Source organism: Myotis myotis, unplaced genomic scaffold, assembly GCF_014108235.1.
Source record: "Myotis myotis isolate mMyoMyo1 unplaced genomic scaffold, mMyoMyo1.p scaffold_m19_p_4, whole genome shotgun sequence".
NCBI classification, from domain to species: Eukaryota; Metazoa; Chordata; class Mammalia; order Chiroptera; family Vespertilionidae; genus Myotis; species Myotis myotis.
The window spans coordinates 120,813,243-120,885,331 of NW_023416346.1; positions in this window are offsets into that span (position 1 = coordinate 120,813,243).

Here is a 72,089-nt window from a genome sequence, read left to right on the forward strand (position 1 = left end):
AAACTGAAGAAGATTCTAGTTTCAAAGTATGGATTATTTGGAATTCAATGGCCAAGACACAGCATTATCAGAGAGTGATCTCCTAATCTATCTCAAGTCTTTAATCTCCTCTTGCCTATCATCATTTATACTTTAAAACTACCAATGGTTCTTTGAAGCTCTCAGAATGAATGCAAACATCAGGAAGTTGCATCCAGTCTACTCCCGTGGTATTGCCTCATTAGCTGACTGCTCTTGGATACAATGAAGGCTTCTTTCTTCCCACTCCTGGACTCTTGTTCTCCCCTTCTGCATGGGTGATCAATATATAAAACAAGGTCGTGTGTGTGTGTGTGTGTGATCTTATCCAGAAAGTTGTTTTTCCTGAATAATCCTGTCCATTTTCTCTAAACGTCTATTTATGTCTTCTCCCATTAGCCTCAGTTGCTGAAAAATCTGAGAGCCAAATAATAAAGGTTTTTATTACATACATTCAGTTCCCCTCCTAGATACACTGGGACCCTGATTCTTTCAGGCCTACCTCTTTCACACTTTTTACAAGTCCCACACACCTTCTCCATAGCTGTTTCTTTTGGGATAACCATCTCAGGATACACTCTAGGCCATTTACCTTGGGCAGTGTTGTTAAGATCTGTTACTGTTCTTTTAAAAAAATGTCCAGATTTGAATCACTTTCATTTTTGCTGCCGCTTCTTTTGAGGAAATTAAATAATGTAGTTTAATGGTGAGGAAGCTGTCAGCAATGGCCCTTCTCAGAAAGAATCCAGGACTATCCCTGAGCAGCAAATTATTCGGCATTGTGAATAGAGCATGTTCCTTAGACATTCCCAAGAGTCTCTCTATAGGAACAACAACATTGAGATTATTGCCTCCTGGGAAATTGCTTAATCTAAGTACATGCTGGGTGTGGGTACAAAGGTAGCTAACAAAATTCCCTTTTGACTTTAATACTTAGAAAACCTCATGCAAATTGTGCCCCTATGTTATACCTCAAGAATCCCAAGATTCCCCAAGGTAAAGGTGTAAATGGCTTAAAAATAATCCTAGGTTACAAGTTTAAACCTGTGTTTTTGTGTGTTTGTATATATTTTGAAAATCACATTCCTTCTACTAGATTGCAATTTCCTTGAAGACAGTGATTTAATTTATTCTTTAACGAGTTTCTATTCTCCCTGTCAGCCTACTGTGCCCATGATGTAAAGTTATATACCTGAGGCAAGTAACTTGCCCAACTCTGAACTGAATGATTTCCTTACAATTATTATAAACCTTAAGGAAAAAAATACAGTCATTCAAATTGGCTTTCTAGACCATAAAATGGTTTTAAAATGAAAACATGGCCTGCAGAACTATTATTTAGGATGGTGTTTATTTAGTGCCATTCACTTTACTCATCATTATAAAAGAGAACCTAAAGTTCTCTAAGAAATGTAGACCCCAGGAGAAAAAATGTTTCTAAATGATAGTGGAATAGAAGTAGGCATTTAAGCAAGCACAGGGGTAAGATTTAACTATTCCCATGCAGGCTTAAATCTCAGGTTTATCTCTTATTAGTTAGGTGCCATTAGAAATTATAAGAATGTCTGGAACCCCTCCATTTTCCCATCCTCAAAATGAGGACAATAATATTAAATTTTCAGGTTTGTTTTGAGGATTAAATAAAATGTGCTTCAAATATAGCACAATCTCCAATCAAATCATAAGCCTTTCATAGAGTGTGTCACCTGCAATCACCTCATTCAGCTAGCTAACATTAGAAACTGTGAACTAGAGGCATTATATTGGGGAAAAGTGGAGAGGATGGTATGATTTTGATATTATGTCAACAAGAATGATTTAATAAAAGGAATTCTGAACCTGGAGATTCTAGGAATTGGACATACCTTTGATTTTAAAATCATTCATGGGTTCAAATGTTTAAATTAGGAAAGAGATTAATAGACTAGCTGAATGGATTTCAAAGGTAATTGTGGAAAATTGCACTTCTTCAAGAATCATAAAGCTAAATTATTTTTCTTAAAAAATTGATTTCAAGGTCCAGAGCTCACACTTAACTTCCCTACAAATTAGTGTTAGCAAAAGCAATTTCTATATTCTTGCCACTGGTAATGGAAATGAATCCAGCAATCATGAAGAGTTATCACTGCAGTGGCATTGTGTGAGTAATTCAGATTTCTTGTCTAAACCAATTGCAAAACATTAAACAAGACAAAATTCTGCAGGCTTGATCATGAACGCAGTCATTTTTAAATGTGTTTATAACTATACATTTTATTATTCTACTCATGGTTAGCTGCATTAACACAATTACCTCCAATATTCAAAAGATGGAAAATTAACACTCAGAGGCTTCACTATAAAATAAAATTATCTCAGTTGAATTAAAAAATTAAAGTTATCTTAACCTCTGTGTATATTATCATTTCTGAGCTGGAAGAAATATAAAAATTTGACAATTTTAAACCTGTTGTGAAAATGTCCCGTCTGTTGAGTTCTTATTTTCAGTGTTTATACTTTTCAGTTTTAGAATTCCTAATTGATTATTATTGCTTCCAGTTTTCTGCTGAAATTCATCTTTTCATGTAATTTATTGAACATATTAACCAATTACTTTAAAATATAGTTAAAAACTCAATGTCTGGATCTCTAGTGGGTATGTCCCTATTTTCTGATATATTTTAAAATAAACTGTTGTTGTTTTTTATCATGCTTGATTGCACATTTACTAATTGAACAGTGGACATTGTGTTTTTTAAATGGTAGAAAGTCATTTGAGGCTTTAAATAGTGTTATCTTCCTCCAAAGATGATCTACTTTGGTTTCTGGCAGGAAGTTATGATGGACAGGTTGTGTTAATTTCATCTGAGATTGAGCCTATTGGAAGTTGGGTTACATTTTGTGAGAGCTGGTCCACTACCAGTTCATTCTTTTTATATTGTAAAATACAGGTAGCATAAAACTATCATAACCATTTTTGTGTATATTGTTTAGTGGTATTAAGTTTATTTTTTTATTTATTTATAATTTATCTTTATTGTTGAAAGTGTTACAGATGTTCCCCTTTTTTTCCCATCAACCCCGCACCCACCCCTCTCAGGCCTCCACCACCCTATGGTCTGTGTCCATGGGCTGTGTATATTAAGTACCATCATATTGTTGTGCAACCACCACTACCATCTAAGAACTGTTTTCATCTTACAAAAAATAAACTGTATACCCATTAAATAACTTCCCGTGACCCCCTCTCCCCAGCTCCTAGCAGCTACCATTCTACTTTCTTTTTTTTTTAAATTATCCACTTTACACCCATGCCATAGCCTCTGGTAACCACTCTTCCAATGTCTGTTACTGTAAGTTCAGCTTTTAAAAAAATTAAATATGTGAGATCATTCAATATTTTTCTTTCTGTGTCTGACTTTCTTTTTTCACTTAGCATAATGTCCTGCAGATTCATCCATATTGTCACAAATGGCAGGGGATGTCGTGTGTGTGTGTGTGTGTGTGTGTGTGTGTGTGTGTGTGTCTCTGTGTGTGTGTGTGTGTGTGTGTGTGTGTGTGTGTGGCATTTTTAAAAATCTATTCATCTATTGATGGACATTTAGGTTGTTTCCAAATCTTGGTGATTATGAACAATGCTGAAATGAATGTGGAAATGCAGGTATCTTGTTAAGATATGATTTTATTTCCTTTGGGCACATCATTGCCAACACTTGTTATTTTTCACTTTTTTATAATAGCCATCATAACAGGTGTGAGGTGGTATCTCATTGTGGTTTTGACTTTTATTTCCCTAATGGTTAGTGATATTCACCATCTTTTCATGTACCTTATTGGCCATTTGCATGTCTTCTTTTGGAAAATGTTTATTCGGATCCTCTGCCCATTTTTAAATTGGATTATTTGGGGTTGTTTGATATTCAGTTGTATAGTTCCTTATATATTATAGATGTTAACCCCTTGCCAGATAGATAGTTTGAAAATATTTTTCCCATTCATTTGTTGCCTTTTCATTTGTTAATTGTTTCTCTTATTGTGCAGAAGATTTTTCGTTTTAATTTAGTCCCACTTACTTATTTTTGTGTTTGTTACTTGTGCTTTTGGTACTCAGCCCAGTGGAATACCAGTGGGACAAGCTCATGCACCCATTTAAAAACTGCTTCTTTGTTTTCTGTGGTCCTGGGAGACTTCTAAATGCCAAGTCTATTCAGTTCTTTGAGCTGTTTGATTTGGGAGCCAGCCCCTTCTGAGCTGGAAGGAATTGTGGAATCTGTAAAACTTATCTGGAGAAGCTGGGAATTGGGAGGTTCCATCCCAATTGTAAGGCACTGTAACAATCATGCGGTTTATGGCATGAGTGTGTCTCATCTTTTCCAATGTGGGTATTTTTTCAGTGTTCTGATGCATAGGAGTCACTCAATTAGCTTCTGGATTTTTCTGAATGAATTGACCCATGTGTAAGCTATATATTCAGTGCATCCATAGGAGGAGGAAATTTTAGGAACCTCTTATTCTACCATGTTGCTGATGTATCAGTTCACGCTTTTACCTAAGGTGTAGTCCTTCAAGAGTTCTGGCTGAAACTCATGAGTATTTAGGCTCTTCCTCCTTGTAAAGCCCCGAAATCAAGCTTTTGTCCCCCAAACCCATGAAATTCCTAAATTTTCTGTTCAGTTTCTCAGCCTCTCAACTGCTGCCTTCAAATCGGCAATGCTTTAGGAGCTCTTGCTAAGTCCTTTAACTTTTCTGAAACACAGTTTCCTTACAAAAAGGGGGCAACATTACTTTTGTAAAACAAATGATACAATGCTTGGTACTTAATAGCTGCTCAATATGTGTCATTTCTCTTCCATCTTTTGTGGATCTAATTCTTCCTTTCAAGATGTTCAAGGAGAAACTACAATGACAGCCATTGCAGTTGTTCTACACAGGATTTGAAAGGAAGGAAAGCATTATTTCAGCTGTCTTTTCACAGAATCTGAAGCATAAGTACCTTATGCCTATCTTGTATGTGTACTCCAGTATCACTGTTCATCTTTCTTTTAAATAAGCCATTTAAAAAGCACAAGTTATTTAGAGTAAAGTACCCAATTCAGAATGCAATATTTATAAGCTAATTTGAATTTCATATGATGAAGAATTCTAGCATTCTGCTTACCCTTGGAAAAATAAAAATGAATAGCATATGCATAAGTACTGTTAGAGGTCAAAGGACACATATGGGCTTAGGGACATTTGTAATTAGTTCTTCTCCCCCACATGCACAGAAAAAAGTATAAAAATGAAAACACTGGCAACTACTTTACAGAACCATAAATTACATTACAAAGAATGCCTCTTTTACCTTCTTGTTTACTTTGAAAGGTAGGCCTCTTCCAACCCCCATCAGAAGCTGGAGACTTCTTTGCAGCAGGTACCTGGGGGGAAATGCCATAATGCAAAGTACTTCCCTCAGTAATTTAGTGAAATTGTTAATCTCAGCCTTCATGAGAGTAGCAATCGTCCTAACACAGTTTACCACCATCATAGATTGGGATACAAGGTCAATGCCAGGCTCCTGGAGACATTAAAAAAACTCTATTGAGTTATTGTATACATTAAATGAACTGTACCCATTTAAAGTGAATATTTCTATGAATTTTTATAATACGTACGTGTATAAAACCACCACTATAATGAGACATAGAACATTCTCATCAACCGCCCCCCCCCAAAGGTTCTTTGTGCCCTGTTGCAGTCCATCTCTCCTTCCACCCCTAGTCCCAGGCACCACTAATGTGCTTTCTGTCACAACAGATCAATTTGCATTTCTGTATTAGATTGTGTTTTCTAGAGTTTATAACTGTAATCATACAGTATAACTTTTTGTCTCGTACCCATCACTCATCATAATGCATTTGAGGTTCATCGTATTGTTGCATATATCAGTAGTCCATTCCTTTGTATTGCTGAGTAGTATTCCATAGTAAGTATACTATAATTTGTTTAACTTTTCAATTGATGAACATTTAAATTGTTTCCATTTTTTTCTATTACAAATAACACTGCTATTAACAAATGCATATAAGTCATTTTGTGGATATATATTATTATATATTCTCTTGAATAATACCCAGGAGTAGAATGGCTGGATAATATGGTATGTATATGTTTAACTGACAAATAATTTGCCAAAGTAGCTGTACTATTTTACATTCCAACCAGCAATGTGTGAGAACTCCAGTTTGGGGGACTCTCCTTAACATGCATTTTATTATTTACTTAAATAAATTAACTCAGAGCAAACTAGCTTACAGTAAGTATATAGTAAGGGTTGGCATTGAGCTCTTTGTTTACCCTTTCTGAGTCTGTTTCTGCATTTGAAAAATGAGAATAAGACTGGAATTTACCTCACTGGACTGTTTTGATGTTCAAATGAGATATAGTTATAAAGACATTATCACATGATACATTCTCAATAAATGTTATCTAATACTATTATTATCTATATTTATTAAGGCTATTTCCCATGGATTTGGTAAGAGTTTTATATTTTTCATATTTTCAATCCTCTCAACAACCTTGAAATGTGTGTACTTGTTATATATACCTTGTGAATGAAGAAATTAGATTCAGAATGGTTAAATGACTTACTCAAAAATCACAGAGCATGCTGCTGTAAAAAGGAAGGAACTTCTACCATTTGCAATAGCATGGATAGAGCTGGAGAGCATTATGCTAAGTGAAGTAAGTCAGTCAGAGAAAGATAAATATCACATGATCTCACTCATTTGTGGATTATAATGAACAACATAAACTGATGAACAAAAACAGATCCAGAGACAGAGAAGCATCTATCAGATGCTCAAACCTCAGAGGGAAGGTAGGAGAGGGTGGGGGTAAGGAGGAGAGATCAACCAAAGGACTTGTATGCATGCACATAAGCATAACCAATGGACTCGGACAATAGGGGGTGAGGGTGAGGGCAGGATTGGAGGGGGGGGGCAATGGGAGGATAAGCACACATGTGTAATACCTTAATCAATAAAGGGAAAAAAATCACAGAGCAAATGAGTGATAATCTGGAATTCAAACCCAGGCAATGTAATAACAAAGCTCAAACATTTAAGCACTATGTTATCTGGCCATGTGTTCTAAGGTTAAGAGTGAATGTAGGTGCATTGTTATTTTCATTGATCCATCCTGGTTGAGTTGTCACAGTACTTTGTTACTTGCTTTATGGTAGACCCCCCTCTCTGTCCTATGTTTCAACTGCTCAAGCCCCATTCTGTTTTTTAAATTTGTGGCATATAAATACAAATCATGAAGAGAAACGGCTTCATATATCCAGTATCTCACCTGTCCCCTGTGTTCCATTCAAAAAATGCCCCAGCAATTGATTATTCCATTTTTAGTGTCTAACCCTTCTCTAAATAGCCTCTATATGAAATGCTTCTTGAAGAGGTTGGTGCCCACAAAATTGGAAAACTGTCTGAGAGTGCCTACTAAAACTGAATATACATCTGTCCTATAACCCAGCAATTACACTCCTAGATGCCTAGAAGAAATGATTACTTATATTCACCAAAAGAAATGTATTAGAATGTTCATAGTAGCAGTACTTGTACCAGGCCAAAATGGAGAAAAAATTAAAGAGACCATCCTATATAATAAAAACCTAATATGCTAAGTGTCCAGTCATCTGTTCAACCAACCAAGCGTAATGATATGCTAATGATATGCTAAGGCCACTGAACCACTCGCTATGACATGCACTTCCCACTAGGGGGCAGATGCTCCAACCAGTAGGTTAGCTTGCTGCTGGGGTCCAGCCAATCGGGACTGAGCGAGAAGGGCTGGACACACCCTGGAGCCCTCCTGTGGTCCCTCCCCAGTCTTGCACCAGTGCAGTACCAGTGAGGGCCTGGCCTGTGCCCCCTCACAATACAGCACCCTTTGGGGGATGTTGGAGAGCCGGTTTCGGCCTGATCCCGCAGGCCAGGCTGAGGGACCCCACTGGTGCATGAATTCGTGCACCGGGCCTCTAGTTAATAATATATAAATAGATTGTGTGGCAGTTACACAAAGTACATTATAAAGAGCAATGAATATTAACAAATATAACTATATGCAAAAATATATAACACATGTGAAAAAAAAATCACAGAAACATAATATCGAGTGAAAGAAACCATACCCAAAAGAGTATATACAGCATGACCCAAATACATAAAGTTCAAAAACAGTTAATGGCATTGAAAGTCAGATAAATAGTTTTCCTTGTTAATGGGGGTGGGGGATATAAGTGCCTGGAAGGGGATATGAGCAAGGCTTCTAAGAATACTGGTAATATTTGATTTATATGGGTATTGGTTACATTATTGTTGTTTAATTTGTAAAAATTTATCAAGCTGCATACTTTTTTTTTTTACTTTCCTATGTTATACTTCAATTTTAAAATTCAAAATAAATTAACCCCATATCTGTCCCACCTTCAAAAAAACCAAAACCCTTTGCAAGGCTGCTGCTAACTACAGCTTTCTTTTATTGACTGTTTCCTCAAGAATCTACTTAAAGATTACTTCATGAGAAATGAATAAAACTAGTTTTTCCAACGATAAGAATTTAACAAATTCCCTCTCCCACAACCAAATGTCTATCTCCCTTCCTTCCTGTTGCTCCATATGAGGACAGAAAATAAGAACTGAAAATAAAAATGAGAGACTTGCACTTGACAGTGTCTTTAGGTAGAAATTAGTACCTCTGGCAAGTTAGTCCTAAGAGGGCAGTCTTATAGAAGGAGGCACTCAGTAAGCCACACAGTCAGCATAAAGCAAAGTAGCAAACAATGTGAGTTTTAAAAGGATTTTTTTTTTATTCTTCAGTTTACTTAGAAAAAATCATTAATCTTGGCACAGCTCCACTGTTAAGTAATGCTCTCCAATATTGAACTGTAGCTTCCAAAAGTCAGCAGCTACCACAGCCATCATAACTGCCCATATATGTAGAAACACTGGAACCAGAGACTACCTGCTTAAAATAGTTTGAAAGGTCTTGGTCTTTGAGTACATGCTCATGTTTATTAATTAATATAAGAGGATATTGGCCAGCTGGTGTCGCTCAGTGGTTGAGGATCAACCTATGAACCAGGAGGTCACAATTCGATTCCAGGTCAGGGCACATGCAGAAGTTGTGGGCTCAATCCCCAGTGTGGGGTGTGCAGGAGGCAGCCGATTAATGATTCTCTCTCATCACTGATGTTTCTAGCTCTCTCTCCCTCGCCCTGCCTCTTTCTGAAATCAATAACAACATATTTTTTGTTTCATTGTTTTTTCTTTATTCTTGGTAGTATTACAGATGTCCCCTTTGTTTGTTCTGTTTTTTTTTTTTTCCATTGACCCCCTCCACCCGGCACCTGTCCTTCCCAGGCCTTTACCACTCTAGTGTATGTTTCCATATATGCATATAAGTTTCTCAGTTAATCACTCCCCACCCACCTGCCCCACCTTCCCTCTGAAATTCATCAGTCTGATCCATGCTCCTGTGTCTCTGGACCTATTTTGTTCATAAGTTTGTTTAGTTTATTAGATTCCACATATGAGTGAGATCCTAATAAAGAGTTCTTTCTTTTTTACAGCTGCATAGTATTCCATTGGGTAAATGTACCACGGCTTTTTTTTTTTTTTTTAATTTACCACAATTTATTTATTCATCTGTCAATGAACACTTAGGTTGTTTCCATATCTTTTTTTTATTTAAATTCTTTATTGCTTAAAGTGTTACATAAGTCTCCTTTTTTCTCCATTGACCTCTCCCCGGCCACCCCCAACCCCCAGCACATGCCCTCACCCCCCACCTCCCTGTGTCTGTGTCCAATGGTTTTGCTCATATGCATGCATACAAGTCCTTTGGTTGATCCCTTACCCCCTCACCCCCCACCTTCCCTCATAGGTTGGACAGTCTGTTTGATGCTTCTGTGACTCTGGTTCTATTTTGGTTCCTCAGTTTATGTTGCTCATTATATTCCACAAATGAGCGAGATCATGTGATATTTATCTTTCTCTAACTGGATTATTTCAGTTAATGCTCTCCATGTCCATCCATGCTGTTGAAAATGGTAAAAATTCCTTCTTTTTTATAGCAGCATAGTATTCCATTGCATAGATGTACCACAGTTTTCTAACCCACTCATCTGCTGATGGGCACTTAGGTGGTTTCCAAATGTTAGCTATTGTAAATTGTGCTGCTATGAACATAAGGGTGCATGTATCCTTTTTTATTGGTGTTTCTTTTTTCTTGGGATATATTCCTAGAAGTGGGATCACTGGGTCAAATGGCAGTTTCATTTTTAAATTTTTGTGGAAACTGTCTTCCATAGTGGCTGCACCAGTCTGCATTCCCTCCAGCAGTGCACGAGTGTTCCTTTTTCTCTGCATCCTCACCAGCACTTGTTGTTTGTTGATTTGTTGATGATAGCCAGTCTGACAGGTGTGAGATGGTACCTCAGTGTTGTTTTGATTTGCATCTCTCGGATGATTAGTGACTGAGCATGTTTTCATATGTCTCCTGGCCTTCTGTATGTCTTCTTTTGAAAAGTGTCTATTTAGGTCCTTTGCCCATTTTTTAATTGGATTGTTTATCTTCTTTTTGTTAAGTTGTATGAGTTCCCTTTAAATTTTGGAGATTAGCACGCGGAAGTGGTGTTTTTTTTTAAACATATTTTATTGATTTTTTACAGAGAGGAAGGGAGAGGGATAGAGAGTTAGAAACATCGATAAGAGAGAAACATTGATCAGCTGCCTCCTGCACACTCCCTACTGGGGCTGTGCCCGCAACCAAGGTACATGCCCTTGACTGGAATCGAACCTGGGCCCGTTCAGTCTGCAGGCCGATGCTCTATCCACTGAGCCAAACCAGTTAGGGCGCAAGCTGAAGTTTTTATCTTTAAATGCTTTCCAGGGGTGGGGAAGGTTTTCCCTGTCAAGGGCCATTTGGATATTTATAACATCATTTATGGGCCATACAAAATTATCAACTTGACCTAACCAATTTGGCTCAGATAGAGTGTCGGCCTATGGACCAAAGGGTCCCGGGTTCAGTTCCAGTCAAGGACAGGTTGTACCTTGGCTGCAGGCTCCTCCCGGGTCTGGGCCCTGGTCCAGGCTCGTGCAGGAGGCAGCCAATTGATGTGTTTCTCTCACATCAGTGTTTCTGTCTTTCCCTCTTTCTTCTACTCTCCCTAAAAATTAATGGAAAAATATCCTAGTTTAAGGATTAACAAAAGTATCAACTTAAATATTAGTCTGCTATATTTGGTCAAACATTTAATTAACTCACTCCTAATGCCTTGGCAAGGCCAGACCAAACATGGGCTTTATAGGGTCCAAGGGCCCAAAGTTCCCTAGCCCTGCTTTAGATAATTATGATTCCTTTGACTTATATGACAAAGCAGTCCTTTTTGGGATTATAACCCACCCATCATTGTTTATCATTCAGTTTTACTATTTGTTAAATTTCCTGAGTACAGTAAAAGCTGCAAAAATTCCTTTGTGTATGTTTATCAAAAGAAATACATTTCTTATTGTCTTTTTTAGACATATATGAAGTCTCATCCAATGTGAGCGTCTGATCTCAAAGCAGAGAGTAACTGGACAAAAACAGAGTGCTTAGTGCATCGATAACCAAAGTGTGGTTTTTGGATAGCAATGTTAGCATTGCCTGGGAGATTGTTATAAGTACAGACTCTTCGGCTCTGCCCACGCCTACTGAATTAGAATCTGCATTTTAACAAGGTCCCCAAATGTGCCTATACACATCCTTGTGTAAGGGTAGTAGACAGAATTTCACCCTTTTGTATTAAACATAGTACATTCTTCCTTATAGCATGAAAATACATACCAATTTAGAGATTACAATCCAATTCTCTCCAAGATTATAATCCAATTCTCTCCAAGTAGAAAAGAGAAGCTCCTATACCTGGAAGATTAAAACTCTCTTTGTGGCTGGAAGCCTTATCTGTTTAGATCCATGTTTTTGTCAAAAAGACAATACTAATTGCCTACCAGGAAGCTAGGAGTGGCGGCAATTGTGAATACACATGGTTAGTATAGCCCATGCATATAAGCCTATGGCAGCAGATGGTTGGAAGTGAATATGCTGCTGACCATATCTTGATCTGTGGAAGACCTCTGCTTTGTGGGCAGGGAAACCACTGTATGCTGAAGGGAATGACACTATTACTACATGCAGAAAGACTGCTTGTCACCCCTCAGTATGCATTCTCCTTTTTCTTCTTTTAGTACTAAACTCCCACACACATGGAGTTTTTCAGGGCACAGTTTATGTAGAGACCACATTTATCATTCTGCCTTGCAGGTAAGTGTGGCCGTGGCCCTAAATTATCCCAATGGAATGTGAGCAAAGAAGTGTATATACCACTGCCTCTTCATTCTTTCCTTAAAATAAAACTGTTTGGCCTACCATCTTTCATTTTCTTTTTTCTGAGGGAAGAATTTCAAATGGGGTTCTGGGAAAACAGCTTTGACCATCTCTATAAGGTCAACCAATACACTAGGGCAGATAGATGAATGGATTAGAAAACTGTGGTACATCTACACGATGGAATACTATGCTGCTGTAAAAAAGAAGGAACTCTTACCATTTGCAACGGCATGGATGGAACTGGAGAGCATTATGCTAAGTGAAATAAGCCAGTCAATGAAGGAAAAATACCACATGATCTCACTCATTCATGGATAATAGAGACCATTATAAACTTTTGAACAATAATAGATACAGAGGCAGAGCTGCCTCAAACAGATTGTCAAACTGCAGCGGGAAGGCTGGGGAGGGTTGGAGGGCAGGAGGGCCGGGGGTAAGAGATCAACCGAAGGACTTGTATGCATGCATATAAGCATAACCAATGGACATAAGACACTGGGGGTAGGGGAGGCCAGGGGATTGTCAAGGGCGGGGAAAAGAAAGGACACATATGTAATACCCTTTGTAATACTTTAAGCAATAAAAAAAATACACTAGGGAAGAAAGCTACAAAGAGAAATGCCAACAAGAAACAAGCTAATTTGCCTGTAGAACCCCTCAAAGCCTGACAAATTGGAGGCACAAATATCTCAGAAGGTAGAGTGAAATATCAGAAAACTGATTGAAAGTGTATAAAGAAAAGTTAGACCCCTAGTTTCTCCCTGTAATTCTGTCCAGACAGCCACCACCACTCTGGCACACCAACAGGAGCCATGGAGTTTCACACTGGAACAATTCAGCCCAACAGGCTAAAGAACCTGGCACAGAAAAAAGAATGGGCGAGAAGTAGGGAAAATTTTTAAAGTTTTTTTTTCTTTCTTGATTCCTAAAACCCTAGCAATCAGGCTTCTGGTCCTCCAGATAGGAAATCAGAAGAGTCTTTCCTGAATAAATAATCCTAAAGAAAAAGTCTTATAGATGTTTATATTTGAGGGTTCCCCAACAAATGGCTAAGCCCCATACAATTACACAAGTGCTTTTAATTAACTTTTCAGTGTTGTATTATTAAATATGAATAGACAGCTTAAGATAACCATTCTGGATAGCCTCTGACATGAGAGTCAGAGACCAAAACATAGACACCAAAAAGGAATAGAACAAAAGAAAAGTCAAAAGGAATAATAATTAAAAAATAAAACACAGGAGAAGGTAAGAGAAAACTTTGCCTCCATGAATCAATAACCAGATATTATAACAAATAAATGATCACAAAACACCGAAGAGCCCAGCTCGTGTGGATCAGCGATTGAGGGTCAACCCATGAACCAGGATGTCATGGATTGATTTCCGTCAGGGCACACACCCGGGTTTTGGGCTCCATCCCCAGTAGGGGTCGTGCAGGCGGCAGCTGATCTGTGTTTCTCTCTCATCGATGTTTCTGTCTCTCTAGCCCTCTCCCTTCCTCTCTCTCTCTAAAAATCAATAGAAACATTTTAAAAAAAACACTACAAAGCTTTTGGAATTTAAAATTATGAAATAAAACATCCAATAGGTAGGTTGAAGGATAAACATGAGAAAATGTCTCATAAAGGAAAACAAGAAAACATAGAAAGTTAGGAGAGAGAAAATAAGATGACTAACTTGGAATATTCAACATCTGAATAAGAAGAAATTCAAAGTACAAATAGTTAAAAAGGAGGTGAACAAATTATAAAAGAGATAATAACAGAACATATCCCAAAAATTAAGTAAATGAGTTTCCAGGGTTTCAGAACTCACCAAATGCCAAATACATTATAGAAAACAAGAACTACACACTAGTCAGGCACACCATTTTAAATGCTAGAACAGGGATAAACATAAAAACTCCCGGGGGAAAAATGTTTGCTCACAAAGAATCAGGAATCAATTTACAATCAGAATTCCCAGAAGGAATACTGGTGGATGGAGTGATGACCACAATATTGAGACTGAAGATTATTTCCATTCTGGAAATATACATCCAGCCAACCATTCAAGAATGAAAGAACATTTTCAGACATGAAAGAATTCTAAAATGTTTTTCCAGAAAGCTACCCCAGGACATGCTTCACTAACACAAGAGAATAAACAAAGTGGAAAACAGGATTCAGGTAATAGGGAATTCAACACAGAGGAAAAGAGGAGAACTCCTTTATTAAGAGGAAATTGTGGCAGGACAGCCATGCAGCTGATCTAAAGAATAATCAGTACAGAATGAATTGGAATAACAGGAGACTCTAGAACAGATGTCTCATGGGATGTGAGAGGAAAATGGAACTGATAGATTGATTACCAGTTGTGTTTGCAGTATTAAGCATCTACAACTACCTAGGAGAGTTGGGGAAGAATTAGTGATTGGTTCACAGAAAACTAAGCAAATATAAAGTGAAAGCAATTATTACCTAGATTAAAAAATGTGCGATAAAGAAAGTGAAATTATTGCATACTATATGCCTCAACTGTGAACAATTTTACATTGTCATAATAATGTTTAAGAGGATATTCATTTCACCAAAGGTTAATGTACAACTATCTTGGAGAGATGAGGAGAGGGATACTATGGGTGTGTGTAAGAATACTAAATTCTGATCTTCCATTTAGGAAGTCACTAGATAATGTATAAAATAGATAAAAAACCATATTATAACCTTTTCTATACAATAATGTAGGCACATAGAAGAAATAGCTAAAAGTTAAAAGTAGTTTTCTCTGAGGAATGGTTCTTGGGTGTAGGGAGGAGTGGAGCACTACCTATATTGTCTTACAAGCTTTTTAGTACTAATTGTACTTTTTAAAATTGAGTATACCTATTAATTTGGTAAAAAGACAGGCAAGTATTCTTCCACAATTCATCTCTCTCTCTCTCTCTCTCTCTCTCTCTCTCTCTCTCTCTCTCTCTCTCTCCTCTCTCATTGTAGCATAAGAGGATTTATTTCATGTTAAGAAATTTCAAGCATTGAGAAGCAAGTGAGCACCATATATTTGTAGCAATCCCAGTGTCCCTGAGATCACATCACAGCATTCCGTTTACATGAGGACTGGCCCTAGTGGACTGTTAGTATGTGCATCTGGTAACATTGTAACTGTAATTTTGAAACAAGGTCAGCATTCTTGAGCAAACGGATATGACAGCATGATTAAATGATGAAAATCACACCCAAGGGCATTTTAACAGGCGTCATAGTCTTGAAAGTAGAATGAAGATCAGAATGCCTGAATAGAGTGTCAGATATGAACTTGGGCCTCAGTGTCCTAATCATTCAAGAATCTTATTTTTCTAGCCAAGAATCATCATCAGTTTAATCTGACACAAGAGGCATTTTTCTTCCAGGCAGTGCCCTATAGATGAGGCAGAATGGCACAGATCCAAAGCAAAGCCACACAGGGCCAATAGCCGCCTGGGCATAAAGGAAGCCAGGCTGAAAAGAGCCTTCAGTTTTTATTACTCATTATTCTGACTTAGTGGCTCCTCAGCCATCTTTGTGACAGCCGGGAGCAGTGACCAATGAAGCATTCAGTCAACAAATATTATCATCACTGCAATAATAATCATGTTATCACCCATCATAATGGTGTTTTGTTCTGAGAGAAGACTCAGAAAGCTTGGGGTTTCCATTTTGGGAAAAACCAAAAGGAAAAAAGGTGATGTAAGCAGGGCAGTTATGCCAGTAGGGGTAGAAAAGAAGAGGGTTAGGGAATTGAGAGTGGAATATAAGAATTACATAAAAAGAGCTAGAAATTTTTTAAAAAACTTGGTTTCACCACAGTATTGAGATTGAGGAGATTAAGAGATGAGTTTTTCTGCTACAGTCACATTATATATATCTTGAAATGAGTTTATTAGTCAGATATCCTCTTGGGAATACTTTCAATGATGCAGCAGATGTTGTCAATGCTCCTACCACATCATCTTTGATCTCCTTGCCATGTCCATCATACCACCCTGACCTCCAATGGCTGGGACATGCATCTTTATAAGAGGGCTGACCTGGGGCTGCTGGAATCAACTTTGCCCCCACACACTACAAAACCTAGGAACCAATATTCCTTCAGGGGCAGCCTTGAACAAATGGCTGATAGGTTATGCTGAGATGTGTTTTTATCCCATCTCCAAAATTTTCCAATGGGAATAAACTTTAGTTGGCCGCAGTGGTAGCTATTTTTGTTTTGTTTTGTTTTTTGTTTTTTGTTTAACACATACACACAACACCTTTTATTAACTATCTTCCCTTCTCTGTATCATCCACCCCCAATTCTCATCCAGTGTTCCTGTACCTCCCTAATATACTATGTACATCCAATTCTTATCTGACAATCTGCCTCTGGCCAGAATCAAAGGTTGATCTGTAGTGTATTATGCCTGCTAACTGCAATACTGTCAAGGGTAGTGCAGATAACAGACAAAAGATCACTAGTAACTTCATCTCATTCCCCAGCTGTACCTCTTCCATGGAAATAATCCTGTTTCAATCTAATAGGGCCAATCACCACAGGATAAATAATGGAGGAAAATTAATTTAAAAAAAGGTTCACCAGATATAATGATATATCCAAGGTAGATTGGGTATTTATAAGAGTCTCAGGCTGGAAGGAGTGATGACAATTCATTTTTAAATGCAAGATTATATTCCACTCACACAGTTCTAAGCAGCATGCTACATGCCAACCAGATCGTGGTATTTAGCATATTGTATGTAGGAACAATCAAGAATAACACTGGTCCTACTCTATAGAAGACAAATTTTACAATTATAATTTATATTAAGACTCCTGTTATATTTATTTGTAATATATACTTAATATCATAGGTCTGTAATATATAATCATTATCATGTAAGCAGCTGCATTCATGTCTGAAGTATCAGTGGAGAGGGCCACTTGCAAGCCTTTGTGTAAGTGTCTGAAGATCCTCCTGGAAGGACAATAGTTGGAAAGTAGAGCCTACTAAAGAGTTCCCACCCCTCCTGTAAATGTAGGGAAGACCAAGAACAAACTCTTAAGCCCCTAGATTGGGGGTTTTCCAGAATGAAAATAATATAACCCTGATGAAAGAGTTGAGGCATGTCCCTTGCTCAGGAACAGTGGTTGTAGTCAAATTGAAGGAGAAATTGGGTATCCCCTAGCCAACTAACCCTCAGAATGCCCTCTAGATTGGAGCCTCCATTAGGGATGAGACCAGTATTCCAAGCAAAGGACATCTTAAAGGATACTGGATGAGAAAAGAAGAGTTGATTCTCTGATGTTATTCTAATCCCTCAGAGAATAATGCAGAGCTGTCTTAAGACATAATAAAAATAAAACCTAAGTGGGGGATAGTACTTGCTCTCACTTCAGCTCAATGAGTGAATAAATACAGGAGTAACTATAGCCACTTTAGACAGGGGAGGATTTAGTCCCTCAAATAATTCAATAAATATTTATTTAACATATACCTATGATAGCAGGATACCATGCTAAATACCAAAAATATAGCATTCAATAATGAAAAGAATTCATTCTCACATGGTACTTACAATGTGCCAGATACTGTTCTAATTTGTAGGATTCACACAACACACCTATGAGATAGGTATCCTTGCCATCCTCTTTTAGAGGAGGGTACAGAGGTAAAGTGACTTGCCCATGCCATACAAATGGTTAGGGCTAGAGCTGGGATTTGAATCCTACAATGTGCTGCCTCCCAGGTCTCCATTGCTCTATTGTCTTGGAGATTGCATTGTAGTGAGTAAAAAAGTCTTATATAAGATACTAATCATATTTGTAATTATTTAATTTTAATATTAATCTAGACCTTGTAGGAGGTGCTATGTACAGAGTGCCCTGAGCATGTTCACCAGCTTATTCACTTTATGAATACATATTGATTGCGTACTCTGTGCCAGGTTCTGTGAGTGATACTGGGAATTTAATGAGAGCAAAACAGATACCTCCTCTGCTGTCTTATGAAAGGAGAGAAGTGTCAGACATTATTTGAATAATAACACACATTTATATGCAATTACAAAGGTGGTAGCTTTGAAGGAAAGTACGAAGAGTATTAAGAGCATATAATAAGAGGACTTGACATTTAAAATGAGATCAAATAAGATCTGAAGAATGAGTAACAGTTACCTTGGTGAAAAAAAAAAAGAAAAGAAGAGGAAAACACATTTCAGGGACACCTGTACCAAGGCTCTGATGTAAGAAAAAGAGAATTGAAGGCACTGAGAGGTCAGTAAGGTTGGAACCTAGTAAGTGAGAGGAAGAATAGCATGCAATGAGGTAGAGGTGGTGAGCAGGGGTCACATGAATTAGCCAATCAGGATACATTGTTCCCCATTAATTTTTAGAGAGAATGGAAGGGAGGGAGGGAGTGGAGAGAGAGGGAGAGGGAGTGAGAGAGAAAAAAACAGAGAGAAACATCGATGTGAGAGAGACACATCCATTGGTTGCCTCCATATGTACCCCAATACTTTTGAAAATAAAAGGGGTGCTGATAATAATTAAGCTAAGACAATAGGCATAAACAGGTATTCCACTCTCCCATGGAGCAGATGGTGACTCTAATTTAGGCCTTGTAAAGATTTTATCCTAAGAAAAATAAGAAGCCATTCAGTGATTCTAAATGAGGGGTGGGAAATGTATAATAATAATTATGATTATTTTAATAACACTAGAGGCCTGGTGCACGAATAATTTATTATGATTATTTTAATAACACTAGAGGCCTGGTCCCTTGGCCAGGCCTGCGGGATTGGGCTGAAACCAGCTCTCCGACATCCCCTGAGGGGTCCTGGATTGGGAGAGGGCACAGGCCAGGCTGCAGGACCCCACTGGTGCATGATCAGGGCCAGTTGGCCAGCCAGGAAGGGACCACGGGAGGGCTCCAGGGCTTGTCTGGCCCATCTCACTCAATCCCAATTGGCCAGACCCCAGCAGCAAGCTAACCTACTGGTTAGAGCGTCTGCCCCCTGGTGGTCAGTGAACATCATAGTGAATGGTCGATTGGTCAACTCTCTGTCCCCTGGTGGTCAGTGAACATCATAGCGAGTGGTTGAGTGACCTTAGCATATCATTGGCATATTACGCTTTGAATGGTCAACTAGATGACCAGACACTTAGCATATTAAGCTTTTATTATATAGGAGTCTAGCTGTCAGGTAGAGAATAGACAAGATAGCAATGATGAATGCAGGGAGACAAATAAAGCCTTTATAAAAATAATCCAGGTTAGAAATGATAGTGCTTTGGACCAGAGTGAAAGTAATGGAGATAGAACAAATGAAAGGAAACCTGGTTATCATGAGTAGTAAAATCAACATAACTTGGCCCAGCTGGCATGGCTGAGTGGTTGAGCATCGACCTAGGAACCAGGAAGTTACGGTTCAATTCCTGGTCAGGGCATATGCCTGGATTGCGAACTTGCAGGAGGCAATGATTCTCTCATCATTGATGTTTCTATATTTCTCTCCCTCTCCCTTCCTCTCTGAAATCAATAAAAAATATATTTTTAAATCAACAAAACTCGGAAACTGGTTGGATTTGAAGACTAGAGGAACAATGCGAAATGGCTGGGAATTCCTGAGTGAGCTGACCTTGATTTTTTTGTGGTTCATAATGATGTTGCTTACATCATGTCTCTTCTTGTTTCACTTAATATGAAGTTGACACCAGCTTGTTCCTAGGGACCTTCTAGAAGGCATAATATAAAAATGCCCCGTAGTGTCTATGACACCAGACTTCCCATGTAGAACCATATTTTACATGTCAACCTATGTGTTCACCTATGTGGCATTCAAAACTACCTAACATATCCAGGACAAGCTTCTCACTAGGTGAGCAATGGCTTCCTCCATGGCACAAGGTCTGCCCAACCTAGCTTATGTCTTGGGAATATCATTCTGAGCCTCATTTTGCTTCTCTGAAAAGTGGATAATAGAAAATAAACCTTGTGTAGTTTTGGTGGGATTAATTGGTTCAGGCATGGCTGCCCAGTCCTGCAGAATATACTGCTGGATCTCCTGTGATTGTTCTACTTTATGAATTTCCACTCTCCCATGTGTTTGGAAAAGCACATGGAAAGCAGCCTGTCAAAGAGTTTGAAATGCCATCTGGTCCTGGTTTTTGTCCTTGGTGTGGCCAGATTAGAGATCTCTGGGGCAATAGATATTTGGGATGATTTTGGATGGAGTTCACATATATTACAGTATTATTCACAGTAGCCAAGACATGGAAACAACTAAGGTATCCTTTAATAGATGAGTGGGTAAAGAATATGTGGTACATATGTACAATACTACTCAGCCACAAGAAAGGATGAAATACTGCCATTTGTGACAACATGAATGAGTCTTAAGAATATCATGCTAAACTAAGTAAGTTGAATAAGTTGATTTCACTCATATGTGGGATATAAAACTGAAATAAACAAATGAGCAAACAAAGAAAACAAACAAAAACTCATAGACACAGAACACAGTATGGTAGTTACTAGAGGGAAGGGGCTGGGAGTAGTAAAGGGTAAAGTAGGTCAAATCTATGATAATGGTGAAGTTGAGGGTGAAGGGCATGAGGGCAGGGCCAGCAGCTGCAGCGGGAAAGAAAAGGTCACACTTTAAAACAGACTTAGACCAAATCCAGGGTTCTGACAAGCCCCCTCACCCACATTCCCTGCTCTTCTCCCCAACCCATGTTCTGCAGAAACATGAGGCCCTTCTTCTGAACTAAAAGATCACTCACTTTTTTATATGGTTCTGTGATTCAACATTCTGCTCAGCAATTGGAGAATACCATCTGTGACATGTGGGGAAGAGAACTCAAATAATGTCTAGTGTGACTGACTCTCTGACTAAACTGAAGTTCAGGATTGTGTCTGCTTCCTTCGCTAAGTGATGCTAAGTGTGTCAGAAAGTGCCTGCCATGTTTCCATGTCTTGGCCACTGTGAATAATGCTGCAATGAACATAGAGATGCATATATCTTTGCAAATGCATGTTTTCAAATTTTTGAGGTAGATACCCAGAAGAGGGGTTGCTGGGTCATATGGTAACTCTATTCTTAATTTTCGGGCAAGTGATTGCATGGCAGCATCAGAACAAGAACTCAGCTTCCAGATGCTCAGGCTCTACTCTTTCCACCACATTCCACAATCCTAAAGCTTTGTTGACCTTCAAGCCTCATGGAGTTTCTAGCAAGATAATAGTATGAGAAGAAATAATGGTTTATTCAATTAGTATTTTCTGGAAGGAAAATGTTTATCTCTCTTAATATCAGTGTTCAATTTCTTTTAACGTCACTGTTCAATCAATATTTTTCTCTCTTAACATGAAGCAAACTAGAACTTCTATTGGTAATTATATTGTACTAAGAAAGATTTTTCTGTGGTGGAATAGTGCTAATTTGATGAAAACCTCACAAATTCAATCGTAGGTTGCATTCTCATTTAACCTTCAGTCAAATTTAAATCAGAGGAACCAACTTTCCCTGAAGCAGTATAAAATAATAAATAGGATGTTCATTGTTGTTTTTTTTCAAGTATACAGCCAATCGAAGAAATGGCAAGATTAATTTGCACTTAATTTTTTAAAGCTTTTGAAGGGGAATTACATTCATCATGTGTGTTCATATAAATGCCTGTGTGTCACCTTAGTCCTTCATGATGAAAAAAAGACAAGGAGTTCTATAAAGGTCAATAGATCACAATGTTTTAATTCAAGACTTATTTCACATAGGAAATAAACAATAACCACTTCTTGTTTTAAATGTTCTAATATTTCTATTTTTTTAAAAAAACACAAATTATTGGTGACACAGATTACTTTATTTTGAGACTATATAATTGGCTAATATTTATGAAACATGATTTTAACTGTCCTGACAAAAATATTTCAACTACTTTACTACCACCTTAAACAGTCTTATTTATATTTCAACATCAAACATCTCAGAAAAGTATCCTCTCCCCTTGGCTTCCATTTCTTTATTAGTCAATTTTAGCCTTTGCCTCTATTAAAACTGCACTTTTAAAGGTCACTAGTGAATGGTTGGCCTTCTGCAACTAACCAAATCTTTTTGTCTTTGCTCAGTTGCCTTTCTTGTTGACTTTTATCCCTGACATTTGACATTGTTGATATTGTCCCTTGTCACCTAGAGTACTAAACTATCATGGTTCCTTCATTCTATTGCATTGACAACACTGTGCATCAGTGTATGGAGCCATGGGGCTCTCACATTTTGAAAAAGGGGGAAACATCAATGTTAATTAGAAATAAAATGAGATAAAACAGTACACTTAGAGGGGAGTGTTTTGGTGAGTGAGTTCTTGAAGACAGAAAAACCAAAGAAAGAGTAGAGTAGAAGGTTAACCAAATAGAATTAAGGCCCCAGTGGAAGTTTAAACTATTTATGTACCAACCCCAGAAGACCTGGCATTGGAGCCACCTGCCTTTCAGTAATTCCATCGTGTTGGCTTATTTTATTTTATTCTATTTTTTCTACCCCCAACCCCTACCCCTTTGGCAATCATCAGCTTGTTTTCTATATCTATGGGTCTGTTTCTATTTTGTTTTGTTTATCCATTTGTTTTGTTTTTTATATTATTTATTTATTGTTTTGTAGATTATAAGTGAAATTATATGGCATTTATATTTCTATTTGACTTACTTCACTTTGCAGAATACCCTATAGGACCATCAATGTTGTCACAAATAGCAAGATTTAATTCTTTTCTATTGCTCAATATATATATATATATATATATATATATATATATATATATATATATATAAATATATATATATATATATTCTTTATCCATTTAATTGATGGACATGTAGGTGGCTTTCATGTCTTGGCTGTTACTAGTGATACTACTGTGAACATAAGAGTGCATATAGCTTTTTAAATTAGTATTAGTATTTTTATTTTATTTGGTGTAAAAACCCAAAGGTGGGATCATATGGCAGCTCTAATTTTTTGAGGAATCTCCATTTGTTGATTTATTGATGATAACAATTCTGACAGGTGTGAGGTGCTATCTATGGTTTTAATTTGCATTCTTATGATGATTAGTAATGATGAGCACCTTTACATATGTCTATTGGCCATCTGTATGTCCTCTTTGGAGACATTTGTAGTCAGATCCTCTGCTCATTTTTCACTTGGTTTGATTGTGTGTGTGTGTGTGTGTGTGTGTGTGTGTGTGTGTGTAAACCATCCATTTAGTTGACTCAGTCATAGTGGAGAATGGGAAAGCAGGCACTCAAGCACTTTTTTTCCCCTTCCTCCTGCCTTACTTCCATCCTTCAATAAATATGTACTGAAAACCTAGAAAATAGCAATTACTCTGTTATACACTGAGGGAGCAAAAATTAATAACTGGTCACCAAACTGAAGTAGTTCATGGTCTTATTAAGGGAAAATGTATATCTTGCAAGCACCTTAAACTTAACATTTGAAAATAATTCATGTATTCCAATCTACATGTAGTTCCAAACTCCTGCTTATCCTAGCTCCAATTCCTGATTTTCCTATTTCTATTATAGGTAATCAACATTTTCACAAGCTTACAAGTCAGTGTGTAAAATAAGCATCCCTCTTATCCTTTTCTATGACCATGCCCTTAGTTCAGCTCTTCATTAATTTTCTACTGGTCTAATGTTCTTACTAGCCTCCATGCTTCCAGTTTCTCCCCCATACAATTTATCCTGCTTAAGGCCACATTGAGTAAATCAGTCTCTTAGGGGAAACCATAATGGATGCCACAAAGTGTGTATTCAAAGAACTACCAGCTGATCCCAGTTTATCTTTCCAGCATATTTACCACCATTCCAAATGCATACTTTATTCTTCAATTATATTAGTAATGTAGGTTGAATAATGGGCCCCCAAAGATGTCTACATACTAATCCCCAGAACCTGGACATTGCATATATGATTAAGCTAAGTATTGAGATGGGAATATTATCATGGATTATCCAGATGGGTCCAAGTGTAATCACAATTGTCCTTATAAGAGGAGACAGAAGTTCAGGGACAGGGGAAGGAAGGCAATGCGACAACAAAAGCAGACATTGGAGTGATACAGCCATGAATTAAGGAATGCCTACAGTCTCTAGAAACTGGAAGAGGCAAGTAACATATTCTTTCCTGGAGCCTTCAGAAGTAACCAGCCCTGACAACATCTTGATTTTAGCCCTGTAAGACTTACCTTGAACATCTAATCTCCAGAACTGTAAAAGGATAAATTTGTATTTTCTAAGCTACTAAGGTTGTGGTAATTTGTTATAGCAGTAAAAAGAATCTAACACAATTCATTTAGCTATTGCTCTGTAAATGACAACTACAAAATCTCAGCATTTACTGATGATTCACATGTCTATAGATCAGGAGGGCTCTGCTAATCTTGGCTGTGTTTTGCTAGCTCCCCTCTATTGGTTCAGTTCACCTCTACTCCATATATTTCTCATTCTTCAGGAAAGAGCAAGTTTCCCAGAAAATATTCTTCTCATGTTGAAAGGAAGGGATGTTCAAGCATAAATATTAACTAGGAAAGTACATTTCAAGTATTTGCTCATATCGCCTTTGCTGACATTCCATTGGTCAAAAGCAGCTTACCTGGACAAACCCAAGATCAATTGGTCAATAAAGTATCTTCTGCCTCTAGTGGGAAGAACTTCAAAGTCTCAGGGAAAAGAGCATAGATTCAAGGAGGGCTGAAGTAATAAAAGTAATAATGCAATATACTGTGGTGTGCTGGTAGACCAGCTTTCAAAAAACAAATAACAAGAACAAAACAAACAAACAAAAAAAGATTTATAGCACTTGATGATTTCTGTGGTATAAATATTCCATGGTTAATTTTAAGCTACCAACATGACATCATTGAACACAAAGTTGTGGAAGATATACACAATGGGCTCTCAGTCTGTACCAGTCAGCTTCAGCATAGCAATGAATCTAAAAATCAATCAAACCAAATCGTTACATATTTTTTCATAAACAGTGTTTCATAACATTCTATTTACCTAAAATTCCTCCACCTTTCAAATGCCACCTTTGCACAAAGATCTGCTTTCCTAACTAGAAGTAATTCCTCTCTCCTTTGCATTTTCATAACACTTCCTTGTGGGTATTTTTTTCATTCGTTTTTTGGAATAGCTATTGCACATGTGTTTTTCTTGGCCACTGGGTTTCAAGGTACTGGAAGGTAGGCACTGTATCTAACACATCTTAAGATCTTATAGCACTTTGTACATAATAGGTATTAATAACTATATAGTGGATAGATGGATGAATGAATGAATGAGACACATAGAAGGATATAATTTTAATTACATTTAATTGGACAAGTGATGTTCTGGCAGAACAAAGTAATCTGAAAGAAATAAGCCAACTAAGAATTCCAAGGAACCAGTAACCTAATCCCAGAGAATACAAAAGCTCTGAGCATGTGCAGTAGGTGAAAAGTTTTGTCTTCCAACCCTATTCAGAGCTCAGTATTTAAAAAACCCCACAAAAGCCAATTCTGACAAAACAAAGCATTATCTTCTCCACCATTAGGAAACAGAAGCTTTAACACCCACAGGGAATTTTGAAGCCCTCAATCACTGAAGCTGTGGAAAATGAGTCTGCCATAGCATTTTTGCAGAAATCCTCCATTTGTATTGTTAGGAGGAAGCTACAACTGTTATTTCCTGGCAGCTGTTGAGACCTGGGATTCAAATTGGTAGAACCAGACTGGTTTCCTGTGGAAATACCTTTTCCAATCCTATTATCAAACTCATCCCTGAGAATGAGAATCTCTTTCAACCCCAGTGCAAAGCACAGAGATGGAGTCTGGAGTTGCAGTAATTACTGAGAAATGTTTAGACTATTTTATTCAAACAAATTCATGAGTAGGTTAAGAAAGTTTATGGGCATTGTGGCCACCCCCTGTTGTGATGTTTATGAAATGAAAAGTAAGATTTTCATGTCTATATCTTTTGGTCTTTTTTAAAGCCCTTGTATGCTAAGAGAAAGGGGTTTTATAAAAAATGAAATGCATATAAAGTTCTTTTCGTCTGAAACAAAGCATCTTTGGTACAGATAACAAAGCCTTGATGCATAAAATATACACAAGGGCCAGCTTCCCTTCCTTCATTAAGAATCAGGGAAAGCTTTATATGTGTAAGGAGAAAACTTACAGATCTAGACAATATTCTTTCTGGAATGAGGCAAATCTAGCTTGTGGAAAAATATATCTCTTTCTGGTCTGCCATGCCCTTCCTGCATAACATGAAATGTCTGCTATTATAGTGCTTTTTTTCTGATTTAAATAATAATGGCTCCAATTAAAATATGTTCATTCTTTCATTCAATTAAACATTTATTTTATACCTGATGTGTTCCCAAAATATTTGACACCAAGAATACCAATATTAATTTTTAGAAATTATAAAAGAAAAAATGGATCCCTATTTTTAAGGAGCTAAGAGTCAAGTAGGGAAATATATACATAAATCCTTGGAGCTTAGCTTTTTCCAGGTCTGATCAGACACATATATTGATAACCTGTTATTAAAGAGTAAAACCTGTGTTCAACGGGAGCCACAATAGCAGTGGTATAAGATTCCACTGGTTCTTACTCTCACAAACTCATTGAAAACCTCAGATTTCTTTAATATATGCCTTGAAGATCTCTGGAAGTCCCCAGGGGTATCTACATATACTAGTTAAGTTATTCACTCTGACCAAGGATAATTGTGTCCTGGCCCCATGCACTGGAGTTCTCATGGGAGGTGCTCAGTAGTACATGCCCTCTGAACAACATTCTGTTGAGTGGGATCCTGGATTCTCCAATATCTATAAGATATTGGGTTCTTTTTTTAAAAATTACCATAAGAGCCCTCCTTTCCCTATGGACCTATACTAGTTCAAGGGACAAATCTGAATGTCAAACACCATTCTATACTAAAAATCCTCATATCCTTGAAATCCCTGAATTATTACTGACCAGAGGCCTGGTGCACAAATTTGTGCATGGGTGGGGTCCCTCGGCCTGGTCGGTGATCAGGGCCTATCTGACCTGTCTTGCTTAGTCCTGATCAGGGCCAATGGGGGCCAGCCAGTCGGGGAGGGACCACAGGAGGTTGGCCGGCTGGGGAGGGACTGTGGGAGGGATCCAGGGCATGTCTGGCCTGTCTCACCCAGTCTTGATCGGCTGGACCCCAGCAGCAAGCTAACCTAGTGGTCAGAATGTCTGGCCCCTGGTGGTCAGTGTGTGTCAGCGACTGGTCGAGCGATCAACCCAACGGTTGACCAATTGGTCAGACACTTAGCATATTAGGTTTATATATATATAAATTGAACTACCCTTATTACACCTGCTTTTTTCTCCCCCATTAGGGTGATCTAGCTCTCAAAGGGCCTCTCCACAGCTGGGAAGTCATTATCAGATATATTTGTAATGTTCTAAGAATCAAGCTGAGACCCTTGCTACTTATGTAATATTTAAGAAATTTGATGGGTGCATCTTAGTGGGGAAAAGGCAGAAAAAAACATCCTACAGGAAGTCATACAGAGGTTGAGGGCTAAAGGATGAAACAAGCATTTCCCAAGTAAAGATGAACGATAATGCTAGCAATAAGGTGGAATAAGAAATAAATACATTTTGTTTTAACATTGCATCATATAAGCTACTTTCATTTGTGTTGTAGTGCACATGGTAGGCATGTGCCCCGTTTCTAGTATTACACATTAACATATCACTGATCTAGTCAGTGTCAGTGAACTGGTACTCTTTGAATGAGCCAATGTATCATTGTGATGCTTATTTGAATATTTTATGTGGACAGCATGAGTTACAGTAATACCTATGTAAATCACAGTTGGTAATTAAATTGAAATACTTATTTTAATTATAATCAAGTTACTTTACCAGTTTAAAAAAAAAAGTATGGAAAATTTTTCTAATTAAACTGAAGGCACACAACTGAAACAGCATTGAGAGGAGATACAGAAACTAGTGCTATGACCAGAACCAAAAAAGAAACAAGTTGGAAGAAGGTATGCCGTAAATTTCACAATAAATAGCAATTGCAATTTGGTGCAATAGAACAAAACAAAAGGCTTTAGAAGGAAATAAAGTAGAAAATATTAAGAGGCATTTTCAGTAAATTCATAGCGAATTTGATAAGAAGTTTTGTATTAATTGCCAAAAAGAAGAAACATTTAAATGGGTCACCTGAAGTCAGAATAAAATGTCCAACAAAAATGTTTTATAACTCTGGACAGCTATATAATGGTTTGGATTCTTGCACAAAAAGAAAACCATTTTTAGATAGAGAAACAGTGAAATATTTATTATGTCAGTTGTGGCAATTGTTAGAAAATTATGAGGAAAATATTAAAAATTATGTTTTACAGAAAGAGAAAGATTGTCAATTATGTCACCAAATAATTACCCATGGAATACATCCCTTTCTAGCAATTTTAAAGATAAGTTGATGCAAAATTCAAAAAATTGCATGTACCTTTTTGTAGCTTTACATGAGTCATGCAATATAAGTGACACTGCCCAATAACACTTTGGGTACATTTTGTTTCAAAGGACTTACAAATTTATGAAGAAATGATATCAATTAGTAGCCTGAAAATCAAAAATTCATGGTGTAGATATTTTTAAATCTTTTACATCTATCAAAGAAGAATTTCAGCTACATACAAAAAAATTGTATCATAACAGATGATGCTCCAGCTGTGTTAGTTTAGAAAATACGGATTTATTGAATTTTTAAACAAAAGACTGATGTTTTTCTTATTGCTTTGTTCCACCATATAATACATATTGAAAATATTTGTGCTCAGCTTTCTGAAGCAAACCTAAGGAAAGTGTCATGGATACAGTTATTAAAATTGTTCAGTACACATGCAAATGCTATGAATCATTGCCAGTTTATAGAACTGTTGACAGAAATAGAAGACAATGATCATATGTTCTTTGCCAATGCTTATTGGCTGAGTTATGGAAGAGCTTTGCAAAGATTTATTGTACAGTACTTTTAAATCAAATTCAAGATTTTCTTAAAGCTAAAGGGATACTTGCCATATACTCAATAACAAAATGCAAAAATGGCAGTGGGATTTAGATTTTTCACCGATATTACACTGCATATGAATAAACTTTTATATCAGCTTTATTGAGATGTAATTCACATACCACATCATTCACCCATTTAAAAGGAACAAGTGACAAAAAATGAAGACAAAAAATAAAAGGAACAAGGGAATGATTTTTTTTCATATATTCACAGAGTTGTGTATTCATTACAACAACCTAATTTTAGAAAATTTTCATCACCCTAAAGAAGTCCCATATTCATTAGTAGTCATTCCCCATTTTGCCCCAACTTTCCCCTGCCCCTGGCAATTACCAATTTACTTTCTGCTTCTATGGATTTGCCTATTCTGGACATGTCATATAAATGGAACCATACAATATGTGGTCTTTTGTGACAGGCTTCCTTCAATTATAATATTTTCAAGGTTCATCCATGTTGTAACATTTGTCAGTACTTCATTTCTTTCTATTACTGAATAATATTTCATTATATAAATATACATTTTATTTATACGTTCATCAGTTAATGACGACATTTGTATTGTTTTCACATTTTGGCTCTTATGAATAATGCCTCTATGAACAAATTTTTGTGTAGATCTATGCTTTCATTTCTCTTGCATATATACCTAAAAATGGAATTGCTGAGTCATATGGTAACTTTATGTTTAAGTTTGTGAGGAACTGAAAAACTATTTTGGAAAGTAGCTGCACCATTTTAACTATTCACCAGCAGTATATGAGGTGTCCAATTTCTCTACATACTTGCCATCATTGTATTTTCTTTTTAATTACAACCGTTCTAGTAGGGTGTGGATACCACAATGAGATACCACAATGGAATCTCATTGTGGTTTTGATTTGCATTTGTCTGATGGCTAATGATGTTGTGAAATGAGCTCATTTTGAAACTCTAAGGAAAGGAAAAGCTTATTAGTGAGATGGATATGAGAAATTATGTTGAAATTAATTTTTTCATAATAGAAATCACACTATAAATGATTTTTCACTTTTCTAACATGAAACGTGAAGAGGATTGAATTGTAATTCACAGCATTGTGTAAGCTGGCTACAAAAAACTACAGAAAATATTGAAGAATTCTATTTTATTTTTATAAATTAAGAGTTGTTTTTTTTTAATTTATACAATATCCCTTTGAACTTATTAATCATGCTGAATTGACACAAGATTCAGTGAATTTACTTAACTTAGACAGATGAAGTTTTGAAACTGACATGCTTTTTATTCAAAGTCAAATCAGTAAATCTTTTTTGTCAATGTGGATGCAAATATTAAAGGCAGATGATTTGTTGTTACTTGCTTGATTCTAGTTACTGGAAAACTTAAGTAAGTTTGGAACAATTTAGGTATGTGAATCTACTTTTTCAACTGTAAATTATATAAAATCTACATTTAGATCAAGTATTCCCAATGAAAATTTAGCAAACAAATTGAAATATACTGTAAGTATAAAATGTATGCCAGTTTTCAAAGATTCAACATGAAAAGAATGATATAAAATATCTCAATAATATATTTTTCATTTTGATTATATATTGAAACTAGAGGTCCGGTGCACAAAATTTGTGCATGGTGGGGGGGGTCCCTCAGCCCAGCCTGTACCCTCTACAATCCAGGACCCCTCAGGGGATGTCTGGGACCACTGGTTCCTAACCATGCACCTGCCTTCCTGCCTGATTGCCCCTAACCACTCTGCCTGCCTGCCTGATCGCCCCTAACCCCTCTGCCTGCCTGCCTGATCACCCCTAACCACTCTGCCTTCCTGCTTGATCGCCCCCTAAGTGCTCCCCTGCTGGCCTGATTGCCCCCTAACTGCTCCCCTGCCTGCCTGATTGCCCCTAACCACCTCTGCCTCGGCCACCACTATCGTGGCTTTGTCTAGAAGGATGTCTGGAAGGACATCCAGAAGATGTCCAGTATAATGAGCATATTGCCCTTTTATTAGTATAGATAATGTTTGCATATATTGGATTAAATAAAGTGTCATTTGTATTAATTTGATCTGTTTCCTTTTCCTCTATGTAATGATTAATTTCAGTGTTTTATCTTTATTTTATTTTATTGATTAAGGTATTACATATGTGTCCTTATCTCCCCATTCCTCCCAATCCTCCCACTCATGCCCTCACCCCTCTGTTGTCTGTGTCCATTGGTTAGGCTTATATGCATGCATGTCCTATGGTTGATCTCTCCCCTTTACTCCCACCCTCCCCTACCTTCCCTCTGAGGTTTGACTGTCTGAAAGATGCTTCTCTTTTAAATTAAAATATAGTAGGCATATAATATTATATTTGTTTCAGGTGTATAACATTGTGATTTGACATTTATTTATCTTATGATGTGAACAACACACTAAGTCTAGTAACCACCTATCACCATATAGTTACCACACTATTATTGACTGTATTCCCCTGTATCTTTTACACTGATCCTTCTGGCAACTATCTGTTTGTTCTTTGTTTCTATGAGTCTGGTCTGTTTTTGTTTTGTTCATTTTTTTTTAATTCCACATATAAGTGAAATCATGTGATATTTGTATTTCTCTGTTTGACATTTCAATTAGCATAATATCCTCTAGGTCCATCTATATTGTCAGAAGTTGTAGAATTTCATTCTTTTTGTATTAATGTGTAATATTCCATTGTGTGTATGTGTATTTATCTATTGATAAACACCTAGGTTGCTTCCATATTGTAACTATTGCAAATAGTGCTGCAATGAACATATGACCACATATAACTTTTCTAATTACTTTTTTCATTTTCTTTGGAAAAATATCCAGAAGTAGAATTGCTGGGTTGTATGGTAGTTCTATATTTCGTTTTTTGAGAAATTCAATGTTTCCCGTAGTGGCTGCCCCAATTAGCAATCCACCAACAGTGCAGGAGGGGGGTTCTCTTTTCTCCATATCCTCATCAACACGTATTATTTACTAGAGGCCCGGTGCATGAATTTGTGCACCTATGGGGTCCCTTGGCCTGACCTGCAGGATTGGATGGAACCTGGCTCTCCCACATCCCCAATTGGCTGGACCCCAGCAGCAAGCTAACCTACCAGTTGGAGTGTCTGCCCCTTGGTGGTCAGTGCATGTCATAGTGAGCAGTTGAGTGACCTTAGCATATCATTAGCATATTATGCTTTGATTGGTTGAATGGATGACCAGACACTTAGCATATTAGGCTTTTATTCTATAGGATTGGCTTTTTGATGATAGCCATTCTAACTGGTGTGAGGATATCCCATTGTCGCTTTGATTTGCATTTCCCTGATGATTAATGATGTTAGGCATTTTTCATATACCTATTGGTCATCTATATGTGTACTTTGGAGAAATGTATCTTCATGTTCTCTTCTCATGTATTGATTGGATTGTGTGTTTTTTGTTTGTTTGTTTGTTAATGAGTTGTATGTGTTCCTTATATATTTTGGGTATCAACCCCTTATAGGATATATCATTGGCAAATATCTTCTCTCATTTAGTAAGTTGTCTTTTCATTTTGTCGATGGCTTTCTTTGCTGTGGAGAAGCGTTTTACTTTGTGTCAAGCTGGTTTTAACAGGCCAGTTGGAGTCAGGGCAGGCATGTGAGGTGACTGGTGGGCTGCCAGGACAGAAAGAGTGGGTTCCAGGTGGGGAAGCCTGGTGTACAGGTGTATATGGCAACTCCCTGTTTTTCTGGCTATGGACAGCCAGAATTGAATTAGGAGGGGCAGCCTAATGTGGGCATGCTTCCTTACCTTTCTGATCTGGGGCTTCCCAGTGTGTGCACAGCATGCCATGAGGCTTTAATTGTCTGTTGCCCAAACTGGGTCTGGGCAGGGCTGCCCTCTGTTTACACATCTTAATGCCTTGCTAGTTCTGCACTTTCTCTGGTTGATACTGTCCTATATGCATGCACAGCAGTGTCCTACTAGTTTCACACTTTCTCCAGATGGGGCAGCCCTGTATGCAAGCAACACAGTACCCTGCTAGTTACATACTTTCTTCAGGTGGGGCAGCCCTATTCATGAACAGAAGTGGCCTGTTGTATCTGCTGTATCAATTTACTGGTGCAGGGGCCCTGTGTGTGCATGCTATGGCACCTTCCTATTACTGCTGGAGCTAGCTCTGGGAAGAGTGGCTAGCAAAATGCTACAACATCCCTGCAGCAAGAGCATCTGGATAGAGCTCCCACCACTATCCAAATGCAGGGGAAATATAAACAACTATAGGCCTGATGCATGAAATTCATGCAAGGGGCTCGGCCCTCGCAGTTCTGGCCAACCCCCACAACCCCTCACAGCCCCACCTTCATCTGGTAGTTTGTCCGGAAGGACATCTGGAAAGTCGTTTGGCTGTTCAGTCTAATTAGCATATTAGCTCTTTATTATATAGGATGGTGCCCACCGGTTCCTTATATCCTGGAGCATTCTCTCAGTTCCTGGAGAGCTCTCACAGTTCCCAAACCTTTCCTATGCTGTTTCTCTCTATATTTGTTGTTCAGAAGCTGTTCAATAGACCCTCAGTAGTCTCTTGGGAGGAATTGCTCTAAATATAGATGTATATTTTATGTGTTCTTGGGAGGGGGCTAGCTCTGTGTCCTTCTAGGCTGCCATCTTGGGCCTGCCTCTTGATCTATATTGTTAAAGGGATACTAGGAGCAAAATTCTCTATATAAAGAACTGCAATGAACTACAATATGAAGTCAGGTATATTATCATGAAAATGAGTTGCCAAAACTGTAACTTACCTGTTGACTCACTCTTTGCTTAGGCCCAAAGCACCCCCAAATAGAGAGATCTTCATGAAGATGAGAAGTAGGTAGAATTTTGACCAATGGGAGAAGATTTAAGACCAATTTAAGTTGTGACACTTTGGTACTGTTAAAACTTATTCACCTACATATTTATTGCTTTTTGGGGATACAAGATCATAACTGGGATATGCAGAAAATTATTGAAACTAATCTATACAGGAACTAAGGAGTACACATGACTATTGTATGTGATTATTTTCACTTTACAGCTGGCAGAATGTAACCCAGAGGACTGAACAGGAATAACACTTACTGCAGAGAACAATTTAGAAATTTTAGTACAGAAGTAAACATTATTAAATGGAAGATTACAAAAGAAGCAGCAAAGAATTATTTTTATAATATATACTGTACACTACTTTTAAGTATATAGTATATATACTTAAACAGGTTTTAAGTATTTAATATATATATACTTAAACATATTTAAAGTTTATATTTTAAAATGTATACATCTATATACACATATGAAATTATATATAACAATGTTCACAATATTAACAGTGGTTATCTCTGGGAAGCAGAATTACAGGTGATTTTTCTTTTCTTTTTATTTTTACTTTGCTTTATAAATTATTTACAATGAATATGTATCTTTTTTGTACTAAGAAGAAAGTCTTTTAAAATGTAATCTGGCCCGGTTGGCATGGCTCGGTGGATAGAACATCAGACTGCAGACTGAAGTGTTCCAGGTTCGATTCTGGTCAAGGGCACATGCCCGGGTTGAAGGCTTGATCCCTGGTAAGGGGGCGTGCAGAAGGCAGCTGATCAATGATTCTCATCATTGATGTTTCTATCTCTCTTCCCCTCTCCCTTCATCTTTGAAAACAATAAAAACATATTTTTAAAAAAAGTAATCTGAAAACCTCTTAGCTAAGTAATTGAAAGCTGCAGTCTTCTTAGCAGAGCATAACAAAAAATGGAAGAAATTACAAAGAATAAACAATCATTACCTTTCCTCAATACACAGCATAAAGATGAAAAGGCAACAAATTAAGTCTCAGTGAAATTCTCCAACAGCCACTTTTGCCTCAGCAGAAAAGTACACATTTTCACTTTGTTGCCTGGCTTATGATGTCTGATCACTGGCTCACTGGAGCAAGGTGATCCCAGCCCACCTCTCCCAAACTCACCCAGAACATGGTTATCTGTGCAGTTGTAGCAGATAAGGCTAAGCTTTGCAGGATACCCCACTGATTCAGCTCCCAAGAGCACATGAAAACCCCTTTAACAAATTTAACAAATTATTTAAGATCCATACTAGGTGCTGATTTTGCACATTGCTCTTATTCTCTTAAAAACAAACATGATGGATTTCTTGAGAGTAGTAAAATGCACAGGAAAAAGCTCTAAGGTCGTGAGTAAGGGGTGGGATTCAGTTGAAGCGTCTGGAAAGTTTAGATTTCCATGGTCAAATAATTTTCCCAAGTGACTAGCTTAGTTATAATGCTTTTCTCTCTCAGCTCTAAACCCACCCACCCTGTCTTTTTTTTTTTTTTTTTTTTTTTTTTTTTTTTTTTTTTTTTTTTTTTTTTTGAGGCAGAGGCTGGGACTCTGCCAACTACATTTCTGCTGCTTGGACAGCTGCTCCCTGTTAGACTCTGCCAATAAGGGGTGTATGAGGGAGCCTGTGAAGATGGAGGAGGGAGAAGGGACTTGCTCACCACATTTTCTCACTATTTCTGTCAGCATTACTCCAGGTAAGGTTTCCTCACCCTGGTAGTGTTATTAGCTCCCTCAGAGATACCACTTGCCGCTGAGCAGCACCCTTTCCTGCAAGTTACTAAATTTTAACAATTCCAACCTCTTCCCTGTGTTCCCCAGTCCTAGGAGTAGGAGTAACTTCCTGCAGTTAAAACCTTGCAATATCTCAGCATCCTCCTTTTGCCTTTATTGCTCTCTAATACCTGATTAACAACTTGTTTATTAAATACTCTCTTTGAAAACAGCTGATGTTTCTGTTTTCTAACTAGACCTGACAGATACAGTTCTATAATTCAGTCTCATAAATGGTGAGGGGAACATTATTAATAGGACTTATTAGGCAACTTTATTCTATTGTAACAGTTGGGCTTGTAATTAAGGAGACCAAACAAATAAATGAAACCATGTGTATTGTAACATACATATTACTAAGGGCAGCTATACAGATGCTTTCAGAATTGGGACCAGCTGTGGCTGGGAGTAATCTAAACCATGTAATTAGTTCAAGAAAACTTCAAGAAGGAAATGAATTTTAGGGATGAGTGATACAATCTCTCAGAGAGGAGGAGGAAGGTCATTTCTAGTATGGGCAATGGCATTTGCATATGCTCTATTGGAAAAACAAGTGAGTAATATATATAAGGAAACTAGGACAGTACTTCATCATTAACTTCTTTCCCGGCACTTAGCACAGAGCCTGAAACATTTGAGATGATTAATAAAGATCTGTATAATTATGGAACTCAATGATTGAGTTAGTGTGTTTTGTTGGTGTGGAGAGGTCAGGTAATCTTGTCCTTGGAAGCCTTACTTGTGTATGACAATTCAGAATCAAAGCAGGTTCATAATAATAGGAGCCAGGATTCTGGAAAAAAAATGCTTGGGAAATATAGTAATACCATTGTAATTTAACCTAGTTATTAATAACTGGAAAGGAACAAAGGGGAGGCCAAATATTACAAGCATGCCAACTGTGCAGCTTTGCCAGGAAGCTGCAGTTTACCACTCCCCAGGGAAGCCACCTGTCTCTCTGGGGGAAGGGACTGGACAGAGAAAGAATAGAAGCATGCCTGGTAAAGTTTGGGTGATATAAGTAAGGTACCTGTCTGTCAGTCACAACTGGGAACTGGTCATTGGCCAGAGTAGGTGTGGCCACTGCAGGCACAGGAAGAGTTAAAATATCTAATATCCTATACAAAGGAATTCACTCTCTTGCCCTCTTGTCCTTGACTCCTAGCTTGTGGGGCTCTCACGCTTCTGCATTCACTCCACATAGCTCACAGCCATGTCAACCCCACACAGTGGACTTACAGACTGCAACTAGCGTGATACTGCACTGGACTCAATTCCAGCATGGAACAGAAACTTTGGATGTTGGCTTTGCTTTAAGCTCTACTGAATCTCCAACTGCACACCATCCAGGACTGATTAAAGGGAATGAGACTTTGGGAACTAAATTATGTGATTCTGCACAAATAAAAATAACTCATCCTCCTGTGTGAGTCTCAAAAATTCTTTCCCTCGAGATATTGTAATGATCCCCAGCACCCAGTGGGGAAAGGGATCCCTCACTTTCACTGATAACAGTAGGAAGATTGGAAGTTTGGACACAGCCAGGAACTATTGCCTGAGTGCAGAAACAATCTGGAACTTCAACACTGATGACAGAAATGGTAAGGAAATGGAAGAATGGAAAAATAGAAGGAAGAATTTGCAGTACCGGGAGATCAATTTAAGGACAAAAGATGAGAGAACAAGACACCACTTCAGTGTGATGAATCTGGGAAAAGAGAACCGCATAGGATTTGGGGAACTAATAGGGTTGTCCAAGTTCAGGGTTTACATTAACATATTAGTGGAATGTCCAAATGGAGACTGCCTGTGGGCAGAAGGGGAAAGGGATATTAAAAATGAGAAAATTTCAGGCCTGGAAATGTATACCCATATATACATATAAAATATGATGGGGTGGATAATCAGCAGTGTTAAAGAGAGGTGAGTCCAAAAGCAAAAGAAGCAACTAAGGTAACTGGAGGATTTTTATGATAGAATTTACCATGACCAAATTATTCTGTTTATAAACTAGGACCAAACAAACAAAAAATGGGTTTAAAGTAGAGCTTGAGGGATTTAGATTAAATTCAATATTTGCTGACAATGAGAGAGGTTACAAAATCTCCTCTCAACTTTTTAAAAAAATAAAATTAATTCTTATTTGTCTGGGGAGGTATAAGTGCGGACGTCCATAAAATTTGTTCTATTTTCCTTTCAGTCTTCTGATTTCCTAGAAGGACATTTAGTGGTTGATTAATTTACTCAACATTATTCATATTACAGTGAGTGCCAAATAGAAATCAACTTGCCAAGTCTGAAGTGGGTTTCATCTCAAATGGCCATGTCAAATCTATCCCCTTCAAAGAAATAATAAACAGAAAGAGTGAAGCTCTCAGATATATGGTGATTCTTACTGTAATGCGCTAGACAGAACAATCCTCAGCAATCCCTTACTATTCTCACTGACTCAGAGCAGCAGAAAGGGTGGACAATTTAAAGTTGAGGAAAGAAAGAGATGGACAATTTAAAATTGAGGAAACAGATGCCAATCAGCTTAGTTTTCTCAAAATGGTTAAAATTTTGATATTGTCTGCAATCTTCAAAGAAATGCAAACTCTCAACAAAAATAATAAGAGCAAACATTTCTGAACTGTTACATCTAATAAACCATCTCATCTAATGTGAATTACATCTAATTCACATGTACTCTTTATATCCCCATAAGGATTGTTCAGACATTGTTTTATTTAATCTTTACAGTAACTAAATGAGATAGATACTATGTGTAATGGGTTGAATTGTGCCCCCCCCAAAAAAAAAAAATTTACATGTTGCCCTGGCCGTGTAGCTCAGTTGGTTGGAGCATCGTTCTGTACACCAAAAGGTTTTATGTTCGATTCCTGATCAGGGCATATGCCTAGGTTGCAGATTCAATCCCCAGTTGGAGTGCATATGAGAGGCAACCAATTGGTATTTCCCTCTCACATCAATGTGTCTCTGTCACTGCCTTCCTCTCTCTCTAAAATCAACAAATATATCCTCAGGTGAGGACTAAAATAAATTCACATGTAGAAGTCCTAAACCAAAGTACTTAAAAATGTCACCTTATTTGGAAATAGGGTTGTTGCAGATATAATTAGTTTAGATGAGTCATCCTGGAGTACGGTGAGCCCCTAACCCAATATGACTTGTGTCCTTATAAAAAGAGACAGACAGATACAGGAAGAACATCATGTAAAGACTGGAGTTGTGCTTCCACAATCCAAGGAACTACCAGAAGCTAGGAGAGAAGCCCTAGAATATATCCTTCCTTAGCACCTTCAGAGGGAGCATGGCCCTGCCAACGCATTTATTTTGGACTTCCAGCCTCCAGAACTGTGAGACAATGAATTTTTGTTGTTTAAGCTGCTCAATTTGTGGTATTTTGCTACAGCAGCCCTAGCAAACTAATATAGGATCATTATCCTTACATTATGGGTGAGAAAAATAAGGAGGTGGTTGCTAGTAACCTGGTTTCAGAGCCTGAGCTTTAGGAGCCTGTATAACCACTACTAGTCATACCATTCAATGTGACAGTGAGAGTTATATTGAAAAGATAATAATAGTAATAGCTTAGTAATGTCCTGACCGTACTTAGTATTTTGAATAAACAAAGGTAAGAAAATATTTTAAGTGCCTCACACCACACACACACACACACACACACACACACACACACACACACACACACACTAGAAGTTTAGATCTTAATTGCTGTTCCCCTAATCACTTAATAAGAACTATGGTCTTTTGAACCCCAGACTAAGAAGCTGTGAATGTCAAATATCAGCACCAACACTAAACAGGAGCTTTTTATTCACCCCAGCCTCACTTTTCTCATATGTAACAGGTGTCAAAAACTTTCTAGGCTTATGAGAGTTACATAAAAATGTATAAGAATGTACTTGAAAACCATACAGTGCTGGACAAACACAACTAGAACACAACTGACTGAGCTGAATCTAACCCATAAAAAATATAACAAAGTAAAAGCAATAGCAGTTATTCTGATAGTGAAGACTATACATTTTTAAGGCTATGAAAATTTTTCATACATTACTTCTAATTCACATGTAATATGTGTCCTTTCATTTCCAATGAGGCAATAAGCACAGTTACTATAATTACAAAGTCATGACAGCTCTGCCACTATGATCCGTAACATATACACACAAAAGTTGGCTTTGAGTGTCCTACGTTATAACTCTAATTGGAAATCACTGCTATGGTATTTGGTAAGAAAATAACTTAGCTTTGTAGTTTAGAAAACAAAGGCTATGTTCAGGATTCTTGGGAAGCTGGGTTTTCAGACTCCTTTTCACTGCTTTTCAATGACCACCCAACCTGAATTGGATATCCCCCTGCCTCATACACATCTGGTGTTTTCTAACACAGAGATGAAGGCAAGGAAAACAGGACTTTTGTTATTAAGGCAGAGGAAGTTTTCCATTTTCATTGGAAAGCCAATGGGCAGCAGTCAAACAGGAGAGAAAAAAATAAACATACTACTGGTTACCTGTTTATGACAATCCAATGAGTATCAAGGCTGCTGGTATTTTACTAGAAACAAAAACTCCTTTGAGAAGCACTTTGAGATATTCCAAAGTTGGTGAGTAAAAAGAACCCAGCCTGACTTGCAACACACACTTAGAAAAATTCATTGATAATGTATTTTTTTTATTGTTGACACTATTACAGATGTCCCCCACCCCCTCTTTGCCCACATCTAGCCCACCCATGCCCCCAGCCTTCACCACGCTGTTCTCTGTGTCCATGGGCTATGCATATATGTTCTTTGGCTAATCTTTTCACCTTCATGTATACAGTACCCTCTACCTGCCTCTCCTCTGCATTCATTGAGATAATCATATGACTTTTTCTTTCATTCTGTTAAATTTGATGTTTCACATTTATTGATTTGTGTATGGTGAACCATCCTTGAATCCCAGGGATAAATCTCACTTGATCATGGTGAGTGATCCTTTTAATGTGCTGCTGAATTTTGTTTGCTGGTATTTTATTGAGAGTTTTTGTATCCGCATTTAGCAGAGATATTGGCATATTGATTTTTTTCTTGTAGTGTCCTTTTTTGGCTTTGTTATCAGGGTAATGCTAGCCTCATATAATGAGTTTGGGAGTGTTTCCTCCCCTTTAATTTTTTGGAGGAACTTAAAAAGGATTGGCATTAATTCTTCTTTAAATGTTAGGTAAAATTAACCACTGAGGCAATGTGGTCCTGCGTTATTCTTTGTTGAGATTTTTTTTATTACTAATTCAATATTCTTAGTAGTAATTTGTCTGTTAAGATTTTCTGTTTTGAAACCAAGATGGTGGCATAGGTAAACACCGGAAAATGCTGCCTCCCACAACAACTTCAAAAATACAATGAAAAGACAAAACGGACATCATCCAGACCTACAGGAAGGCTGGCTGAGTGGAAATTCGACAACTAGAAGGAAAGAGAAAAGCACACTGAGACCCAGAGGATCTGCGGAAGTAAAGTGCAGAGGTACAAAGGCTCGAGCGCCTGAAGAAAGGGGCTGGCACCTGAGGACGCTGCTGTCTTTTTGAATCAGGAGGGAGTCACAAGCTCCCGACTGCTCTGAACTCTGATTCTGGGAAGTCTCCGGGGACCCAGGACTCATACGGGGAAAAACTGGACTGTCTGGCAGCAGGCAGAACTCTGAACTTGAGGGCGGCTTTCCCTCAGAGGTGCTTGCAGCAATTATAGGGACACTGAGACTCAGGGCCCATTAGGGCAGGGCTGAGGATCAGCCATAGCTGCTCGCTCCGCCCTTTGATTCCCTGAGAACCCGCCCCACCCAAGCTGTGGCAGAGGCTTTTGCATATGAATGCCCTGGCCCTTTGCAATCTAAAATTACCTAACAAATTGCAGCTGGGCCAGACAGACCCAGAACTTCCAAGAGAAGGCCAAGGCCCCACAGCAGCTTGCATTGCTTCACAGCTGGGCCTCATCTGGGCACCTCCAAACTCCAAAAAAGGAAGGGGAATCTGCAGTTCTCTTCGTAGCTCCTGCTGGGTAACCTCAGGCAGAGGCTAAATTAGCACCTCCTTAGATCCAAGAGCCAGTGTACCCAGTGGCCAGAGTGGGACCATCCAGATTACAACTCCTCAGATCCATAAGGGACACACTCAGGGGACAGACTCAGTCAGCACCAAAGCCCCACTGAAGCAATTCTTGCCCCAGAAGGGTGTCTTCAGCACAGAAGTTCTCCCACTGCAGACCCAGCTGGTTCTCACTGCCAATTGGCCTGGAGGTCAGTTCCTCCCAGTGATCCTACAACAATCAAGGCATAACTACCACAAGACTGTGCACAAAGCCCACAAGGGGGTGCACCAAGAGTGTCCACCTCAGGTAACTGGGGAGGCTGAGCCACTGGGCCCTACAGGACACCTAGCACACAAAACCACTCTACCAACACAGGGAAGCATAAAAAATTCAGAGACAAAGAAACAGGTCACAAATGACAGAAATGGAGGAAAGCAAATGACTGGATATAGAATTCAAAACCACGTTTATAAGGTTTTTCAAGAATTTTATGGAAACCACCTATAAATTTAGTGAGACCCTGGAGGATATGAAAAAAGACCAACTAGAAATTAAGCATACACTGTCTGAAATAAAGAATAATATACAGAGATCCAACAGCAGACAAGAGGATCCCAAGAATCAAGTCAAAAGATTTGAAATACAAAGAAACAAAAAATACCCAACCAAAAAAGAAAAAAGATTCCAAAAATATGAAGATAGTGTAAGGAGCCTCTGGGACAACTTCAAGCGTACCAACATCAGAATTATAGGGGTACCAGGAGAAGAGAGAGAGAAAGATATTGAAAACCTATTTGAAGAAATAATGACAGAAAACTTCCCCTACCTGGTGAAAGAAATAGACTTACAAGTCCAGGAAGCGCAGAGAACCCCAAACAAAAGGAATCCAAAGAGGACCACACCAAGACACATCATAATTAAAATGCCAAGAGCAAAAGACAAAGAGAATCTTAAAAGCAGCAAGAGAAAGAAAGTCAGTTACCTACAAGGGAGTACCCATATGACTGTCAGCTGATTTCTCAACAGAAACCATGCAGGCCAGAAGGGAGTGGCAAGAAATCTTCAAAGTGTAAATAGCAAGAACCTACAACCAAGATTACTTTATCCAGCAAACCTATCATTCAGAATAGAAGGTCAGATAAAGAGCTTCACAGATAAGAAAAAGCTAAAGGAGTTCATCACCACCAAACCAGCGTTATATGAAATGCTGAAAGGCATCCTTTAAGAAGAGGAAGAAGAAAAAGGAACTCTTACCATTTGCCACAGCATGGATGGAACTGGAGAGCATTATGCTAAGTGAAATAAGCCAGTCAGAGAAGGATAAATACCACATGATCTCACTCATTTGTGGAATATAATGAACAACATAAACTGATGAACAAAGACTGATCCAGAGACAGAGAGGCATTGATTGGACTGTCGGGCCTTGGAGGGAAGGTAGGGGAGGGTGGGGGTAAGGGGAAAAGATCAACCAAAGGACTTATATGCAAGCATATATGCCTAACCAATGGACACAGACAACGGGGGGGGGGGGGGTGAGGGCATGAGCGGGGGGGGGGGAGGAGGGGGAAGGGGGTAACGTGGGGATAAGGACACATATGTAATATCTTAATCAATAAAAAATATATTAAAAAAAAGATTTTCTATTTCTTCCTGATTCAGTCTTGATAAGTTAAATGTTTCTCAGATTTTTAAATTTCTTCTAGGTTGCCCTGTTTGTTGGCATACACTTGTCCATAGTAGCCTCTTATGATCCTTTGTATTTCTGTGGTATCAATTGTAATGTCTCCTTTTCAATTTGTAATTTTGTTGATTTGTGTCCTCTCTCTTTTATTCTTGGTTAGTCTAGCTAAAAGTTTGTCGATTTTGTTTATCTTTTCAAAGAACCAACTCTATGTTTTGTTAATCTTATCTATTATTTTTCTGTTCTCTATTCATTTCCACTGTAACCTTTATTATTGCCTTCCTTCTGCTAACTTTTGGCCTAGTTTCTTCTTTTTCTAGATCCTTAAGGCCTAGTGTTAGGTTGTTTATTTGAGATCTCTGTTGTTTTTTAATGTAGCATATATTGCTATTAACTTCCCTCTTAAAACTGCTTTACCTGAATCCTGTAAGTTTTGGCATATTGTGTTTCCATTTCATTTGTCTCAAGATACATTTAGAAAATGTTCCATGTGCACTTGAGAAGAATGCATATTCTGCTCTGTTAAATAGAATGTTCTGTATAAGTCTGTTAGGTTCATTTGGCCTATCGTGTTGTTCAGATATGCTGTTTCCATATTAATTATCTGTCTGGATGATTTATCTATTGTTGATAGCGGGGTCTTAATGTCCCCAACTATTATTGTAATGCTGTTTAGTGTTTGTTTTATATATTTAGGTGCTCCAATGTTGGGTGCATAAATATTACAATTGTTATATCTTCTTGTTGTGTTGACCCCTTTATCATTATATAATGACCTTCTTTGTCTCTTTTTACTAATTTCAATGTCTATTTTGTCTTATATAAATACAAATACCCTTGCCTTTTTAGTTACCATTTGCTTGAAATATCTTTTTGATGGTTACATATCTGATGAGAATGAGTAATTTGACTCCTTAATTATTCCTAATATCAGCCTCCACAGTAGACATGCAAACAGGAAAACAACATTGACTGGTAGGGTTCAAAGCTGCCTGTCTAGTGGCAAGCATTAGTCATCCTTGATAACATAAATGATTGTGCAAATGATGTTGCTGGTTTAATTCTAATTAGAAAAGAACATTTGAAATATAGGCTTACTTTTAAACTACTCCCAAATTGAAGGGAAAAGCTTTTCCCTGGGACAAAAGTTTCCATAAGCAAATGCTATTCATTACTGGGGAGTGTGGATAGGGCAGTGTGATGGTTAATTTTATGTGTCAACTTGACTGGGTCATCGGGTCCCCAGATATTTAATCAACACTATTCTGGGTGATTCTGTGAGGGTGTTTCTGGATGAGGTTAACATTTGAATCAGTAGATTGAGTAAAACCCTACCTAATATGGGTAAGTCTCATCAAATTGATTGAAGATCTAAACAGAACAAAAAATCAAAATAAGAAGGAACTCTTCCTGCCTGCCTACTTGTGCTAAGACATAGGTCTTTTTTTCGGTCTTTTTTCTGCCTTTGATCACAAATTGAACAATTGATTTTTCTTGTGTTTTGAGCCTGCCAGCTTTTAGACTAGAACTTATACCATCAGATCTCCTGAGTCTCCAGCTTGGCAGCTACAGATCTTGGAACTCCTCATCCTCTATAATTGCATGAGCCAATTTCTTAATTTATATATCTATTTTTCTATATTATTGGTTCTAAAAATCTCTAATATAGGCAGCAAGGGGTAAGGCTCACTTGGAACTTTAGCAGCCTCTAAAAAGCACTTGGGAAATCTAAATCATGCCCATGAGAAGTGAAGCTTCAGGGTTTTTCCCCCCACTTGTCTAGCTTTAAAACACTAGCGGCTATTAACATTGATCTGTCCAGACTACATTTATAAAGATCTGTAAACTGATCAGAGGGGAAATTAAATTAGGCCGTAATTCTGCAGCACTCTGAAGAACATTAGTTTACAAGAACACTCAGGAGAGCCAATTAAAACCATCATGGCCTATCTGGCCGTAGAATACAAACATGTTCTCCCTCTTTCCTCCAGACCTGAAGTGATACTTGGGTAGTGCCTGTTTCATTTGGAGGGTTAGTGCTGCTTCTGTCTATAGGTACTGATCATGCATCAAGATTAGGAAATGCCTAAAGTAATCCTATTAGCAGAATTGGACTGGAGAATACAGCCAGCTTAGTGATGCAGCTAGGATTAATGTCAAAAACTAATAATATGAGCTCCAGTGGGGAAAGAGAGCTGGGCTCTGCCAATGGCCACTGAGAGAAGGAAGATAAGCAAGACAAAAAAGCAAGGCCAATAACTACAGAAAGGAGACCTCCTCCTCACCTAGCTCAAGTTCAGGATTAGTTTCCAAAACTGAAGATTAGAAAAGGAAAGGGACATTAGCCTTTCCTGTGTCTATCCTATGCCAAATGCTTTCACACATGGTTTTATTTCATCCTTGCAACATCCCCCCTATTTTAAAGATAAGTCAACGGATGCTCAAAGAGTTTAGGATAGTTGCTCAATATTACATCAGCAGAAAGGGAGGCTTCCTCATCTGATCCAGGTCTGTCTGAATTCAAGGACTGTGTTCTTTCCACTACATCACACAAACTATGTGTCTAAGGAAATGAATGAAGTAAAAGGAAAGTAGAAAAGGCTTAGAGCAAGCAAGGAGACGAGACAGAACAAAAGGAAAACACTCTTAATTTAAGGTAAGGGTGGTTGTCATCAAAAGCTGAAGCAAAGTGTGTCAAAGTGAAAAGGAGCCTGCATATGATTGAAAGTGGGTGGGGGGTGGGATGGGGGCCAGAAAGCACTGACAAGTTCCATACTAGAACCACATACAGGGTGGCCTCTGTTGGGAAGTACAGGGTCAGACACAGGCAGCTGATCAGGCTTATGAGTAAACACATTGAATTTAGAGGACTTCACCAAGAGTACCAATCCTGTTCGTACTTCATACTCTGGCAGAGAGAGCCAGAAAATATAAAGCGATGTGGAGAGCTTGGAATTGACAAAAATGGGGCTGATGGTTTGAGATGGCCCCTAGGAAGACTTCACTTCTACTCCAGTGTTCCAAGAACAAGTTGACCACAGTCATGATCAAACTCTAGACCAAGACCCTGAATTCCTAAGAATCATCTCCTGTCTTTATGAAATCAAATCTATATTACTTCATACTTTAGTCACGCTAGGACTATCAGTGGGTTTTCAAAATGTGAAGTTTTGTTCTCTATCTTCAGACCTTTATGCATATTTCTCCCTCTACCACAAATCCCATTTCCCTTTCCTCACTCACAACTATAATTCTAATACCAACTTATAACACAGTCCAACTAACTCACTGGAGTGAACTCTATGATGTGCCACCTAGATCTCCCTTCAAGGAATCACTTGTTGCCCCAGCTCTGGAAGTGCTGTTGTACCAGCCTTTGACTGGCAGCCACTTCAGAGATGGCTTCACCTGAAAAAAGTGTCCTCACCCAAGTGAATGTTCCTCCCTATAGTGGCCTGGATCCAATTACTGATCAGTGCCACACTACTATGATCTGGCCATCTTTGCTCAAATAGGGACAACTATGAAGGATCCTATATCCTCCAGACCTCTCCATGGAGCTGGCCACACCTACTATTGAGCCTGCATTGAAGTTAACTTCTCCTTTAATCACTTCTGCTTCCACCCTCTCTTCTCTACAACTGTTTATCCCATGGGCACTGTTTAATAAACATCCTGCATAATAAACTCCACCTCAGAGTCTGATTCTTCAGGAATCTAACTTGGGACACTTCTGGCCTAGTAGAAGAAGGAGAAAGTGATAAAGTGGGGAGAAGAGGAAGATACTAAGCACTCCCTACCAATGAAATTCAAAAAAACATTGAAAGATCTTTCTCATCCACTAGAAATTCAATAAATGTAAGAACTCCTGTGTCATTCTGGGTTTATTGAGGAAAGCAGAGCACCACATTTATTACATAACTAGAAAATTTAACTTGAAAATCAAGACAAACATCAGAAGAGTTGAAGGAGTAATATCTGGAAGGGGTTGTAGCCAGAGGGTGGACAGTACAAGGACTTCACTTAAAACACTGAAGTATACCCTAGCCAGTTTTGCTCAGTGGATAGAGCATTGGCCTGTGAACAGAAGGGTCCCAGGTTCAGTTCTAATCAAGGGCACATTATCTCCGTTGCAGGCTTCTCCCTGGCCCAGATACTGGTCAGGGTGCATGCAGGAGGCAACCAATCGATAATGTTTCTCTCACATCGATATTTCTCCCTGTTTCCCTCTCTCTTCCACTCTCTAAAAATCAATGGGAAAATATTCTCAGGTGAGGATTTTTTTTTTAAAAAAAAGCATTGCGGTAGATGAAATGGGCTGAGAAGCAGGAAGTGAGGGAATCCAAGAAGCCACCTTTCTAGTCACTAATGTGGGAGTTCATGGAAAGATCTGTGAAGCTGACAAATCAGTGAAATTCACTGCATTTCACAAAACTGCTGTCTCTGTGTTCTACAATATCCCAACAATTATAGCTTCTATTTAATTTCTGCCCTCCAAATATCACAGGAGTACATCTCCTTAGTAGACTCTAACCCGGAATCATACAGGAAAGAATATTCTGGGAAATATAGTTCCCTGTCTTAGACAAGAGTGGTGGTGGAGCCAGTTTACACAGACAATTCAGAACAACTCCCCAGCCAAATAATTAAGCTCATCTACCCAAATCCATGAGTCACGGTTTGTCCTATTTATCTCTCCCTACTTTAGGTGGCTTTAATGCCCTTTTGTTCTTTACATAAATCATTGTTTCTGAGTAAGGCCTCTGGACAAAAATAGGCATGCCTGTCCTCTCCATGTACAATGGATATGGCTCAAGCCACTATAATTAATATTTATGGGGGGAAAAAGACAAAAGCAGTGAGTAGGCTTAGAAGTGTAGGGTTATGGGGGAACTCAGAATAATATGAGCCACATGGTCAGCTTTTTCCCCTCTAGTCTTAATTACTCAGAATAATGGACACCTGTTAATCCAAGCACAGCCTACACAGGCCACAGCCATGATGGAGAATTTACTCTAGTCTCATAGTCAGAAAGCAAAGTAACTCCTATTTCAAAAGAGCCTCCATCCACTTTGAAAAAAGCAAACTCCATGACTTCCTTTGCATTATTCCTATTTCTGAGGCCTTGCAGATGGGTAACATGGAAAATGCAAAACACAATTTTCTAAATTATAACCTTAGTAACAGTTTGTTCATTCTGGCTGGGGACATATTAGTGGATGGTTCACTGACTTGTTTTACTTTCAATTTTATTTTGTATTAGTTTCAAGTGTACAGCATAGTGGTTAGACAAACATGTACATTACATAGTGTTCCCCTTGATATTTTTAGTACCACAACTGGCATGATACATAGTTATTACAAAATTACTGACCATATTCCCTGTGCTGTACTTTACATCCCCGTGACTATTTTGTACTGCCAATTTGTGCTTCTTAATCCCTTCACCCCTTTCACCCAGCCCCCCAACACCCCTCCCCACTAAGTGGCTTTTAACTGCATATGTTAATGGTCCTTGAGAACATCTGTTAAAGACCCTCTTTTGGAAAATAAGATCAGCAGTCCCTGGGACACTGAATAAAGCTAAAAGAAAAGGTGGTAGCTCCCTCCTTTATATTCCGTTCTTTCTAAACTTCAGATCGCATATTTAGGTTCTTTTTGTGTTTATTGTGTTGTATTTTCATTTTTGTGTGCCCCAGGAACTTACTATTATAAGTGCGGCCTTTGGACTAGCAATATCAGTATCACCTGGGAGTGTGTAGGAGTGCAGAATCTTGAGCACCATCCCAGACCTGCTAAGTCAGAATCTGCATTTTAACATGATGACCAGGTTATTTGTATACCCTATGAAGTGAAATTGACCACAGAAAGCAAAGGTATTAGATTTTTATATATCTGAGGGCTTCCTCATAGAGATTATCTATCTATATATATAAAAGCCTAAGTGATGATCACAACTGAAACAACCAAAGAGACAACCGAACAGGCTGCATGGGGTGACCAGGCCAGCAGGGGGGGCAGTGAGGGGTGACCAAACAGCCAAACAGCAGGCTGCATGGGGTGACCAGGCCAGCAAAGGGGGCAGTGAGGGGCAACCAGGCTGATGGGGGAGTGACTAGGCCAGCAGTGGGGGCAGTTAGGGGTGATCAGGCAGGCAGGCAGGTGAGCAGTTAGGAGCCAGTGGTCCCGGATTGTGAGAGGGATGTCCGACTGCCGGTTTAGGCCCAATCCCTAAACCGGCAGTCGGACATCTCCTGAGGGGTCCTAGATTGGAGAGAATGTACGCTGGGCTGAGGGGACCCCCCCACACATGAATTTCGTGCACCGGGCCTCTAGTATATAGCATATAGTCTCCTTGATCTAAGCCAGGGGCATTTACTCTATTGGAGAACAGGTGAATCTGTTGATTTAAGATTAAACATCATGGACACTCTTGTGACCCCATGACCCCAATTCAAGGGGGCTTGGTTTAATAACTGAAGGCAATGTGACAATTTTCCCATATTCAGAATACCTTCACTGAACTTTGGCCCCATCCCTTCTACTCTGTTTGCAACACATAGAGTCAAGGCCATTTGGTTTTGCAGGAGAGATCCAAGAATGAACCCTGAATGTTCCAAATGAACCATAGTCCTTGACAAAGTTTGATGTTTAGATTTAGACAGTAATCATTATAGCATATGTTGACAGTGCTGTGCCTATGCCATTTTTATGCACACCTGCTCCTGTTGGGTGTGCTTTCCCTCCCAACGGCCAGCACCTGTGTGTCTTTGTTGGCCAACTGCCCTCTGGCTGTCATAACCTGCTTTCCCTGTGTGCATGGAAAGCCAGAAGTGCCTAAGGTTTTATGGCTTCTGTTCACAGCCCCTAACCTATACCTGATTGGGGGAGAGGTCAAATACTCTAGGCCCCTTGGACTTGGACTTAACTGCGCAACTCTGAAGTATTAAAGTGTGACCTGTGTACTATTTCCAGAACTTTCCCTGTGGTACACTGATACCATAAACTTGCTTGACCTCCTTCTCTTCCTGGTCTCATTTCCCTGGTGGTTTTTACTAGAAGCAGTTCCTACTAAATCACTGTCACATAAATTCTTGTCTCATGCTCTGCTTCTGGGGAACTCAAACCTAAGACGGTCACCTGCATGGCCTCCCCTCTTGTATACTATGGTTTTTAATTTGATGTGGAATTTAATATTTCTATACATTTATTGAACACCCTTTTTATACCAAACATTGAGCTAGAGGTGAAAATAGAGTAATGATCTGTAGGAATATGGTCCCTGACTTCAGGTTGCTTATACCTTAGCAGAGAAATAGACTATAAGACTGATGAAGGTTATAACTAGTTATATGATAATATCAAGACAAATGATATAAAGACAAATCTATTTCAAAGAAGGTAAGCTTTTCCTCCTATTAAGATCTGAAGTAAATGCCTTCCCAGGACTTCAAACAGAAGACTCTATATACAATTTAAAAACATATCCATACCTTTCATTACTAATTCACCAAAAGTTTATTGAGTACCTTCAGGCACTGTGGAAATAAAATGAATAAGACATAATCCCTTGCATTAAGGAGCTAGCTCAGTAAGAGAGGTAAGATCCATAAAGAAACCAGTATAAAACAATGTAGTAAGTACAATTGTTAAAATCTGTCCATTGTGTTTTGGGAACACAGAGAATCGGTTACTTTTATGAGGGTATAAGGGAGAGGCAGTAATGCCTATGTGAATCCAAAAAAAGTAGCCACTATAGACAGAAAGCACAAAGGAAAGGCCAAGTGAGTTGCACTGTTCTGAGAACCAAACTTGAAGCACAAGGTAAGGAGTGGGAATAAATGAGGATAGAGATGTAGACAACAAGGAGATAAGACAGACCTTGAGTGCCATGTTAAAATACTTGGATATCTTTGGTGGTGATCTGTTAAAGGGTTCATTTTAAGTACATAATGAAAGAATAATAGAGGCAGGTTTTTGTTTTAGCCCAACCACCCTGCCAACAGCATAGATGACTGGATTTAAGACACCAGCCAGGAGACTGGTAATAATCTAGATTTGAGATCATGAAGAGAAGGGAGGGATTCAGAATTACTAAGAAACTTCAATGTTCTCACGACAAAAAAAAGAAATGGTAATTATATAACATGATAGAGATGTTAGCTAAAGGTACAGAGGCAATTTTGTTGCAATATATAAATGTATCACATCAACAGGCTGTGTACCTTAAACTTACCAAGTGTTATATGTGAACTATATCTCAATGGAAAGATATATTGAAAAACAAAGTAGTATGGTTTGCCTCAAAATATGTGACATACAGAAAGCATTAGCTTTCACAATGGACCACAGATATTGGCCCTTGTATCTGAGCTGTCATCCTGAATGACACCAGGCTCACACGGAACTTTCTCAAGACTTGGGAGATCTGCAAGACTTATGTTAGCAGATGAACCTAAGCATGGAACTTAGAAGGCAGGTCTTAGAAAGTAAGAGACATTTGTCACTGGATTTGTGAGCAGGCTCCTGCTTCCCTGATGAAAGAAAAGAGGCCTGGAGTCAGCCAGATCAAACAATAAGGTCAAAGCAGAATAAATATGAAGTGAACAAGTACCAAGAAGATTGGGAAATTACATATTGGAGGAAAAGATGATTTCCCCCAAAATTACTGCTAATTCATTTGCACTGTGAATGACCTTATTTAAAATGAAGATTTTTTAAAAGCTGCCAGATTGCCCTCCAACTAGAAGGCATCTGTGAAAAGACATTATTGCCTATCCCTCTGTCTTTAGCAGTTGGGTACCTAACCATAATTCTGCAGGGATTTGCAAATTGATTTCCCATCCCTCTTAGTCATCACTGTTAATACATTCCTGTAGCATCTTAGTGTCAAACTAAATTTGACAGAACCAAAGGAGTTAGAACAGTGATTCTCAACCTTCACTGAATAGTAGAATCACTTGAGAACTACAAAAACTACTGATGTCTGTAGCCCCAATCTCAGATATTTGGATTTAAATAATCTGGGGGTTTTGATATCAGGATTTTGAAAAACTGGGTGATTCTGATGTGCACATATGGTTAGAAATCACTGCATGAGACACTGGCCCCAAAATGACCCTAGCTGGACAAGAGCAGTAGGTACTCTCTTTTTCATTTCCCAGGAGTCCTACAGAGTCTGAATGGAGGGTAACACCCATCTTTTGTGTAAGAAAGCAGAAAGAAGACTGAAAATATCACTTCAGTTTATCCAAATGACCTCCTGCCCAGCTCCTTGGGTGCCATAGGTGTAAATTAAAGAGATATACACATAGCGTGTGTAATTTTCTCCAACAAGGAAGGGATCTTTCAGTGAAATGGACACATTCCCAAATGCCAGAAGGCATCTCAGTGCTTTTCTCACTACACCTTAAAAGTCTGAGTGATATGCTTTGTCTTTAAGAAATTACTTTAGAAAGAAAAAAGTCAGTAGAGATAAACATAATAACACAGAAGTGTAAAATACTCAAATTAAATAAGGAAATATGTAAACACATCGTAGCAGTGTGAAAAAGTTAGAGCTAAATACAGCCTTAAAATCAGAGAATATAGCAAAATTGAGGTATGATACTTGAGATCACATGATATTAATGCAAGTGTTTTCAAACAACTGAATAATCTGTTTCAATGAGAAGAGACTGCTATGGGGGATAAAAGAGCCAAGACATTCTAAGGCTAGAGTGCCTGCAAAGCAAAATCTTAAAGTATAAGGGCTGAATGTCATATAGTGTTATGTGTGCTAAGTGCTATGCAAAACATTTTATTCCCACAATGGATGTAGAGATAAATATTACTAATTTTGTTTTGAAGATAAGGAAACAGATCTACCGAGTTTAAATAAAGGGACCAAAACTTGTAGCTTTTTGGTAGTGGTTAAATAAGGCACACCAATGTAAAAATAATATAACATTGTCAAAATAATGCACAAGTCTTTCAGGTACTGATCTGGAAAGACTGCTAAGAAATGTTAAATAAGGAAAAATGCACTACCATTTGTAAAAAATAAAAAAGAAGGAATGAATATAGAGAGTTTAGTTGCTAATACAGGTGTATTTAGTAGTATATTCATAACATTTCTCTGGAAAGATACATATGAGAGAAGTAATAGTTAACTGTGTGAGAAGAATTGGGTGGCAGGAACCATGGTGAGAGAGGTGAATTATCATAATTTCAGAACTTCAAGGATTAAAAAGAAGTTAAAATAACTTTGAAAAACAGTGGAATGATGCTTTTAAAACTGAGAGGAAATGATTAGGAACCTATATTTTATGCTTATTACTTATGAAGACATATTTTCAAACATGGGAAAATGCAGATAATTTGTCACCTTTTCAAGTGTGTGAAAAAATGACTTAAAAACGTTATTCTAGCATAAAAAGAATACTATACATGAAGACTTGAGATAGAAGAAAGAATGGCAGTTGACTATGGTCTGAAGGAAGCACTAGAACTTGATGCCTTTAAAATCCTCTCTGAAGTTAGGTGACATGTATTTTTCTATAGGAGGAATCCTCTGTAGTGAATAATATTTACATAAATCTAAAACTGCAAGTGTAATTTTCTTTTCTCTAATATTTTAGAATTAATCTAAGTACAAAGTCAAAGACAATTATAGTTACAGAATGAAACTGTATATACCTAGATTATGTGAAAACAATAACATAGCAATATCAGGTGATGTCAGCTGATATAAATGAGCCAAACACCTCATTTTTCAGAGGGGGATATTAACAAATTATATAATAAAGACTGATAAGCCAAAACCGGTTTGGCTCAGTGGATAGAGCGTCGGCCTGCGGACTGAAGGGTCCTAGGTTCGATTCCGGTCAAGGGCATGTACCTCGGTTGCGGGCACATCCCCAGTAGGAGATGTGCAGAAGGCAGCTGATCAATGTTTCTCTCTCATCGATGTTTCTAACTCTCTATCTCTCTCCCTTCCTCTCTGTAAAAAATCAATAAAATATATTTAAAAAAAAAGACTGATAAGCCAATGTATACAATTATATGCTTATTATATAAATTAATACTATTAAACAATAGAAAAACACACTTAAAAAGGAATTTGAAGTGTTTACCTCTGGGGAGAGGCACTGAGGATAGGGAAACTTCTATTTTTCATTTAAGGCCTTTTATGTGGTTTATTTTTTTAGCATGCACAGTTATTTTTTTTAAATAACATAAAAAAATAAAAATGGATTGGAGAGAGGGAGTAACTTGCTCAAGATCATACATATAGTAAGTGATGGAGCTGCATTCTAAACTAGAGTCATCTAACTGCAAAGTTTGGCTCTCAAACTTGAGCATGCATCAGTGGAGCTTGTTAATAAAACAGCCTGTTGGGCTTCACTTCAAGAGTTTCTGATTCAGTAAATCCAGTGTGGGGGCCAAAAACTTGCATTTCTAATCAGTTCCCAGGTGATGGTGAGACTGCTGGTCCAGGGATCACATTGTGAGAACCACACACTACACCAGTGGTGGTGAACCTTTTGAGCTCGGCGTGTCAGCATTTTGAAAAACCCTAACTTAACTCTGGTGCCGTGTCACATATAGAAATTTTTTTTATATTTGCAACCATAGTAAAACAAAGACTTATATTTTTGAGATTTATTTTATATATTTAAATGCTATTTAACAAAGAAAAATCAACCAAAAAATGAGTTTGCGTGTCACCTTTGACACGTGTGTCATAGGTTCGCCATCACTGCACTACACCATGGCCCCCCTTTTGAGGTCAACAATTTGGAAAAATAATTACTTTTCATGTATCATGAGTTTTGACCAGAGTTTTGGCCTCCTCTCTCTCTCTCTCTCTCTCTCTCTCTCTCTCTCTCTCTCTCTCTCCCCCCTCTCCAATTTGTGTTATTTTTTTATTTGTGCCCCAGCAGAAGTTTATTTGAATCAACCTATGATTTAAGTGATTTCCCCACCTGCAAAGCAAACTCTATCTCCAACTGTCTTTCGTTTCAGCATTGCCACATATGAGGTCTATGTAACATCCAGTCTCAAGAGTAAGACCTGACCCAACACACAGAGAGAGAAAAGGAATTATTTCAGGATTAACATGTGTTTACACAAATTCAGTGGCTGGCAAGTAGTGGTTGCCATGTCACTATGGAAATCTGTGAGCAATCTTAATAGCACACTGAATAGTTCAGAGGAATCCTGTATCTAAGGAGTTGAGTTGACAATTTAATTTAAATGATGTAAAACCTCAGTGTTATCATCTCAGTCCTGCACAAAACAGACAACAGAATACCTCACCATCTTACAAATATCTAATCTGTTTTAGCCCTTATCCTTTCTGTTATGTCCCCTCATTTCTCTTTAAATAATGAGCTATTTGGTCACTGACTTTTGATTATGTATCTTATCACCTTCCTGTGCAAAATACTACCCTTCACAACAGCTCACATCAGAAAAGTAAATGCTTTGATATGCTGTAGAACATGTTGTATATTACTGAATTTAGAGGCCTTGCATCTAAAAGGAAGGCACAAAAAATGTCACTGGCAGTTTAGTCAAGATTAGTTCAGCACGTTTATTCTGATTAGCACCAAGGGCTCCACAAATGTTCAGACATGGAATGCCAATAAATCAATTACTCTATAGAAGCAAATCACTTTAGAAAGTGCATTAACTTCCTTGAATCACCAGGCTACCAATTAGTAACAGACTGCCTTTTTGTGCTTACGGTGGCCACTGCAGATAATGCCACCCCAAGATGTTTAACATTTCTAGGGAAGGATGCAATAAATCATCATCATTGTTATTTATTACATTTATAAAATTGCCCCTTTTCTAGCCTTCCACATCAGGAAACTAGTACAAACTGTACACATTTTCAAATAAATAAATTGGAATTACGAAAAGTAATTGGTGTGTTTCTTGTGATTTACTAGTTAAGGTAATGCTAGCTACTGGAACAAGAATATAATGACTCAAATGTTATAGAAGTTATTTCTCTAAAACATATATTCTAAAAGAGCTGTCCCTAATCAACAGGTAGTTGTCCTCTGTGGAAGTTAATTTTGCATCAACTTGGCTGGGCCACAATACCCAGATATTTGGTCAAACACTGATCCTGATATTGCTGTGAAAGTATATCTTAGATGAGATTAACATTTAAATCAGTAGACTTTGAGCAAAGCGGATGATGCTTCGAAATGTGGGTGGACCTCATCCAGTCAGTTGAAGGCCTTCAAAGAAAAATATTAATGTCCCCAAGGAAGAAGGAATTCTCGCAGAGCACTGCCTTTGCATTTGAGTTTCAACATTAACTCTTCCCTGGTTTCCAGTCTGCCTGCCTAACCTGCAGACTTTGGACTTGCTATGTGAGCCCACAAAATTGTGTGAGCCAACACCTTTAAACCTTAAAATCAGTCTCTCTCTCTCTCTCTCTCTCTCTCTCTCTCTCTCTCTCTCTCTCTCTCTCCCCCCCCCCCCACCCCTGGATATTCAGGCACCAAGGCCCCACTGCCATCTTCCAAATGTGGTTCTCAAGGTTTCTGTGATTATCTCTGCCATGTCCAAAGAAGGAGAAAGATTATGGAAAAGTGTGTATAGGAATTGTTCATACACTCTACTCACATTCCATTGACTGTTAGTCACATGACTACTTCTACCTGCAAAGCAGGCTGGAAAGTGTAGTCTAGTTGTGTGCCTAGAGAAAAGAGAGAAGATGGATTATGGAAAGCAGCTAGCACTGCCCTGCTTGCTGCCATCTTTCAAATGAACTTTACCACCACATCACTCTGAATCCCATTACCAAATCGATGTTATCTAAAGACAGACAGATCTTTCTCTGTCTGACTGAATTCATTTAGCATAATACCCTCTACTTCCATTCATGTTGTTGAAAATGGAAAGATTTTATTCTTTTCCCTGGCCTAGTAATATTCAATTCTACACAGGGTGTCCCCCCAAAATGTATACACACTTTAACAGGTGGTAGCTCTATTTTGAAAATGAAATGCATTTTAATAAACACTGCCATTATAATTATTCAAAGTGTGTATATACATTTTTGGGAACACCCTATATATGTACCACATCTTCTTTATCCATTTCTCTATCGATGGACACTTAGTTTGCTTCCATATCTTCACTATTTCATTTATTTTTCAAATTTATTGAAATTGTTGAACGTATTACAGATGGCCCCATTTTTCCCCAGCACTGAGCCTCTCCACCCCATACCCATCCCATCCAGGCCTTCACCACACTATTGTCTGTGTCCATGGGTTAAGCATACATGCATATATTGTCTTTGGTTAATCTCTTCCTGTCCCCTCCAACCCCTCCCTGCTGAGATCTGTTATTCTGTTCCATGCCTCTGGACCTATTTGTTTGTCAGTTGATTTTGTTCATTAGATTCCACATATGAGTGAGATCATATATTTGTCTTTCTCTAATGGGCTAATTTTGCTTATTATAATAGTCTCCAGGTCCCTCAATGCTGTGGCAAAAGGTAAGAGTCCCTTCTTTTTTACAGCCACATATTATTCCCTTGTATAAATGTATCACAGCTTTTTTTTTGGGGGGGGGGTTCAGGACATTTTTTAAAAAAATATTTTTATTGACTTAAGAGAGGAAGGGAGAGGGAGAGAGAGATAGAAACATCAATGAGAGAGAATCATTGCTTGGGTGCCTCCCGCACACCTCACACTGGGGATTGAGCCTGCAACCCAGGCATGTGCCCTTTACTGGAATTAAACTTGGAACCCTTTGGTCCAAAGGCTGATGCTCTATCTCCTGAGCCAAACTGGCTAGGGCTGGTTCAGGACTTTTTTAATTTTATTTTTTTATTATTTATCTTTATTGTTGAGATTATTACAGTTGTCCCTCATTTTCCCCCCATAGCTTCCCTCCACACAGTTCCTGCCCCACGCCAGGCTCTTGCCACCCTATTGTCTGTGTCCATAGGTAATGTCTATATGCATATAAAATCTTTGTCTGATATCTTCCCCCCACCCCCTTCCCTCTGAGAATCGTCAGTCTGTTCCATTTCCATGCCCCTGATTCTATTCCATTCACCAGTTTATTCTATTTATCATTTTTATTCATTTGATTTTTAGATTCAATTGTTGATAGATATTATTTGCTGACACTTTGTTGTTCATATTTTTTATCTTTTTCTTTTTCTTCTTCTTCCTCTTCTTTTTTTTAAAAAATATATTTTATTGATTTTTTACAGAGAGGAAGGGAGAGAGATAGAGAGTTAGAAACATCGATGAGAGAGAAACATCGATCAGCTGCCTCCTGCACATCTCCTACTGGGGATATGCCTGCAACCCAGGTACATGCCCTTGACCGGAATCGAACCTGGGACCTTTCAGTCCGCAGACCGACGCTCTATCCACTGAGCCAAACCGGTTTTGGCTTTCTTCCTCTTCTTAAAGACTACCCTTCAGCATTTCATATAATCCTGGTTTGGTGGTGATGAACTCCTTTAGGTGTTTCTTGCCTGTGAAGCTCTTTATCTGACCCTCAATTCTAAATGAGAGCTTTGCTAGGTAGAGCAGTCTTGGTTGTAGGTCCTTGCTATTCATCACTTTGAATATTTCTTGCCACTCCATTCTGGCCTGCATAGTTTCTGTTGAGAAATCAGCTGACAGTCATATGGACACTCCCTTGTAGATAACTAACTTACTTTTCTCTTGCTGCTTTTAAGGTTCTCTTTGTCTTTAACCCTTGGCATTTTAACTATGATGTGTCTTGGTGTGGTCCTCTTTAGGTTCCTCTTGTTTGGGACTCTGTGCTTCCTGGACTTGTAAGTCTATTTCTTTCACCAGGTAGGGGAGTTGTCTGTCATTATTTCTTCAAATAGGTTTTCAATATCTTGCTCTCTGTCTCCTCTGGCACCCCCATATTGGTATGCTTGAAGTTTTCTCAGAGGCTACTTACACTATCTTTATATTTTTGGATTCTTATTTCTTTGTGCTCTTCTGGTTGGGTGTTTTTGCTTCCTAATATTTAAAATAATTGATTTGATTCTCAGGATCCTATAGTCTACTATTTAATCCCTGTATATTATTCTTTATTTCAGTCAATGTATGCTTAATTTCTGACTGGTGCTTTTCCTTTTTTTTTTTTTTGGCTTTCTCACTAAGATCCTTGAAAGTCTCACTAAGTCCCTTTGAGGTTTGTAGAAGATTCTTGAGTAACCTTATAACTGTGGTTTTGAACTCTATATCCAGTGATTTGCTTTCTTCCATTTATTTCATTTGTGACATGTTTCTTTGTGTCCACATTTTGGCTGCTTCCCTGTGTTTGTTTCTATGTATTGGGTAGACCTGCTAAGTCTCCTTGAGTTGATAGAATGGCTTTGTGTAGTAGGTGTCCTATAGGTCCCAGTGGCTCAGCCTCCCCAATCACCTGAGGTGGACACTCCAGGTGCACCCCTTTGTGGGCTGTGAGCACAGTCTTGTTGTAGTTGAGACTTGATTGCTGTTGGTATCACTGGGAGGAATTGAACTCCAGGCCAATTGGCTGTGAGAACCAGCTGTGACTACAATGGGAGAGTTGCTATGCAGAAGACACCCCTATGGAGCAGGACTTGCTTCAGTGGGGCTTTGGTGTTCACTGAGTCTTCCTCTTGAGTATGTCACTTATGGATGTGTAGAGTTATAATCTGGTATGGTCTGATACTGACCACTGGGTACATTGGCTCGTGGGTCTCCAGGGAGGTGTAAAGTAAGTCACTGCCTGAGGCCACCCAGCAGGAGCTACAGAGAGATATGCAGATTCCTCCTCTTTGTATTGGGTTTGGAAGTGCCCAGATGAGGCCCAGCTGTGAAGCGAGGCAGGCTGGTGCTGGTGCTGGGTCTTGGGCCATTTATTTATAGGTTTGGGGCTCTCTGACCCAGCTGCAACTTGTTTGAGAGGTTTTAGCCTGAGCAAGGAAAAGCCATTCATATGAAAAATCCACTGCACACAGCTTGGGTGGGGTTATAAATTGGATGGGGCCAGGTCTCAGGGAATCACCAGGGTGGAGGAAACAGAAATGGCTGCCAGTCAGCCCTGGGACCCGGGAGGTCCCAGCATGGGAACAATGACTGCTGGGAGCACCTCCATCTGGAAGAAAGCAACTCCAAGGTTCTGCCCCGATGCGAGATCATCCAGTTTCTCCTCCTATGTGTCTGGGTCTTCCAGAGCCTCGCCTGGCACTGGACCTCAGAGGAAGCAGGAGCTTGTAAGTTCAATTTGTGTGCCGGCTTTTTAAGAGGATCAGCTGGGTCTCCAGCAGCCTCTGTGTCACTGAGCCCCAATCCCCACTGGTTTTATAGCCAGTAGTTCTTACCGCCCGTAGGGACTTCTTTCCCCAGCTCTGGGACCCTGGATGGGGATCTGGTGTGGGGCTGGGATCCCTTGCTCCTTGGATTGGCCTCCGCAGAGGTGATCTCCCTCCCAATTAAAAAAGTAGCACACGTCAGTGCCAGACCAGCCTGTTTCGCACCTCCGCACCTCCTCCCAGTCTCAGTGTGCTTTCTTCTTTACTTCTCTAGTTGTAGGACTTCCATTCAGCCAGCTTTCTGGTGGTCCTGGATGATGGTTTTTCTGTATTTTAGTTGTAATTTTGATGTGGTTGTAGGAGGCAGTGAGTATAGGCGTTTGTTTACACTGCCATCTTGGTTCTACCACAGCTTTTTTATCCACTCATCTACTCACAGGCACTTGGTCTATTTCCATATCTTAGCTCTTATTAATAATGCTTCTATGAACATAGGAGTGCATATATTATTTCTGATTGGTGTTTTGAGTTTCTTAAGATGTAGTCCTAGAAGTGGGATTTTTTTTTTTTTGAGGAAACTCCATACTGTTTTCCACAGTGGTTGTACCAGTCTGCATTCCCACCAGCAGTGTGCTAGGGTTCTCTTTTCTCCGCATCCTCACCAGCACTTGCCATTTGTTGGTTTATTGATGGTAGCCCTTCTGACAGGTGTGAGGTGATACTTCACTGTAGTTTAAATTTGCATCTCTCTGATGATTAGTGACCTTGAGCATTTTCTCCATGAGTCTGTTGGCCTTCTGTAGTTCCTCTTTGTAGAAGTGTCTATTTAGATCCTTTGCCCATTTTTTTTATTGGATTGTTTGTCTTCCTTATGAAAAGAGTTCTTTATATATTTTGGAAATTAACCCCTTATCAGATGTGTCATTGACGAATATGTTCGCCCATACAGTAGGTTCCCTTTTCATTTTGTTGATTGTTTCTTTTTGTTGTTGATGATGATGATTGTTTATTTTGCTGTGTAGAAGTTTTTATTTCGATGCATTCCTATTTGTTTATTTTTTCCTTTGTTTTCCCTTGCCTTAGGAGATGTATCGTTGAAAATACTGCTATGTAAGATATCTGAGATTTTACTGCCTCTGTTTTCTTGTAGGATTTTTAATGGTTTCACGACTTACAATATGTCTTTTATCCAATTTGAATTTCACCAGTATTTTTTAATGTATGGATTTAAAGATTTCTTAAACTACAGAATCTTAATATAGGATCTAGTAAAATTCCAGAAATTATCTATCAATTTTTTTTACTTTACAGAGAAGTAAACTGTATTCTTAGAATATAATTATTTTATTCAAGGTCACATAACTAGCTATGAATGCAGTTCGGATAAGAACTAAAATCCCAGCAGTTTCCAGCATTGTGTATAGCATAGTTGTTCTAGGCAGAAAATTATATATCAATAGATCAATTTATATCTTCATATAATTATTATGTAATTATATGTTACATACAATTTATTAGATAATTATTATATCTTCATATAAACAATTACATATGAGGAAATATAAAAACATCCTCATTTGCCCTAACTGGTTTGGCTCAGTGGATAGAGCATCGGCCTGCGGACTCAAGGGTCCCGGGTTCGATTCCGATCAAGGGCATGTACCTTGGTTGTGGGCACATACCCAGTGGGGAGTGTGCAGGAGGCAGCTGATTGATGTTTCTCTCTCATTGATGTTTCTAACTCTCTATCCCTCTCCCTTCCTCTCTGTAAAAAATCAATAAAAAATATATTTTTTAAAAAAATCCTCATTTATTTTTTCCACTTCTAAAAATCTTTATCACTAAACCCCTCTATGACATGGCATTTCAGCTTTATCTGTGTTCTGTTTGATATTTTCTCTTTTTTGACATTTATTTTCTGCCCCCACCCCATCCCAATGCCTCCCTTCTCTACCTCCTGTCATTCTTCTCTAGAGATCTGTACATGACTCCCTATCTGTGTAACTGCCCCTGGCCGAGCTAGGAAGTCAGGAGAGAACAATAGTGAAAAGGGGCCAATAATGCCTGCTTAAATGTGAATCACCAAGTGGAGGTGAACCTTGCCTTGTTTTCACCTTCAGAGAATCCATCTCAGTCATATTCTTTACATCACAATGAACCATTTTTCTTAACCATCAGAAAATAAACAAACAAACAAAAGAGCCTTCTCCTAGGATAAGGACATATACAATCAGGGCATTAAGAGTTAATGTGCTTCTGCGCTTGTATTGTCAAAGGGTGGTGATGAGATTGACAGCTACCATCTTTTGAGAGCTTACCATTGGAAAGGCATTGATGAATTGCACAAACACACCACAAACTCTCTTGGGAATCCACCAACAGAGCAAATTTTCCTATTGAGGATAAAGAGGCATTCTCTAATGCAGAGGACAGAGCTGACCACATCAAGACTGAAATCATGACATTGGCACAATTGCTGTCATAAATATTTCCTTGTGGACATCGCAGGGGCTCTCAACTGTGTGGCATGGTGCCCCAGGGTACCATAGCAAATTTACACTGCTGCTATGGGTGATTTTAAATTTTCAAGGGCATCTCTGTGACATCTGTTGGACACCGTGTTAACTTTTAGCTTGGGATAGTTCAGTGTCATCATTAGATCAATACATTCCTTTTGATGGCATCATATTTTGCTAAGCTGGGTATTCAGCAGTTGCTGTAATAAAAAGCAAATACTACATGAAAATCAATGTAAAATAAGAAATGAGGGTTGCAGTGTCTAATGTGACTCCAAAGGTTGAAAAGCTATTCAGTGCCCAACAGGTGCTAAATTGTTAGACTATAAATACTTATTAAGTTATTTGGATATAACTACTTAATAAATGAAACTGTCAAGTATTTGTTTTCACTTATATACCCTGTGAAAAAATTACTGAGACTCAAGAGTGGTGTGAAATGAGATAGTTAGGGAACCTCTGTGGACATCATTATTTCTGAGGAGAGGCAATGTAGTGTGGGTGTTGTGTGTGCTCCCTCCCGTTGCTTCCTCTGCTAATTGCTTCAGCCCTGAAGCAGCAACCCTGTGGAACCAACATATGCATGATCAGAAACTAAAGCAGTGGCCTGTTTTATGCCTACTATTCTTTCCTAACATCCACTTATATCAGAAGGATTTACGAAGACTACCTGAGCTGATGTCTACGTGCTATAAATAAATGTAAATAATGACAGTGATGAACCTCCCAGAAGTCTCAAGGATCATATTTTTCTGACCAAAACTGCCCATCTAAATGCCTTCCTATCACCTTTCCAACAGTATTCAAGCAGTACTGCTCAGTGACTTTGTTAATTGGCCTTCATACCCTTGTTGCACAGTGTTTTTCTCCCAGGAGTTATGCTCAATGCCAAAGAGCACAAGGGCTCACACTTTCAAATTCTTCCAATTTCCATAATTGCAATATATTGGACTGAATGGCCAAATATTTAAGCCAATATTTTGGCAAAATTTAAAATTAGTCATCATAGAAAGAACTTTGGGAACACAGGAATTAAATCTTAAATATTTCAAATAAAATGTAACTAGAATTCCACTTTAATTATAAAAAGTCATATTACATGTCTGGAATTTAGGGACAAAAATAATAACTTCTTAAACTTGTCAGTTACTGGAATGCTACTTCGGCCACTATTCTGCATATCTCTGAGATTAAATAGATGCTAACCTGGTGTGTTAGTTTCCTAGGGCTGCTGTAACAAATTTCTACAAACTAGGTGATTAAAACAACAGAAATTTGTTCTCTTTTGGTTATGAAAGCTAAAAATCTGAAACCAAGGTGTCAGCGAGGCTATGTCCACTCTGAAGACTCTGGGGAAGAAGCTTTCCTTTCCTCTCTCCTGACTTCTGGTGGTTGCCTTGGAATTCCTTGGCTTATTGTTGTATTACTCCAATCGTTGCCTCTATCTTCACATGCCATCTTCCTTTTGTGTGTGTGTATGTAATTCTTTATGTGGTCTTCTTATAAAGATGCTAATTATTGGGTTTGGGGGTCACTGTAATCCAGTATGACCTCAATTATTACATTTGCAAAGAACCTATTTCAAAATAAATCACATTCTGAGGTTCTTGATAGACATGAATTTTTGTGGGGAGCACTATTCAACCCAGTACACTTAGTTACAATCAATATTTGTGAGGAAACAAGATAATTTGGGAGTAGCTCATCCTGTATAGAGCATTGTGGTCGGTGATGTTGCCCCGAAGGTCTTATGCTTTCCTTCCTCTCTCATAGCAACTTAATTAGACAAAAAATTTATCCTGTTTTCAACTCTATTATTCTGCCTTGTGTTTTATTTACGTTTTCATAAACAGTTTAACCAAAAAAATAATATAATGCTCTTCCTAAAGTTATCTTGCTAATGCATTTATACAGTCATGCACTATTTAGTGATGGGGTTATGTTTTGAGAACTGCATCATTAGGTAATTTTGTCATTGTGTGGACACCATAAAGTGCACTTACATAAATCTAGATGATATAGCCTACTATACAGCAAGCTATGTGTTATAGCCAATTGCTCCTAGACTAAACAACTGTATGGCATGTTACTATACAGAACAGCACAAGATTAAATTAACCACAAGAGAAAATAATGCAATCAAGAGACATGGTAAACACAAGATGTATGAGGATGCTGCAAATGTAACATGGCATACTGCTTTACAGCACACTTTTTTATAGTTAGAAAGAGTAGACTCTAAAATAACAATAAAAAGTCTAGCATAGTAAATATATAAACTAGTAACATAGTCATTTATTATCATTATCAAATAGGATGCACTATACATAATTGTATGTGCTATACTTTTGTATGACTGGCAAAGCAGTAGGTTTGTTACGCAAGCATTACCATAAACACATGGGTAATGCATTACATTGTACCCTGTTTATTCTTGATAAAATTGAGGTCACTTACAAAAACATGGTTATTGAGGAAAGGGCCCAATAAGGAATCTAAAGCAAACCCACTCATTTGGTTATGACCAGGACTTCAAGGACTATAGGAGCTGACACTACGCCAGATAATCAAAGCAATGTTCCAAAAGGCCATTCCGGCAGGTTCAAGTGTAGGATTAAGGAGCAGGAAGCCAGAAGCACTGAATGAAGAAATCCAGACAGTGAGCAATGATTAAAGCCTTAATTAAGGGACTAATGCAGACATTTGGGGAGCAGAGTGACTGCTTTATAAAAGGCATTGATCAAATATTTGTTGTATGGCTGGATGAATGAATGAATGATGGGTGAACTTATTCACAGGTGGCAGGATCCCAGTGGTTGGATGAAAGTAAGATTGGGCACTTCAAGAAAGCAACTATGTTCTCCAGAGTTTAGGACACAGATCAAGAAATGGTGCTTGGCCTTAGAGCAAAACATCTCAAACTTCATAGTAAAAAAGAATTAGAATACATATTTCTAGCCTACTAGGAGTGGGGGGGGGGGTCCAAGAATCAGCATTGTTAATATTCATCCCAGGTGATGATTCAGGATGTCATATTTCACATTTAGCAAACACTGGCCTAAAGGCAGAAACAGACCTCTAAACGAGATAATGGGTTAAGATCAGAGAGGCCACAACTGGTGTACCCTAACACCAATCTGGCAGGTGGACAGACCCAGCCCTCCAATGGTGCTGGACACCAGATGGATGAGGATACCAACCAAGAGACTTAGATGGCAAAGAAAAACAAGGGCCACAGACCAAATGTTATTATTTTATTTGAGTCTTCATATATATGCTAAAACTTTGATCTCCAAATTCTTCTGGGACAGTGAGAGGCCTGTGAATTTCAAAATTCAAAAGACCTGAGTTCAAATTCTAGCTCAGCCCTTTACTGAAACTGTAATCTGTACCAATTACTAAATTTCTCTGAAGTCAAGTGTTCTAGAGAAGACATAATTTTTCTGGGGAAGATAGTAACTACCTTACTACATTGCAGATGTTCAATTCTTGAACTGCCTCCCCAAGATTCAATATTTTAAAAAACTGTTGCATACTTCATATAATGATCATCTGTATTAATGTCAACAGTATGTTGTTCTCAGTACAGTTATTTAATTATTACTTTGTCATTAAACATTTCATTGCACATATCTAAACTCTCCATCATTAGATTTCTTGAAAGTAGGATTTTATGAGGCATTTTTACTTTATTTAGGGTTACAAACCACATACGTTTGCCTGGGACAGAAGGGTCCCAGATATGGGATTTTCAGTGTTAAAACCAGAAAAATCACAGGTAAACCGATGAGTTATTAATCCTGCTTGACATCCACCTTCATATTTAGTTAATACTCAGTAAATACAAAGTCAATGGATGGATTTTTCTTCTCCACCTCAGTTTTAATCACTGATTTAAGTTTATCATTACTTAAACAGAACAAGAAAGCATAAGGAAGTGCAATTAATCACAGTAACAATCAAGTTATAGTTATTTTTTATTAAAGAAAGATTTAATTTTTTGTTCATAACATATTTGCTTTATTTTACTAAAGGTGTACTTTTTGTAACCAAAAAAAAAAAAATGATGATCAAAAGTGGTATATTCCATCACACAGCCCAAATGGTGGTTTGCTCCTAACATTCAGGGGTTATGTTAATTGTTTGTTAATTATATAAAACATACTCTAAAGACAAAGCCCCAAAGCAATGGAAGAATGAATTCTTAAAAAGAAGTTTAAATTATTATGACTTTTTTGCACTAAATAATGTAGACTTCTGAGTACCTTTTCTCTTAAGTATTTTTTTTTCTTCAAGAATGCAATTCTTAAAATTTTAAAACTGGTTAGGCAATTTGGGATTCCTCTGGGATTTTGATGCCAAAGCCTTCACTGACATTTTGAGGAGTTAATGGTTATAATTACTTTGCCTGTAGCAATATTACTGCCTTTAAAATAAAAGCCTCAGGACTTTTTTCTAATGTATTAGATTACGTTCTATTCTATTCGAAAGGACAGGATTTATTATACCAAAAAATGTACTAAGAGTACACTGATCTTTATTCCAAAAGTCTATTTTTCAAACATGAATCTTAAAACTATTATCACACATTTATAGGAAAATTTATTCCTCTAATCCTTCATTTAAAAAAATCAAAGTTTCTCTGGTTTGTCAACTTTTAATTTTGATTTTCCTTTGTCAACAAGTCACTATTTTTGTGATACAAATTCCTTGGTCCTTTGGCAAGGTGAGGGGTAAAAAAGCCCCAGACCCTGTTGAGATGAGACTTGGGACACTGAGTCACAGCTGATGACTAAGAGCAGAAAGACCAGTGGTTCCTCACAGTGTCTAATGACATTGTAGAGTGGCCATCATGGCTGCTCAGAAAAAAATCAAAAACTGATAACTGCAGCACTTAGGGTCAAACTGTCCACACAGAACAAAGAAGCAGAACATAGTGCCTGGAAAGGGATAATCATGAATGAAAACGGCACATCCCAAGAGTATTTAGGTATATGAATAAATAGAGTTGGTCTTGGGACTGGGATGAATAAGTGGCTGACATGTAGGATTATGTGAAATGCTCCAGAAAAAAAATAAGAAAGAGGTAGGAGCCCTAACCGGTTTTGCTCAGTGGATAGAGCGTCGGCCTGCGGACTCAAGGGTCCCAGGTTTTATTCCGGTCAAGGGCATGTACCTTGGTTGCGGGCACATCCCCAGTTAGGGGGTGTGCAGGAGGCAGCTGATCGATGTTTCTCTCTCATCGATGTTTCTAACTGTCTATCCCTCTCCCTTCCTCTCTGTAAAAAATCAATAAAAATATATTTTTTTAAAAGAAAGAGGTAGAACAGTTTTATATTACCATTTTCCATAGGAAGTGACACTTGTTTAGATCCTGGAGTGAGTTGGTTAAAACACAAAGAGCCCAGATCTCCTGATGTCTAATCCAGTGCTGTTTCTACTATGACACACTGCCTGAAATCCTACCATTAGCATTTCATTCCTTTATCTACTGATAAAATGCAAGTATTCCTGAAAAGGATAGGAACTTAAATCAGGTATTAGCTATTACAGAAAGTTATATATAGGAAGTCAAAAGCTTCCTGTAAATTATTTTATCAGGTCTTTGCCAGTGATAGAACTGGGCAGTTTTGATAGTGGAGAAAGGGAGTCTGGCCACAGAGCCAGGGGCCTTCCAGGGATAAGACATGGGAAAGAGTAGTACTCTGGAGAGTCAGGGAATCCTAACTGCACACCCAGCCCCCAGAACTGGGAGGAGAAGGCACTGCAAAATGGAAAAAGACCCACAGTAAACTGAGTCTTTCCCATAATACTATCCAAGATCAGCCCTAAGCCTCATCCTGCAGAGAACAAAGACTGTGGGTAAGAAAATATGGGAAGGAGCCAGAGATAACAGCCATAAGGGCTTCCTCCCAAGTCAGGTCAGCCACCAGATGAAAATGAGGTTTCACATCAATCAGTACTGCAGCTTGAAGAAAAAGACTGGGAGCCTTACTCCAGACTAATTTCTTCCTCTCTCGAACTATAGGCTCTATTACCCACCAATTCATTTCCCTTATTGTACCACAGTCTGCCAGCAGTTTTTTTTTTACACCAGTGGACAGGTGTGTGTGTGTGTGTGTGTGTGCACGCACGAGTGCACGCACACGCATATAAAGTGGGGAGAAGAAAGTTAATATATAAGAAATGCCTAGTATGTCACAGGCGCTGTGAGAGACACATCATGTACACATTACTTCACATCATTACCACAAGATTCAGAGGCCAGTGTGGTAGAAAATGTTGTTCAGATATAGAAACTGAAGTTCAGGGAGGTTAAGTACTTTCTCCAGGTTACAGAGGTAATCACTGACGGAGCTAGGGTACGTAACCAAGACTGGCTCCATTTGGATACTCATGTCTCTGTGAAATTATAGAGTCCCTGTTTTCCCAAGACTCTGTTAAACATATAGTACATTGTTATCCCAGTGTATAAAGATCTTCAAGTGACAATATTCATCTGAGACAAGAGAAGTAGCATTGTATAGTGGAAAGAAGATTAACGTGGGAGAGAGAAATTCATTACTTCTAGCTGCTGAATATCTAAAGTCACATAAGCTCCCCATAGCTCTGATTAATTATTATCAGAAAAATTGAAATTCCAATATTTTTGTAACTGGACATAAGTGAAGGTAAAAGAGCTTTGTAAGCTGTACACCTTTGTGCAAAAGGAAAATAATGTTAAAGTAAAATGAGGAAAACAATTCAAATGCCCAGAAACTGGTAAATGGATAAACAAACTGTGGTACATACATACAATTAGATACTATTAAGCAATTAAAAGGAATAAACTACTGATATGTGCAACAACATGTATGAATCTCAGGTCCACCATGCTAAGTAAAGGAAGCCAAAATTCTGAAGGCTACATCCTAAAACATTCCATTTATATGACATTCTGGAAAAAGCAAAACTGTTAAGACAGAAAAGAGATCATTGGTGACCAGGGACAGGAGGAAGATGAAGAGAGTGACTAGCAAAGGGTATGAGGGAACTTTCTGGGGCGTTGGAAATATTCTAGATCTTGATTATAGTAAAAAGAATTAGAATACATATTACACGACTATATATGTTTATCAAAATACAAACTTGTACACAAGAAAGGGGTGAATTCTACCTTTTTTTAAAAAAAAATAAAATGAAGGTACTGGAGACTTAATTCTACCTAGTTATACAATTCTAATTCAGTTTCTTTGGGGAGCCATTTGTATTCCGATACACAAGATGATTTACCTCCTTCACAAGTGTTTGCTCTGAGTTAGAGAGCATCTTTGTGATCATAGATGATTAATATGGCCTCCTGCTCAAAGATGTCTGCAGGTCCTTTGCTGAGAACCATATCCCTGGTCAGCTTCTTTTCAGATCAATCTCTGTTTGGCAAGGGTTGCACCTTTATTTTATGCTTGGAAAGTGTTCCAAGTTGAACTGCTTTCAAAATGCAGGATGCAGCCAGCCAGCAAGCTCGTCCTGGCTTCTGGTAATATGGCAAGACCCGACCTTGTTATCTCCCAAAGAGAATATCCAAGAGCTCAGCCATAATTACCTGACTCCGGAGTCTGGCTTGCCCTTTCTTAATGCTAAGCAGGCTGCTGCTGAATCAGAAGAAAGCCCATAGAGCTTTTCTATTTGAAATGGCAAAAATGTCCAGGGTAAGCATGCAACTGACATTAGCAGGGCTTCCTGCCTCAAAATCAATTTGCAACATTTTATTTTTGAAAGGTAAAGGCCAAAGGGATAGGAGCTTGGTTTTTTGACAACAGAACTATATTACTTTTCTGATATAAAGTAGTTTTTTTTAAAAAAAAAATAATACATACATTCTGGTTGAGGATTTCTATTTTTGTTTTAACTTGGGGAAAACTATTTTAATTTTTTATATGGTTTTCAAATATTTATTTTTGAAAGCCTTGATAATGGCCATAATTGAAGTTATATATCTGAAACCACTAACCATCAAACATTCTTAAATGAAATAGTTGGCATTTTTATTAGATGGCTAATCTGTGCTTTTTTAAAAAATGAAGTGAGGAGATGAGGCTGTTAGATCATAAAATATTTATAAGAAAAGCCCCAATCTTAAATAAACCTTTTGAGACCTTTGATTAGCAACTGTGACAATCTTGAAACTGAAGACAATAAAATTCCTTTTATTTCCTTAATCCTTTAAAAAAAACACTCTTAAAACTTCGTGGGATCTGTATTTGACCAGTTTTCTGCACCTTAATTTCCTGTGTTGAGGGAACACTAGAGAGAATTCCCTTTCTTTCCTGTGCAATGCCACATTCCACGAAATTGGCACGCTCAACAATGTAAAGCTTCCCTCAGTCCTTTGTCAGGCACACAGA